The sequence below is a fragment of the Prosopis cineraria genome, unplaced genomic scaffold (genome assembly GCF_029017545.1).
Source record: "Prosopis cineraria cultivar Desert tree isolate PC_DT_omini unplaced genomic scaffold, ASM2901754v1 PC127, whole genome shotgun sequence".
Classification (NCBI taxonomy): Eukaryota; Viridiplantae; Streptophyta; class Magnoliopsida; order Fabales; family Fabaceae; genus Prosopis; species Prosopis cineraria.
Window position 1 is genome coordinate 1 of NW_026555454.1, and position 71385 is coordinate 71385.

Sequence of the window (71385 nt, forward strand, 5' to 3'; positions counted from 1 at the left end):
TAATCTCATGGTTCTGCAACTTCATTCAATTGATTTGATCCACTGTGCCGCCATTTCGGCCACGTGGGTTTCGCTTTATTTATTATTGTATGAAGTGTTTGGACTATCATTTTGGGATCTCTCTCTCCCAATCCATGTCCTCGCCTCAGACGGTACTATAGACACCTATGATCTATCTATCATCTATACGAGCTGAATTCTGAATACTCTGTCGTCGATGCTTTTGTGTTGAGACTAAACTTTTGCTTTCGCTTTTACTTTCGCTCGGCAGGGGAAGCTGGGTTTGACCATAGCACCTGTTTTGAAAAATTGTACTTACATTGCCACTGTTAACTGAAAGCTCGTTGACAGAGGCGAATCTTATAATGTCCTCTTCATTCTGAGACATACTCACGGACTCACGGGTCCCTTTGATCTTGTGTTGCAGGCTCATCTAACATAAAAAAGGAGTTCATGTAGTCTCACTTTTTCAAAATAAATAAATAAATAAATAAATAAAGGAGAGAGAGAGGGAAAAAAGCGTTTTTGTCGGATATCTTTTTTCCAGTCTATTAAGGAAAGGCAATTCGGTATTTCTTTGACCATGTTTGGTTCGTTAGGAGTATTAGCAATTAATTTATGGGGTCAAGCTCTAAGCTCTATGGTTTTAATTTGTTACCATATTGGACATTGATTGGTCCCTTGTACCAAGAGAAGGGGGGGCCAAACGTATCTAGTACAGACGTATGCTATGAAGCTAGGAAGGAGGGGTAAGATAGAAAGAAACAAAGAGGATGAAAATAAAGGCGCTTTTGCGCAGGCACCATATATGGCATCGATGGAACTGAACTCTACCGGATTAGATAAGTAATTTTTGGTGTTCATTTTGACCAATCTCATAAGCTGATCTATCTCCTTTTCCTTTGCATGGAACGTGGTTTACTGCTCATATGGCCATTTCTACAGTGTATCTGGGTAAGAATTTATTTTTATCATTAATGCTATTCCATATTCGTTCTCGACCTATTATCCTAAGAAAATACTTTACCTGATGCAATTGTAAACTAATGAATCTTGATGGCCTTCAGGAGGATATGACAAGGAAGATAAGGCCGCAAGAGCTTATGATTTGGCTGCTCTGAAGTACTGGGGTCCAACTGCTACCACCAACTTTCCTGTAATATTCTTTTTCAATGTCTTTTATGTTTTGAACTCATTCATCAGAACTTGAATGCTTAATTAGCAACACTTAGCCGACTAATTTTCTCAGGTTTCGACTTACACAAAGGAATTGGAGGAGATGAAACATGTAACGAAGCAAGAATTCATTGCTTCACTGCGCAGGAAAAGTAGCGGTTTTTCTAGAGGAGCTTCTATATACAGAGGCGTAACAAGGTATCGAAAATACACAAATAAATCATAATATCATCGAAGCTTGGCAATCCTTTATATCCAACCATTTTTGCTTGTGCAGGCATCATCAGCAGGGTCGATGGCAAGCAAGAATCGGTCGTGTCGCGGGGAACAAAGATCTATACCTTGGAACATTTGGTAAGCAATAGGTGCAATTGAGAATATATAGGCTGCGATTTTCCTAAAGGAAAAAGAAGAATTGTAATCTGGTGTTTATAAATATCACGTTGTGACAGCTACTGAGGAAGAAGCAGCTGAGGCATACGATATTGCAGCCATTAAATTCAGAGGTGCAGGTGCTGTGACGAACTTTGAGATGAACAGATACGATGTGGAAGCTATTATGAAGAGTACTCTTCCTGTTGGTGGATCAGCCAAACGTGCAAAACACTCCCCAGAATCAGAAGACAATGTTCTTCCTAGCAATAACCTCCATAACCTGCAACCTCAATATCCAAACGCGATCAATACCAACGGTGGAACTATCAGTTTCACTCCCATTCAACCTGCACTTGCTTCTATCCCCTGTGGCATTCCCTATGATTCCGCTGCAGCACATTACCACCACAACAATCTCTTGCACCATTTTTATCCTCCTAGCAGTTCTGGAACCGTCGATTCTGCTGTATCCGCAGCTGCGGCTGTTGTGGCTCCGATGACTTCGATGCCGGCTGCTGCTGAGTTTTTCCTGTGGCCTCATCAGCCTTGTTGATCGCCTGATATAGTCAAGTAGTTATCTCTTCTTCTAACATATCATTAGTTATAATAGGGTTTATCTCTCACAGTTCAGCTGACTCCCCATCGAATATACCTTAACTGGGAAGAAAGAAAACTAAGGTAGGTTTTGGTTGGTGCTGGTAAATGCTAGAGTTTCAGTTTACAGGTTAGAAGCTGGATCATGTAAGTGACTTTTGAAAGATAAATTGAGTAGGGCAGGAATTTATAAATGCTTTTTTCACCTTATGAAGTTATGTTACCAATTTGAATTTTCCCAATCTTTCTCCATATTTAAATTATTATTGGGAGAGTTTTGCTGACTTTATGGATCTGCTTGACACGATTAATCGACGTCTGATGTGACTTAGAGTGAGATTATGAGCTCGTTTAAATTACATGTTTTCAAAATAATTTTTTGCTTTGAAAATAAAAAATAAAAATATTTAAAAATGTTTTCTATTATCTATTTTGAAAAATGACTAAGTTATTTTTAAAAAACTGAAAAACCAAGAACAATTTTCATGTTTTTTACGTCTTGTTTTACAAAATAAGAAAAAAAAATTGTTGAAAACATCATGTTTTCATTAATAACAATTATGTTAATAAAATAAATTATTATTTTCCCTTGTATTTCATCATTTTAATATATTTTTCAAAATAATAGTACGAATAGTTATTTTTTTTTTTATTTTTAAAGCTTGCTTTAAAAAATTACTTTACTAGATTATTGGAAGAAAATAAAAAGGAAAACAATCAAACATGTCCTATATTTCAGTTGTCATTAGCTTCTAAAACGTGAAGCATGGTATCTTTTATTGGAAATTTGGAACTCGTTTCGGTAAAACCGAGTGACATGAAGCAAAATGTTATAAACTAAAATTCTACATCCGTTACCGGCGTTCTTGTCACGTTGAAACTTGAGTTTTCTTTAATTTGGTACATTCGTTTACACATTATCATAATTGAGAAGAAAAACCTCACAAGCCAATTTTCAAAGCCTTTTTTTTTTTATACAATTTCAAAGCTATTATTCAACAATTGTTACAAGCACAAATCTTTTTCTACCCCGCCTTGGTAAAACAAGAACAAGTCTATTGGCAAAGGCACTGGGTCAAACACAGAAAAAAGGCGTTAGGGAATTTTGGGCCAATTTCAAAAAGAAAATCCATTTTTACGGGCCCAATCGATCCAATCCATTATGAGCCTTAACGGACTCAGGCTCAAGATCCAAGGCTCTCTGAAACGCTTCCTTGGCCTTCTCTTTCATCTCCTTCCACTCGTAACATTCCCCCAATGAACACAACGCTGCCGTGTTCCTCCCCTCACTCAGCCTCACCGCCTCAACCAGATCTTCAACCGCCGAGTCAACTCGTCGCCGTCGATTCACCGCCAGCTTCAGCTCCGCCCTCTTCACACTAGTGCGTCCACGTGTTCGGCCGCCGATAGTGACTTGACGTGCGGCGTGGACAGAGCGGAGTCCATAGACCTGAGTGCAGCAGTGCGGTGACCCATGAGATCGAGAGCGAGAGCTTTAAGGATGTGAGCTGCGGGGTCCCTGGGTGAGAGAGAAAGAGCTTGGTCTGCTTCAATTATAGCGTTTCTGGCATGGGCCATCGTTTGAGGTCTCTGGGAGATGGATCTGGCTCGAGCCAGGAGGCGGGATCCCTGGACGAGATGGCGGTTCGATTGGTGGTTATCTCGGGTTCTGTTGCGAAACCTGAGTTGAGGAGGCCGTTTGCGAAGATTGTGCACAACGTAAAGAATAGACAAAGTTAGGATTAGAAAGGCCAGTTGAAGCATAAACTCTCTGGCCATCGGAGGTTTGCAGTGTGGTACGGAGGTTGCCTTGTCAATGCAAGATATAGCTTAAAGCCTTGAACTGTCACCGTGGGGGCTTTGCGTTGCATTGGGCTATTGAATTAGCACAAAAGGTATCCCTGTATCTATTCCTCATATCTCCCTTTTTTTTTTTTTTTTTGTCCCCAGTGATATTGGATGTCCGAAAGGATTTTATTGTGTAAAATTATAAATCTACTGGCCCCATTGCATGTTTACTGTTGGGCTGGGCCGAGAGCACCCTTGGATCATTTCTATCCACAGGCCATTTATGAACAAAAATGGGTGCCCTTGTGATTTTTTTTTCCATTGCAGAATTTTTTTAGTTAGTATGAAAAAGAGATTTTCTTTGTTTTTTTTTTTTAGTTGAAGGTTGAATGTAATGGCTCCAAATTTCCCATATTAATTGTACCAAAAAAAAAAATTTCCCATATTAAGAATGACAATTGACAAGGACATGGTATGGTATGGTAGTATCATCTCTATATTATTAATTAGATCAAAGTTCTACCGTCACTTTTGAATTCTGAGTACTTGTTTGCTCGAACAAATTTTGAATGAAGAATCTTTTTTTATGCTGAGAATCATTATTAATTTGTTCTTGTAAAATGCTGAAAATGAATTTCAAGTTGTTTAATAATAGCGTCAGCATATCATCGTTTTATCCATTGTAATAAAATTAAAATACCACTTGTTTATTTATTTATTTATGTTAGGGGAAGATGCGATGCGATTGAGAAATCTCTCTAGAAGATGAAATTTATTTTTCAAAAACAAGATTGTTTGCGTCTTTGCATAATTGCAAAAGATAGATATATTTAGATGAAGGTCTTTGATGGATAGAAATTAAGATGGGATGGACTATGTTGAAATTAGCACTGTGGGCTGCAGAGTACCGGAGTTACAAACACTCTCTGGGTCATAATGAAAATTGTAAATGTACAGTGAGCTCCCCCCCTTTCTCAGGCCACTCGGTGCTTCGTGTGGATTGAACCATGCTTCTTTGTTACTGCTCGTTACAAGTTCATGCCAAATTTCAAGCTCCTTCAGAAAACTTGAAAGCTTCAACTGAGACTGAGGCTAGTGACATTGGCTGACCTACACAAGGCGTTATCATTTACCAAGATCACCCCATAGGTTTGATTTACATAAAAGCAAACAGGAAACCCCTCATTAAAGAGCACAAGGATTACGCAGCATTATTACTCCATCGCTAGTTGCCTGTAACGATTAAGATCGTTCAAGTAAGTTGAGCAAGTATATTCTTCTAGGTCACTGGCATCTAGCAAGAGAGATCTTGTTGATACTGATTTCTGCTTCATATCAGCAAGTCCCTCTTCGCCCTTCAGCAGCTGCACAACCTATATTTCCCAAAGGTGCGGTTATTCAGTATGCACATGCAAAATGAACTGTGTTGCAAGGGAAAGGGTTTTTTTTTTTTCTTTACCTGTTTCATGTACGGACGGTGTGGGGATGAGTGGTGGAGACACATGGAAGCAGTAACCATGGTCCGCTTCAATTCAATGGAATCATAAGCTTCTCCTAATCGAGGGTCTACTAATTCCTTCACATTGTGTGCTTCTAGTCGTGGTTTTGCCTGGCCATGTTGAGTATCTCATTTTAGCTTGGAAACTGAGTAAAACAGATTGAATTCTTGGATACAGGGACAATCAGGCCTTACCCAGAGGACAAGACTTTGCTTGCTGCATGAATCAACTGCACGACGACCTGTAATGAGCTCCAGCAGCAAAACTCCAAAGGCGAATACATCAGTCTTCTCATCCACAATTCCATGCATAAAATACTCTGGAGCCAAATACCTGAAGATGGATCCAGTGCGTCAGAAAATGAGTTGGCATTGGTAATAAGATGTAGAAAATCCTGAGGCTAGCTGCCAACAATACTGACCCAAATGTGCCTTCTATGGGGAAGACGACATGGTGAGTCCACTTCTCTGGGAGCCATTTCGCGAGTCCAAAGTCTGAAATCTGCAGTTTATAACACAAGGAATCATTTGCCCCGTCCGGAATTGTTGAACAGAATCTAGTACTATATTCATGCAGAATCTACCCTCGTACCTCAGCTTCGTAATTTTCGTTTAGTAATATGTTGGAGGCCTTGATGTCTCTGTGTATGATTCGTCTTTGACAATCATGATGCAGGTATCGCAAGCCCTGTGCCACACCAATAGCAACCTTAAACCTTATCTTCCACTCCAAGCATTCAGAACCTGAAATGTGGAAAATCTGAGACCTGGTGAAAGAAAATGTGGAGTCTACCCTAAGTCCTAACCAGGAAAAGCAGTTGTAGGTAGGAGAAGGAAGAGATTGAGGGAGAACCAAAGAGCAGAGAAGAAAGGCTTCCATTTGAGGCTAATTGCAAGACAAAGTAGAAACCATTGTTGACCCCGAACCCAATCAAGCGCACAGCATTTGGGTGGTTTATGTGGGCAATAATTCCCAACTCTGATAAGTAATCACCCGCTCTGTCCTCATTTTGCTTCTCTTTCTTCATGAGCCTCTTCACTGCCACAAGTTGACCGTCAGGTAAGCGTCCTTTGTAGACTTCAGCATGCCCACCTTGCCCAATCAGGTTCTCTATACAAAGCACAAAAGTGATGTCAGAGTGGCGTCTACATAAAAAATGGTGGGGTTTCTCTAGTTTTAGAGGACACAAAAGCATGAGTGGGTAATTATTTTGAATTGAATATGTCAGTGGGTTGAGAATACACTCATTACGTAGTGTTTGGTTCAATGCCTTCCCCTCCATTTTTCCAGCTAAAAAGTAAAAACTCCCCGAGTCCAACGAAACAGACCTTCAGGGTTAAGACAATAAGTTCACTGTGATGTTCGACTTTGTGGGTTGTATTGTGTAGAATGAAGATAGAATTAATTCGATGGTTGAAAACTTCCTTTAGGTCCCCCCATATTTGTCGTCAACGGCTTTGGAACCTGAAGTCTTCGCTAATTGAAATCACTTGTTGACTAATGGCCTCCCAAACTTGAAAACTCACAAAATGCATTGAAAAGTAGGGGAAGTTTGACGGCCGGCTTGCTCTTAGTTTATGATTTGGGATTTTACAGGTCAAATTGTATTAGGTCTATAGTTCAACAAATTGATTGGCCTTGGGATCAGAGATCTCTCGTCCTGTACTTTGAAAAGTACAGGTACTAACTAAATTGCCTAACCCTAGTTCCAGTTACAAGCATACTGCAAGAATACATACATATACAGGTATTAAAGCACACAATCCTTTTGACGCCGTTAATTGGGGCACAAGAGAAGGCAGCTACATCATGATACACGCATCCCCAAAAGTTGTGTTCCGACTTCGTCATAGGTTAATATGTATAGAACATCTACGTAAGAAACTTAAAATCTATATTTAAAACGAAAATATCTTCCCTCTCTCTATGAATAGACATGTATATGTCATTTAGTCTTTATTATAAGGCATGTTTAATCACCTCATCAGAATAAAAAAGAGATAATTAAAGCATTAATTTTGTTTAAAAAAGAATAAAATTTTAATATTACCTATATTTAAATGAGAAAATTTTAAATTTCCAACATTACATTCTTTTTTTTTTCTAATTAATGAGTTTAAATAGATGTAATATGTAATTAATATCCTATTAAGTGCGTGCTAAGAATTGTCGATCTCTTTTAGAGAGTGTCTTGTAATAAAAACTAAAAGAAGTAAAGAAATGCAAAGAAACAAAAAAAAAAAATTGCCTAAGAAAGCCAGTATTCAGGAGAAAAGAAATGTAGGATTATTTATGGTCCCTAAAAGCTGCTAAATTAACCAGGAAAGCAAAAATGAAGAACGATACATGGATCAGTTGGAAGTTGGCTGATGTCCGTCACATCTCACATGAGAGATTAGTCTGATTGGCATGGGAAAGCAAACAGAGCACGCCTATGTTTATTTTGATGGGGTCAGACTCAGCACCCCCCACTCAACGGCACTACTCATGTGAGCCTAATGCAACATTATTTGTCACTTCATCATCTCAACGTTGTCTCTTTAATGAATCTCATACTTTTTACACATCTCTCTCTCTCTTTACATTATCAGCAAGCATTTTCTATTCAAAACATTATCGATCGCTGAATATTACATTTTTTTAATGGAAACTTGAACTTTAATTTATCATGTGAAAAACTAATTTCTTTTAGTATACTCAATTCCCATTGATAATGAATTGTTAACTGTTTCCATAAAAGAATCCACATCCCGTCCCCCTCCTCAAGCCGCATATTCAATTTTTAATTTTTTTTGGGAGTGAAACACATTCAATATTTTAATACAAATGACAAATCTAGATACTTATTCTTAGTAATGAAAAACAAAGAAACATTCTTTATCACCAAAAAGAACAGAGAAAGGAACATTCTTGCGTTGAAGTTTTATTGGTTTATGTGTTTATTCTATCATACAAGATAAAGAAAACTTCATCATATTAGTGATCATTTGAACGAGTAACAAACAAGGTCACTTGACAAATAAAATGGCATCAGTTTGAATCTTTTATCTATCCGCATCTTATAATAAAACAAGTCAACAAAAAATAAGTTGATCAGACAATAGTATAACAACTAAACAAATATACACTAATAATTTCAGTTATTAAATATATTATATTTATATCTTTACTTTACATGATGATGGTTAGATTGACTGAAATAAGATATCAGTGTCAGACCTGACTTTTTGAACAGGGAGCAGACTGCAGAGGACACAGCCTTTTTGACCGAACTACGTTCGTGACTGCGGACAATGACCCAAAAGAAACCTAAATCATTCAATTAATTATTTAATTTTAAGAAAATATATTTTGGGTTTTTCTTGGCCAGAAAAAATTGAGAACGTTCAACGTTTGTTGCAGAAGCCAAACGACATTGGAAGAGAAAAAGGTTATGGTAAGTTGTTACCAGGATTGAAATCGTCTGTTGCAGCTTGGAGCCCTGCATAATCGAAGTTCCTCCATGAAGTTTTCGTAGGGATCTCTCCCACGTTAATTCTTTCTTCTGCGCTTCGAATACGTTCCATCCTTCTCTTCCTCAAGCTCTTCCTTGACATCTCGTAGCTCGCCGCCAGTAATGAAATCGCCGATATTCTCTGCACCGACTTCTTCTTCAATGACTCTATTATCGCCTTCCATGGCTGTCCATGTCCCACCCCTTCCCTCACCCTCCCTCTCTCCGCCTCCGATGACTTCTCCGGCGAGCTTAAGCTGCAGTTGCTGCTTCCGCTGTGATCTGACTCTGTCCCCGAAACAGGGATTTCCAGAATTCCTCTTGGCGACGCCTCGTCGCCGCCGGAAAACTCTCTTCTGTGCTTGTCTAATGATTCCATTTCTGGGTTTTAATTGCTTTTCCCTCTATACCTTCTCTGTATATATAACCAATCAAATTCACATTTCAATACACACACATGCTCTTCCTCGTTCCATAGTTGCAGGGGAAACGCAGGATACAGAGAGAGACCTAGAAAAGTTAAAAACTTTGAATTTTATTAACTTGTGCGATACAGACCCGAGAAGAGCTAACGAAATGGAAGAAGAGCAAAAAGAAATTTAATGTTGAAGTTTGTGAATGAAAGAAAATGGATTTGTTTTTCTTATCGGGTTTGTGCTCTGTTAGCAAAACAGAAAACGATAACTTATACGTAAAAGAAGCTTACCTTAAACAGGGTGCTACCCTCATGGAGGGTTTATCCTAAGATTCAAAACTCAACCAGCTCGTGCTGAAAGAAATAAAACAATATTCTAAAATTAAGGATCATAAGTATCGAAGTTGAAGTTTAGTAGATGACATCTGGGAAGGATCAGAGAGAAAGAGAACTATGAAATTGGGAAACGGAAAACAGAGGGGATAAGAGAGGAGAAAGCTTGAGGATTAGTTATCCTGAGAAGAAGAGTAAGCGAAAACCAGGTCGGGGATGATTGGAATAAATGCTATATTTATAGTATCAGTTTTTTCTCTTAATCTGTTTTCTTTTTATTATTTTGTTTCTCTGATTTTCTATCTTTGAAGAAAAGTTGCATGGGACCCCAACTGAAGCTTTGAACATGGAAATTAAAAAAAAAAAAAAACGGAATAGAGAGTGGAAAATGAAAGTGTGGGTGCTGAATGGTGACGCAATGTCCTACTTTGGATTTTTGGTCGTGAATTTTGGCGCAACTAACGCACGAAGGAGCATGAGAGGCCGTGTACATGGCACGCCACTCGTCTCGCTACCTGCCGTTTGTCTGTTTGTTTTTAATATAATAATTGGGTTAAATCCGATTGGAACATTATCGATTATCAAATTCCACAAAAGGTAGATTACAAAAAAAAAAAATACTTTCTGAATTTACATGTATTTAAATTAAATTTTAGATCATATACTTAAACAGTTATGATATATTTAAGAGCAGATGAAACGCAAAGGGAGGATTATTAAATGGAATGAAATGAAATGGGACAGAATAGGATGGAGCGGGATGAAATGAAACATTTTATTATTTGGAGGGTTTTATTAAATGAATAAATAATTTTATTTAATTATTATTTAAAAATAATTATAAAATTAATATATTTAAATTAGAAATAATTATATTTTTTAGTTTTACAGTAGGTGAGAGTGAAATAGTGAGAGGGGATAAAAAAGATAAGGATAATTTTATAATAATATTATTTATATAATATCATTTTATCATCAACCCTCTAAATTAAGGGTTAATAAAAATAGGTTTAGAATGATGAGTGATCGCTTGAAAAGCCACCCAAAGTCATTTTATTATTTTTTATTCTATCTTTGAAAAAAAAACTATCAAATATTACCTTACTGTCTCTTTGATGTTTTTAGTTTTTTTCGTTTTCATTTGTTGTTTTTATTATTTAAATTTTATCTCATATGGTTGTTTAAAGAGGGATCTTTTTTTTTTTTTTTTGGTTTTTCTAAGCTTGCGTTCGTTGTCGCTTCAATTGATCTTGTCATAGATGAACTAATGATTCAGTTATATATTGATGATGGATGTAACATTCATTCACATTTCACAAAGTAGTCTTTAAAAAAATAAAATTTTGTAAATTTAGTTGATTATATTTATTCATTCTTTCTATTTTAAATTCATATAATTATCAATTTAATTATTCTTAAATTAAATATAATTAACATTTTCTTAAATTACTGATATATAATTACACATATTTTAATGTAATGATACAAATATTTGATAAAAAATAATATAAAAGACACAAGTTTTTAATTTAATAAATAATAATATATAATTTGTATAAAATGCATATACTTATATACTAATGCTATAATGTATCAATAATATAACTTTGACATAAAAATAACAGTATTATATTATGTATATATATTCCGCTAACAAAATTTTCCAAATCCATTTTTATTGAAATGCAATACATTTGATAATTTAAAATTTTAATAATATAAATTTAGATTTTTACATGCGTCACATATTATTGCATTTTAGAAAATGAATATTAATGAAGGATAGCATTTTATCGTTAATGTTAAAAATTTTCATAAAATAGTGACAAATATTGTGTTCGTAACAAATCTGTAACAAATTATAATATTTTCTTGATGAAAATTAGTGATGAAACCCAATCTTTCACAAAATTTGGATATTTTAATAAAATAGTGATAGATTTTTACTTCGTCATTATTTAATTACTAATTATTATAATTAGTGACAGATTGAAAATCCATCACTAATTCTAATTTTTTCAGCAGTGTAATTAAACCACTTTTTACATGTTTGTTTGAAATATTATCTTTGTCAATTTATGCATTTATTTTTTTAAAATAATAAATACATAATGTATATAACTAAAAATAAAATATGAATTAATTTTTTTAGTATTTTAAATGATATTTTTGGCAACATTTAGGTTTTAATATGAGTATTTTGGTCCAACAAAAATAAGTTAATGATTAAGTAATTGTTTGGGTGAATGAAAATGAAAATTTTAAAGTAAAAGAGATGTTTGTGTTTTGTAATTATTGATGCTATAAGAAGTTTGTATAAATTTTTAAAGGTTAAAATGTATTTTTACCTTTGAACTTTTTTTCAAGGAATAATTTTATTCTTGTACTCATAAGTGAGACAATTTTGCCTTTAAACTTTTTTTTTTGAAGAACAAAAAAAATTCTTCTACAAGATGCTTAGCACTCCTTAAAAAAATAGTTTAAGAGTAAAATTAATCTACTTATCAATACAAGGGTAAAGTTGCTCTTTGAAAAAAAATTCAAAGGTAAAAATACATCTTAACTTACTTTTTAAAATAAAAGATATGTAAATGTAATTAAAATAAAATAGAGGGATATCAATGTATTTTACTTTAAAATAAAGGTATGATGGGCTTGATTAGTATTAATATCAATATCAATAAATTAACATCAATATCACCAAGACGTGAACGGTATTTAATGGAATATGGGATCATAATGAATTAGGATAATTAAAATTTATCTAAGATATTAGAATTATTTATTAGGGATATCTAAATAAGGATATTTTTTCATTAAAATCAAAAATTATTATTTATTTTATCATTATCTTATATATTAGTATCTTTAATGTTATATTTAGATTTATGATTTAACATTTAAATTTAAATTATTATTTTATTATTTTTAGAGCTCAATAAATAAAGTTAAATTTTTTATTTATTTTCAGTTTTGAGTATTATTAAATAAAAAATTTTAAAAGTTTCAACTTTCTCTTTCTTCTTTCTCTCTTCTCTATCTTACTCTTTCCTCTTTCCAACTTCCATTGAACTCCATGAAGAAATACTCTATTTAAAACACTTACCATGAAAAACACTTAACGGATGGGAAATTTTTCCCTTTGCCCAAGAATGGAATGGATTAGGAGTGTGGCATAATTTGTAAATCATGTCGTTAATTAATTTTTCCTTACAAATTACATCTCCTTTGAATTTAAATTTTTTTAATTATACACATGTGTCCTTACTCTAGAGTTTATCCTTTTTTGAGATAGGGTCAAACATGAAATATAAGCACATTTTCTAGCGCTGGTGGAGATTTGAGTCTAAATATGCTACATTGTGAGATATCATTATTTATCATTAGACCCATCATGTTGATCGAATTTAAATTTAATTATACAAAAAAACATGTTTTTTAATATTTTGTTTCTATTAATTGAGAATATAAATAATACATTTTTATATTTTGAGTTTGTAGGATTAATAAGCATCCTAAACATTAAACAACTGCGCGAATAGAATTCTGAATTTTAAATTTTTGAAATATGCAAAAACTCTCTTCAAATTTTAAATTACGAGCTTCTGAAATCTCGCTGTTAAGTTAAAGAAAACAGTCATTATTTTTAATGGTCAAGACAAGTGCCATATCAGTGCACGACTGGCCCCCACAACTGCAAAAGTAATAATTATTTTTTTTAAAACTTAATAGCAATGTTTCATGTGCTCAACATTTAGAAATTTCTAGAGTTTAAGGTTCTGAATGATATTCGCATAATAATTTAAGGTTTATAATACTCATGAACCCAACTTGAATTTGAACTAACTTTAGGTAGTGTTCAGTTTGGTTAAATTGGATTTGAAATTTTGATTTAAAATCTTATATTTCAAATTTTACTTTCTAAGTGTATTTAGAATTTTTTATTTGGGTAGTTTGAATAACAAATGTTGTTACTATTAGGTAATGTTTTGAGAGTATATCTATGAAGATTTAAAATAATAAGAATTTAGAAAAGAAATGAAGGAATTAAGATAAAACAAATTTTTGAATACCCAAATGGAAGATTTGATTTAAATTTAAATTTAAATTTATATATATCCAAACATGGTACTGGAGAAATTAATTAAAGAAAAGGACCTGACGATCAAAACATGGAAGAAAATGTGTCGAACCATGGAAGATGAAATGCAGACTGTGAAATTTTTTTACAGATTTTTGATCTAATCCTTTTTTCCAATTAATTCGCTTATCCGAATTTTTCCTTAACTTTATCTTGCCAAACATAGTATGAAAAACAATTAAGGTCCTTGGTGCTCTTGACTCTATAACTTGGATTTGAGGCAGATTTGCGTTCAAATAGGAAACCAAACAAGTTGGGGGAAATGAAATTCTTTAAAATGTCCATCTTGTAAACGGTAAACCAAAACTTAATCATCAAATTGTTTTAGTTCGAATAAAAGAAAAGAGAAAGAACAAATTACAAAATGAGAGAAATGATTGACCTTCATTCATTTCTCTCAAATCCTCCCTACGTTGGAGAGTACCACATATTTTTCCAATCCTAATAACTTTAGCAATGACTTAATGAGCACATTCAACCCTGAAAACTGAATCATATCAACAAAATGCATGCTTGTTTTTAGTCTCAAGAAAAGCATATAAAGAAGTGATACTAATATTTATTGAGTTTATGTTTTGGGAAAAAGAGAGAAAGTGACTAGTCCTGTTTGATTTGCACACACAAACACACACAGTTTGCAGTGGAGCAGACCACCAAGAGTTAGGTTTAATGGCCTCTGTGCATACCGGGGGACCTCCATGTGTTTCATTTATTTTGCTTTATTTCATCCAATTTTTTATATTCTTTTTTAATAGTAATGAGATTAAAGAATAAGATTCTTGAACCTTGAAGCTATGAAATATCCAAGTCTGGAACCAAAAACCAGCATAAAATATTTGATAACTCTCTCTGTGACCACTATATGTAGATATTTATATTAAACAAGTTATAAAATTAAATTGAAGTGGTTTAATTAATTTCATTGTGTTTAATTAGTATGAGGGAGCGCACATGGTTAAGTAGGTGAACTAAACCTGTTGATGTTGGGTCTTGATTCTTTAGCTATTCATAAAATCTAAATATTTCTGTGTTTAATCTAAAATCTCACCAACCTCACCGAGTCACACTAAGATCAGTTAGAAAAGTGGGCTTAACTGAATTCTAATAACTCCATTAAAGTACTCATTAAGCTACCCCAGTGAGGAGCATAACGACGAGAATACAAAAAACCTACTCTTATCTCACAAGGAATCAGAAAGATAAACAGTTTCGAAACTGACCCAACTAAGATTAATATATATATTATCTCCAATTAATGTTTCTACAATAAATTTATTAATTTTAGATCACACACTTGGTAGTGAATATTCAAGGTGGGGCACCAACATAGATTGAGAAGGTGAGAATTGTAGAGAACATAACTGTATCTTAAAATTAATTCATTATCGGATAATACAAATGTGGGTTAGTTCATCAATCTCTCAAAAGTCATATAATGGATTTGTTTCACCTCCACGATATACTTGTACGTATATATTATCCCAGTGAGCTTAGCATCCACTAACCATAATACAAAGCAATGCTTATATATCCCAGCATATATAGTTAATTAATGCGAGTTTTTTTAATTAATGCCTCAAGTTACAAACGCTATTATATTGTTGTTCATGTCGTTTTATCTTGTTTGGTACTATTTCAAATTTACAATTCAAATTAAGGACATTCGATCTGAAGGTTTTTTTTTTTTCTCTCCTCGTTCATTGTTATTCCATCAATTCCGTATTCACTAATTCAGTATCTGACATGATGTGCTCTTGTATATTACACATTGGTCTTGTTTGAAAACTTTGATAATCAGTATAATGACAATAAAACCTCTGCTTTTTTTTATAAAAAAAAAAAAACTGGCGAACCTCCCTGCATTTATTACAATCGGGTAAAAAATAGAGGAAATCACTCACATGTCCCAGACAAAAAAGCTAAATACAAAAATATCTCGTAAAATTATAAAATTATTCTTTTATGAAATTATCAATTACTATTGGATAATTATTAATTAGTATTACTTAGTTGTTAACTGAACAAATCTAGCTACTAATAACTATCTAAGAATAATTGACAACATCAATATAGTAAATCGATAACTTTAGGAAAAAAAACATGGAACGTCAATGTAATTTTTTGATTTCATAGAATTTTTTTGTATTTAATTTTTTTTTGTGGAGCTTAAGAGTAATTTTTTCAATAAAAAAAAGTATGACATAGAAAATGAGCAGTAGAGAATCTATAGAGTGGAATTATACATTGTTCATTGAACTTTTCCTCCAAATCTAATTAAATTTTTTGTTGGGCCACGCACGGAACAAAGGAAAGGACGGAATTACACAAGCTGGGTGAAGAAGAAGTCCACGCTCATCAATGGGCCGCAAGCAAAGCTCTAATTTTTCCATGAAATCAACAAAAATCATTTTCAATAGATCTGTGTCCCAAATCTTTGAGAGCAGAGTTAGCGGAAGTTATTAATTTATTATCTCAACAAAGACTCGGGCTCTCTCCTATGATGCCTCGCTCCTCTGAGGCTCCACTACGCAGCAACAGAATTTGGACTGTTAAAATTTCATATTTTATTCTTATTAAACTAAAATAATAAAAAAAATAATAAAAGTTTTAAATAAATTTAGACAGTTTGTATTTAATATTAATGATATAAATTTTTATAATGAAAATATTTTCAAAAATGTTTGTAGATAATTGTATTATTCAGAATATATTTAACAGTCAATTTAAAAAAATTATAATATTAAATTTACACTATTCATGTTAAATTTGCACTGTTTAAAGTATGTATACTTGGATAATTAATTTATAAAGAATTAAATTTAAATTTAAATTTAAATTATTAATATTAAATTCAGATAGTTCATGTAACCAAATTTATTAAAAACTTTTATTATTTTTATTTTTAAAATAAAAATAAAAAAAATAAAACATTAAACAGATTAGATTCTGTTGCTGTGCAGCGAATCGGAGCGAGCCATCAGAGGAGCAAAGTCGAGTCCTCTCAACAATGGTCTTGACTTCAAAAACTGAACAAAACTGAACTCGATGACTTCAAAGACCTGCTACCTCTCCCATTGTATTTGGAAAAAAAAAAAAAAATCATTTTCTAGAGCTCAATGACTTCAAAAACTGAACAAAACGACCATGCTCAGAGTAAGAGGACCCGCCTTCACTCACACTTGCCTTGGCCAACGCCGCCATAGTTTCCGACGATTTCTCAAATTCCTCTCTCCTTTCCACCATGAGATCATTCACCATTTTCTCCACCACCTTCCTATCGCACATGTCCTTCATATCAAATCCTATCTTCCACACTTCACTCGCATGCCTGCTATTTATCTGTTGGTCTGCAAAGTAAGGCCAGCATATCATCGGAACTCCGGCCACCACACTCTCCAACGTCGAGTTCCATCCCCTGTGCGTCATGAACCCGCCAACTGCCACGTGTACAAGTACCTCCTGTTGCGGGCCCACCCCACCATGCCCCCTCTTTCCTTTGTCCCTTCTACTAGGTCCTTCGGCAGATCATCTCCTTACTTTTCGGCCACCATGTCGGGTCGGATCACCCACAGGAACCGCTTCTTGCTGTTCACTAAACCATACCATATCTCCACGAGCTTGTCCCTTGAGATTGTGGTTATGCTTCCGAAGCTCAAGTATATCACTGATTTCGGTGGCTGAGCGTCGAGCCATCTCATACAACTTCTATCCACTTCCCAGAGACTGTTCGCGAATCGCGACAGAGTTATGAACTGGTTCCTTTGACGAAGATGTTTTGGAGATGGAGGCCCTTTTGGAGTTCACTCGAGGGGGAAAAGGTTGGGGAAGCGAAGCCGCATCTGAGACCTTCTGAGTCTTCAAATATCTGTGTTGTTCGAGACACATCAATGTGTTAGAGATATTTGGCCGTTATGGGTTCCTCGAAAGAAACTTGGGAGATCCCGACACCGAACCGAGTTTTCTATTCCAGCGATCTTGGTTATTATGCGATCCAAGTCTTCTTCACCTTCAATATTACAGTGTTATAATCATTTACAGATGATTGTACTTCAACTAATTATAATACAGCCTCCTATATTGTTAAGATCAATCAGTGTTCTTTTCAGATAAAATGCATACCTCGAATGGGAAGTTCGTTGCAATCAAAGAGCTGAGGAGCAGAAAAATAGGCCCAGAAGCAGCACGCACTGAAAGTGCGAAAATAAACGACGGGGATCCCAAGCTCTCCTCCTAGTTCGTTGGTGAGGCGTCCAAAGATCCCATCTCCTATGATACAACTGAACCTGGGTTTTCCAGAAGCTTCCATGCATAGCTCCCTCAACTGAGGCTTGGCATATAAGTTCACCTGTTTGATGTATTCCCCTAGGTTGTCTCCGCGTCGGGGATCGTCGGCGGGAAGGCCGTCGGAGAAAGTGTTGAAGTGAAGAGTGGGATAGGCGGCTAAACGAGAAGCGATGCCAGCGAAACGGAGGAGACGGTGGTGGACATGTTCTGTGTTGAGAAAGGTGACGTGAATGTCGGAAAGAGCCAGAAGCTCAGCGAGTTGAAGCATACAGTTGACGTGGCCTTGAGCTGGACATGGAAATATCAAAACATGAGTTTCACTTTCACGCAAATCTTCTCTCATCATCGACTATCTTCTTTCTTCTCCGTTCTTTATTATCTTCTCTTTTTTGTCTGTGATCTAACCTCTGAAGATACCATTGCTCCTAGAATAATGGACGTGACCCGGAGTTTTTCAGAATGTTCCGATCAGCATGGTGCTTCTCGGCCTGATTTTGCTGAGAAACTTAACGTGTGGTCAAATAGTCGCCCCTACTACCTCGGAATCTGTGATGTATTGTTCTGTGGCCAGATGAGGAACATGAGTCTCGAGATGTGAACGTGAAGGAATTGGTTTCCGTGCTTCATTAGGTCATTAGAACGAAATCCAGATCAGCTTTTTACTTTGAATGATGCATATTTAAAATATTATTATATATCATATTTATTAAAATAAAAATTATAAACTAATTTTGATAATTTTTTTATTTTAAATTTGATTTAGATTTAATTTAGAGAATTTAATTTAACATTAAAATGTGCATAATTAATATATGTTAATTATTTATTTTTATTCTGCACAATTTAGGACTGTGGAGAGCATATTGAGTTAATCAATATATATTAATTAAAAAAATTTTAATAATAAATTGGATTAGTTAAATTAAATCTAAACTAAACTAAACATAAAAAACTTATTAAAATTATTTTATAATTTTTATAAATATTTTATTTAATAAATATAATATATAATAATATATTAAATCTGAATGGTTTAAATCTTATTTTAAAAATGAGCACATGATATTTATCCTTAAAATGAGCATGAAAAATGATCCCGCACATGAAAGACCTATTCGCCCACATTACTATAGTATGCATTTATTTAGATTTATATTTCCTCCTATTTTATTTATAAATTATATTTTAAAAAATTTATTTAATTTTATTTATAAATTATAGTATAATTTTTTAATAATATTTAAAATATTTTTAAAATTATCTTTAATAATAGAAAAAAGTAATATAAAATTATTTTTAAATTTATTATATAAAAATACATTTAAAATTTTACATTTTTTTATTTTTTTATGTATATTAATATTGATGAGATTTATAAAAATAATTTATATAAAAATTAAAGGAGTATTTAATAATACACGTGGCCTAGGGTCGGAGAGTGTACGTTCTTTTTTTGACCAACAGAGTGTACGATCATAACTCTAATAATTCATGTACCTGGTGGGTTCAGTCTCCAGAATGCGCCGATCATCCGTGGAATGACATTTATCTGATACTTCGGATTTTAAATATAATTTTATATTATATTTATTAAAATAAAAATTTATAAAAATTATGAAACAAACAACAACAACAACAAGCCTTTATCTCATTAGGTGGGGTCGGCTACATGAATTGCAAGACGCCATTATACTCTATCATTTATCAAGCTTTTAGAAATATTATTAATTAAGAGATCACGTTCAACAACTTTCAATAGTGTTCTCTTAGGCCTTCCTCTACCTCTCTTAATCGGACTCAAAGTTATATGTTCCACTCTTCTCACTGGTGCCTCCCTTGGTCTTCTTTGTATATGTCCAAACCATCTCAACCGATTTTTACCATTTTTTCCTCAATAGGTGCCACCCTCACTTTTTCGCGTATGTGCTCATTTCGAATTTTATCTTTACGTGTATGTCCGCACATCCATCGTAACATTCTCATCTCTGCTACTCCAACTTTATGCTCTTGCTGTCCCGTTAGAGCCCAGCATTCACTACTATATAACATTGCCGGTCTGATAGTAGTACGATAAAACTTTCTTTAAGTTTATTAGGCACCTTACGGTCACAAATAACTCCTTTAGCTTTTCTCCAATTAAACCACCCAGCTTGAATTCTATATGAAATATCTCCACTGATTTCGCCATCATTTTGAATAATGGCTCCCAAATATCTAAACTTTTCCACTTGAGGTATAATTTGATCTCCCAATTTCACTTCCAAATTATTTTCGAATAGTCCTTTACCAAATTTACAATATAAATATTCCGTCTTACTTCTACTCAGACGAAAACCTTTCGACTCCAATGTCCTCCTCCATAACTCAAGTTTGCAATTAACCTCTTCTCTTGTCTCTACTATAAGAACTATATCATCCGCGAAGAGCTTACATTTCGGGATTTCCTCTTGAATATGTTCCGTCAAAACATTTAAAATCAAGTTGAACAAATAAGGACTCAGAGATGATCCCTGATGTAGTCCAATCTTTATAGGAAAATCCTTTGTTTGACCACTAGGCGTTCTTATACATATCTTGTATGGCTTTAATATAAGCAATCCGTACTCCCTTTTTTTCCAACGCTTTCCAAAGCACTTCTCTTGGTATACGGTCATAAGTTTTTTCCAAATCAATAAAAACCATATGTAGATCTTTATCTTTACAACGATACTTTTCCATTAATCCCCTTAGTAGATAAATCGCCTCTGTAGTTGATCTACCTGGCATAAAACCAAATTGATTCTCCGAAATACTTGTCTCCAATCTCAACTTGTGCTCAATTACTTTCTCCCACAATTTCATTGTGTGGCTCATGAGTTTAATCCCTCTATAGTTAGTACAATTCTGAATATCTCCTTTATTTTTATAAATAGGAATTAATGTACTTCTCCTCCACTCATCAGGCATTTTCTTGGACCGTAAAATCACATTAAATAACTTAGTTAACCATCTCACCCCTTCTTCACCTAAACATTTCCACGCTTCGATAGATATACAATCAGATCCGTTGGCTCTACCATTTGCCATTTTCTTAAGAGCTTCCTTTACCTCCTTATCACGTATTTTTCGATAGAATGACAAATTTTGTTCTCCTTCACCAGTTACTAAATCCTCCAAGTTACTAGATGAATCCTCTCCATCATTGAAAAGTTTAGAAAAATAAGTCTCCCATCTATTTTTAATTTCATCATCTATAACTAAAATTCTTCCCTCTTCATCCTTAATACACCTTACCTGTTCTAGATCTCTTGATTTTCTTTCCCTACTCTTGGCAATCTTATAAATATTTTGCTCTCCTTCCTTCGTCTCAAGGTTCTTATAAAATTCTTCAAAAGCTTTAGAACGAGGTTCACCCACAGCTCTCTTAGTTTCCTTCTTAGCCATACGGTACCTCTCCCAATTTTCCTCATTGTTACACAAATGTATGGCTTTAAAATAGTTCTTCTTATACTTGATTTTGTCCTGTACACTATTATTCCACTACCAAGACTCCTTATCTCTCGGATCAGAACCTTTCGATTCTCCCAAAACTACTTTTGCAACCTCTCGTATCTTTTTAGCCATATCCTCCCATATGATGTTAGCACTTCCCTGAGAATCCCAAATTCCTTTATCCAAAAGATTTCGTTTGAAAATATCTTGCTTCTCACCTTTTAATTGCCACCACCTAATCCTTGGTGTTACTACTTGTCAACGTTTTTGGATTTTACTCATAATACACACATCAAGGACTAGGACCCTATGTTGTGTCGTTACAGCATCTCCGTAGATCACCTTACAATTTTTACAAAGTTTTCTATCTGTGTTCTTAACCAAAAGAAAATCAATCTGCGACCTTGAGGCTCCACTTTTGTAAGTGATAAGATGCTCATCTCTCTTCTTGAAACAAGTGTTGGCAATCTTAAAATCATACGCCAATGAGAAATCAAGAAGAGTTTGTCCTTCATTGTTTAGCTCTCCAAAACCAAAACCACCATGCACCCTCGCATACTGACCAACTTCCCTCCCGACATGCCCATTAAAGTCTCCTCCAATAAAAATCTTTTCACTCTGTGGTATGTGTCGAATCAACCCCTCCAGATCCTCCTAAAATAATTCCTTAAGACTGGCTTCTGTCCCGACTTGCGGCGCATAAGCGCTAACAATATTAACAGTCTCACGTCCAATTATCATTTTTAAAGAAATAATTCTGTCTCCAATTCTGCTAACTTCTATAACGTTCTTCTTCCACTCCTTATCTATAATGATGCCTACTCCATTGCGTGCACTTACTTTTCCTGTATACCAAAGTTTGAAACCTTGAATATCCTTAGCTTCTTCTCCACGCCATTTTGTTTCTTGCAAGCAAAGGATATTGATTTTCCTTTGAATCATAACCCCTACAACCTCTACAGATTTACAATTTAATGTCCCAACATTCCAAGTACCAAATCTAATTTTGCTCTTATGGACTAACTTCTTTAGCCGCGTGCGTCCAGAATGACGCGGTAGCCCTTGCTCATTTAACACTACATCCGGGCGCCGATACAGCGGCTCTAACTCACTTGTCAATGTACTCGAGCCATGCAGTGCGTTACTTACGGGCAACGACCTAGCATTAACATTATAACGTCTATTGTCCATGTTCATGATAAATTCAACAAATTTTTACATTGGCTGTTAATGGCCTAACACAACCTTCCTCCTTTACCCAGGCTTGGGACCGGCTATAAACATAGGCGGAGTTAAATAAAATTTTTATTTTTAATCTAATTTAGATTTAATTTAATATAAAATTTTTTATAATTAATATATATTAATTATTCAGATATACTTTATACAATTCAAATAATATAATTGATGTATATATGAACTATACAGAATATATCTGAATAATTAATATATATCAATTATAAAAAATTTAATATTAAATTAAAATTTTTAAATTAAATTTAAACTAAATTAAAAATAAAAAATTTATTAAAATTAGTTTATAAGTTTTGTAAATTTTATTTTAATAAATATAATATAAAATTATGTTTGAAATTTTCATCATTCAGATTAAAATAAAATACGTATGACCTAGATCTCATCATGTGCTCTTTAAAATGAGTAGGGAAACTAGCTCCTGTACATTGTGGGGGTTGCTTTCCTTGAGGTGATGTGAATGCACACCAACCGTCTGCCACCACATTAATTAAGCAGCTGGAAAATTGAGGAAAAGAATTTCTCTAATTAAATTAAAATAATAAATAAACAAAAAGACTCCAGTTTTTTCTTTCTTTCTTTATGTTTTTTTAAAGGAAAAAGGACTCCAATTCATGAGACAGCATTTGAAGAAACCCTTTCAAGTTTAAACCATTCCATCTGATTATTTGTGCTCTTCTTTACCCACAAGTCCCTCTAAATCCTGTACAATATCTTTTAGGCGAATTTTTTGGCCTTTAATGTAATGTCATATGAATGATTATTTATTATTATTTTTTAATTTTTCTCCTACTATAAATTTAATTATATATCTTATCATATATTGTATTTTTTTCTTATTTTTAATAGAAGTGAAGTTAAATTTTTTTCATTATAAAATATATTGAACTGTCATTTCTTAATTTCACTAGTTTTGATGAAGTAATCAAAAGCATGTGATAATATGGATTGAATGGACTAACAAAGGTTGGCATAATTAGTCAAGATTTTGCCCATAATTTATACATGTAGTTATGAGATTAAATTTTATTATTGATGTGAGAATTTTATTATTGAAAAATTTATAAATACCACTGTTAATGCTCATCATCAACTTTAACTAGATTATTCAAAGCTTGTATATAGCACGCATCTAATTGGTCTTTGTTGGCTAAAATGTTGTTGGTCCATTTTTTTTATTTTCTTGATTGTTACTATGATGAGATTCCATTAATTCCATGTTTAAACATAAGATAACCCCTTATGTGTTCACACTGTGTAGGAGCATTCACTCCTATCCGTATTTTTTCTTTCCTATGAACCAAACTATCATTGCCTTTTTTTTTTTTATGGTTCATTAATTAATCTCTGTTGTATCAATATTCTGTGTGTCTTCCCCATGCAAGGAAATACGGCTACTCTCTCTTTCTGTTTTGCATTTCAAATTTCAAATTTATGTTATATGATTCATTTCCTTTTCTTCATCATAAACCGGAACGTCTCTATCGGGTTTTTTTTTTTTTCTTATCCCGTTCTAACTGGGTTTTTCTCTCCCATTTATCTTTGAAGCCGCTTAACTGACCCTCTTTGATCGTTCTTCCACTGTAATGTTTCTTGAAATCATTCTCTGTAAATTCCATTTATTCTATTCTACAGTATTAGCCCCTGTTTTTTTTTTTTTTCCCTTTTGTTCTTTATGTTCTTCTTCTCTCTTTCTTACTCTACTTTCTTCATCATTATTACTATATGGTTATATTTTTTGCCCCTGTATATTCTCTTTAAATTCTTATATTATTCTTACTGCGTCTTTCATCTTTCATTCTCACCAATTTTTTTTTTTTTTGCTTGCACATGTACTCGGACCGAATAACTCCTTTGAAGGAGCTTACTAATGGAGATTCCCATTGTGACATTCGCGTTTGCCTTGTGCGCCTGTTATGGAAAGACGACAAGGGTTGTCCATATAAATCATCAAAACTCTAAATGCAATAGTGTGTGGTAAGGAGGTAAGATGTTTCCCTTATGTTTGTCTTCATTTTTTTGTTCATTACTTATGATATTTCATTTATCTTATGTTTTCATCTTTTTGAAAATATTTTAGGGTAGTTACATGTGATTAATCGTCTTTGGCCCCTCCTCCATGACGGTTGTATATGCATCATTCATCATTTTGAAGTTATGTCAACAACCAATCTTGATTGTACGTAGTGGTGGAGCCAAGATTCTAAGTCAGTGCAAGTCAATACAATTTAAAAATAAATAATTAAAAAAATAATATTTTAATTTTTTAAAATTAATTATATTAGGCAAAAAATATAATAACATAAGTAAAATTATATATATTTTTATTTGGACAAAATATTTGAGATTTTCTTACCAAAAATATGTTGAAAAGGTTGATATGGAGCTTAAATTTAGACCTCCAAATATTTTTATTGAGTCTGGAGAGTACAAAAAACAAAAAATATAGGGTGTAAGGTTATAAATTTCTCATAATACATGTGTAATTTTTTTCATGTGAGAGGGTGCATTTGCCCCCCTCACATGTAGTGGCTCCGCCCCTCATTCTATGTGCTATTTAATCAAAGTTTGTTCATATACAACTATAACTTTTGTATTTTTTTTATCTCTTGTCGATTAAAAAAAATAAAAACAAGCTCATGATTTTTAATTTTTAGTTTTTAATTTTTTTTGAACCTCAATTTATTTCTCTTATTCATTTAAAAATTTTTAAACTACTAAAATAATGAATTTTAAATATATGAATTTTAAATGTAAAATTTTAAATTTAAAATCTAAATCTAAATTCATCCATCCAAACACTATAGTTTCACTATTAAAAAAAAAAGAGAATATAAAACATATATTTTTGCTAATATTCAATGGTTATAAACTGTTGAATAATTAAGTACTGAATATTCTAGGATTTTTTATTCAATGATTATTAGCCATTGAATATTCTTGATTTTTTTTAAACAATTTTTATCCTAAAACCGTTTAATATCTGTTTGAGGTTTTGAGGGGATAATTGGGAATCAAAATATTAAACAATTCTGGAGTTAGAAGCATTTGACAATACTAAATGGTTATGACGCTATAACAATTTAATATTATTAAATATAAAGCGGTTGTGTTGAGACAACCATTGCATATTGATGCACTGTTGTTTTAGTTATAATATTAAACAGTTTTTTTTTTCATAACTATTTTATATTGCTAGTATTGTACATTACAAAATCAATATCCATTACACAAAAATAGAATTTTAGAAGCCAACAACAATTATATACCTAAAATATAAATATGAATTCCTACATAAAAGCTATTTACAACTTGAAGTTGTTTAAGTTAAATCTATTAATGAAAAAAATAAAGCTCTAAATCCTAAAAATTGATTAAGTATACATATATATCATTTATGTCAACTTTATATATATATATATATATATATCTATGTCGTCTATTTATTCACTATTGTTGTTTTTTATTGATAAAGCTAAACCATACTTGAAAAATACTATGTACTAACTCTTCAGTGACTTCTTCTATTTGATCTTTAGTGGATGTGTCAGAGTATGTGTCTTTATAGTATTGCATGCAAAAACAACAACAAAAAGTTAGAGTCATATGAATTAATAACCATAATATAATGATGAAAATGTTGACAATATATGCCTGCCTGCACACATACACCCCCACCTTATGGTATGGATGACGTAGCATTAATGGCAATGAAGTTTGAGGATGGCAAGTATAAGCATAGTGACATGAAAGAAGCCCAACACAAGGAGTAAGGAGCCCAACATTTTCAATCCAACATACCTAAAGACCCTATACAATATATTAGAGATCCAATGACAAGAGCTCGAACTAAAGTCATAAAGCAAGCCCTGTTCAATCCTGTATAAGAAGTCCAAGAGCTTAGAGAGCATTGTGACACTCCTCTCAAGCCTAAAGGAGAGCATCTTAGCATGAATAATATGCTTAAGATCCAAATTCATGAAGAGTTAAGTTTAAGAGGTGCAAACCATAGCTCGATGTAAGAAAGACTATAAGTGAAACCTCTTGTAAGTAAGAAGGCATGAAAACCTAATGAAAAGGTCAAGGGTGGCATGATTTTGAGTCCTTTATGATTCCTTGATTGTCTCTTAATTTAGTGGTCCTTTGACTTGACTTCCTTTCTTAAGGACCAAAACTAGTCATAATTTTCTATTTTGAGTCTAATCAAAGATTATAATTCATTATATTATTTTTTAAGTTTTGTAATCTCATAATTTTAGGATCACATCTCCTAAATTATGTGACTAAATATTTTTCCCTTATTTTATATTATTTTTGTTCTCTTTTTAGTGTTAGAAAATTAGAGTTTTAATTTTAAGAAATAATCTTCTTTATGAACACACACACACACACACACACACACAAGGTGTGCTCCTTTTTGTAAAGGGAAGAGAAGTTGAATGAAATTATTTATTTTTGAGTTTATGACTCTTGTGAGCCTCAATGCTTCATGGTAGCACCCATGTGAGAAACGAATATCATCAAGAGCTTGATCAATTCTTATGGTGTCTTCAAAGGTTGAAGTTCCTAGAAGCATCTTCTCCTTAATCATTATCTCTTTGTTTATTTCATTTCTTTCTTTGTTTTTATCATAAATTTTATCCCTTTCTTTTTGTTCTTGTATTTTTGTTTTGTTTCAGGGTTCTGTCCTTAAACTAACATGATTCCACTTTCACGTCCCCTATCACATATTGTCTAGGAGAGTCCTAGTAAGAGCATGTATCCTTCATGAATTTAATGATAGCTTAACCATAATCCATTGTAGGGTCACATAATGGATAAAAAAATTAATCAGTTAATGAGATGACATGACATATGATTTAGTTGCTAACATAATTAATGATAAATGCATATACCTTTATAATAGTCTATTATGTTATTGTGTCAAAGTGACCATTATCCCTTATTAGTTGTTGAAACTATTAATTGACCTGAGTGTAATATATGACAATAGCCTTGATGTACAATAGAAAATTTGATATGAAAAATATTCAAACAAAAATTAAAGAACAAATTATATACATAAATACACGAAACTTAATCAATTTATTGATTAATAATCTCCATTATATGCGGCTTATTACTGGGATGAGCAATTTTATATCATTTTTAGAGCAATTTTATAACAAAATGATAACTAGAACTAAGAGGATAAGCAAGCATGTAACACAATGGTCGTGATCTATGAAGAAAAAAGTATAGTTCCGACCTCCATAACAAATAAACGGAACCAAACTCTTAGAATAATGCAATATTTAATAACAAAAAACCAGGCTACCCACAGCCAAATGAGGGGAGATTAGGGGAGAAAGGAAGTGGTAGAGCAACGGTGGTTAAAAGGCGAGTAATATAGTGGAGAAAAGTCCCACAGCAAAACACTCAAAATTGAGAGATGAGCCATGGAGAGAAAACAACCCCATGAGTATGTGACACTACTGTCGAATAGTATCAAAATTAATAAAAACTAAATTTTACAGTAAAACGCAACCTAAATCATCTCCCCACAAGTCAATAGAATAACTATTTAAATTATAATTATGAAAAGCTAAAAAGTGAGGGTTTTTTATAATAAAATTAATTAAAAAATATAAATTAAATTAAATAAATAAAGAAAATTCAACTAAAAAAATTATCAAAAACAAGCAGCGCAATCAATTATAATCCAATCACCTAAACTTAATTTTCCTCATCCACAAAATAAATTAATTTACTTAACTTTATTATTCTGGTTTTATTATATATTTTTTAAATTATCATTTAAGAATTAAATAAAAAATTAAGTTATAGATTAATTGAGATTTTCTTTAACTCACAACCTAACAACTATTCTAAGTTAGCCACACTGAAAACAAAACATGAGTAATCACCCAAGCTAGATCAAATTACTCTTACAATGCTATATCAATTAATTATAGCAAATAAAACCTCAGATGAAATTTATAGCCTAAAAATTATGCAATAAGGCTAATCTAATCAGCAGTAACAGTTAAAGTATAAAACTTAAGGTAGAGAGAAGAAGAGCAAATTGAAATAAAGCTAAAATAAAATCTTCTCTAAATATAAAAAGCTCTTATTAAAGTTTAAAATTGTAGTTTATGATTGATCATACTAAAAAAATTAACTCTTTATAAAATAAAAAATCAATATATATAAAATGAGAAATTGACAAGTCACCGTTGGAGAAATTAAACAAAAAGATGAATCGCGACCGTTGCTACCTTATTTTCCCCCCTTCTCTTCGTAATAGTCGTGCTTTATATATATATATATATATATATATATTTGCGTCTCTTATGCCTACGGCTAAAGCAAAACTATCAATAATTTAATAAAATGATAAAATTATCGTGAATAACCCTAATTAAAAATTACACTAAATAAATCAAAATAAATTTAAATAAAATTTTAAAGATTTAATTCTTGAATTGATCTCCAAGTATGCTCATATTTTTTTATTTAAAATATTTTTTATTAATATCTTTTAAATTAAATGTAAAAAATCTTTACAAATAAGATAAAATTAAATAGCAACTGTGTAAAAATATTAAAAATATTATTTATATTTTAAAATTATAAATTTAGATAGTTAAAATTTCAAAATTGAATATTGACTAATAAAATTAAATAATATTTAATTAAACTTAATTAGTCTCAAATAAATATTTAAAAATTTAAATTAAAAAAAATAAAAATATATAAAATTATTATTTATCAGCATGCATGGCGACCAAAGAACAGAGACAAGAGATGAACGTAACTCAAGGCTTTTTTGGTGTGGAGGACGGTAGGGAATAGTAAAACATGGTGGCTTTTGAAGTTTCATTGGTGGGGGATTGAAAGCGAGATGATAAGTGTAATTTTCAATTTTTTCAAAACGGAATATAATGGGATTTGGGGAGAGTAGGAAAAGCTTTTTGAACGAAAATACTAAACGGTTTCTAATAAGAAGTACTCCATCCATTTTTATATATATAAAAAAATTATATTATATGATTTAAAAAAATTAATTATTCATAATAATTATGTTTGAAAATAAAAAAATTAGACTAAAATATCCCATATTAATTAATATAAGCATATATTAATTATTTTTTATTAATATAAATTATGAAGGGTGATTTAAGAAATGTATAATAAATATTTATTGAAATAGATGATTTTACTTATATAAAAAAATAATAATTTTTTATAAATAAAAATACAAAGAGTATGTAATAAAGTAACAAAATACTTAATGATTTTGACTGGAGAACCATTTAGTATTTTGGAGACGTCATCCGCGTGGAAAGAGATAGATAACCGTTTAGTATTTGTTTAAATACAGAATGATTATTCCTGGAACCATTAAATATATTTTTTAAAATCCTGCCTTCATTTATTAAACGGTTTTTCTTATAATCGTTTAATAAATGGCATTATATATTGTCATATTTATAGTAGTGTTTAAATCTTATGATCTAATCCTTGCATTGTAAATTTCAATGTTTAATTAGACAATCTATTAATATTAAAAGTTATAACTAGGAGAAAGCAAACTAATTAAGTGAGAGAGGTCTTTTACTCCACGTAAGTTTCTTCATAATCCTAAATGCATGATGTCTAAGATATATATATACCACGATAACAGGAAGAAATTAAACAAAATTATGCACAAAATCAATATCAATAATCAAGATTTTGCTAAGTAAATAATATGCACCTACTCATACCCATTAAATTACTTGGTATGTTGTTGATAACTAGGGAATATTGGTTGCAACATGATAAGTAACTTTTGAAATTAGGTACTTCCTCATATGGTAATAGTAATACTTTTTTTTTTTAAATTATTTACAGATATCGTTTTATTAGAGGCAATTATATTTGAAGGATGTTAAGATATTAAATATAGACATCTTTTTTAGTAAAAATTTAAACCTTAATTTATTATTTTATGAAGAACTAGCTTTTTTTATTAAATCTAACGGCGCCCCTTTTCTATCATTGTTTACAAAAATAGAATTATACATTGGCAGGACAACCAAAAACACGCATAATTTAAATAAGGGCTTTTATTTTTTTAAAAAACATGATACAAATATCTATGGGCTCTTCACTATATCAATTGCAATACAATTTTCGGGCCCAGGCCTACAATAGAGTAAAGGAAATAATTAAACAAGCTGGGTGAAAAAACTTCCAAGCCGAAGCAAACTATAAGACAGAATCCCTATATTCTGCCGCCTTCTTATTATTTCATGAAAAGAGAGCCATCAATTTCGCGTGCCGACTTCAAGAACTGAACGAAACGATCAAAATCAGAGTACGAGGACCCACCTTCTCGTACACTCGTTTTGGCTAATGTTGCCATGGCTTGCGTCGACTTCTCAAACTCTTGCCTCCTCTCAACCATGAGATCATTCACCATCTCCTCCACAAGCTTCCTATCACACACGTCCTTCATTTCCAACCCAATCTTCCACACCTCACTCACATACCTACTGTTTATCTGTTGGTCCGCAAAGTAAGGCCAGCACATCATTGGAACTCCGGCCGCCACACCCTCCAACGTCGAGTTCCACCCACAGTGTGTCATGAACCCGCCAATTGCCACATGTGCAAGTACCTCTTTCTGGGGGGCCCACCCCACCATGCGCCCTCTCTCCTTCGTCCCTTCCACTAGGTCCATCGGCGGATCCTGTCCTTCCTTTTCGGACAGCATGCCGGGTCGGATCACCCACAAGAATCGTTTCTTGCTGTTCACCAAACCGTGCCATATCTCCATGAGTTCATCTCTCGAGATTTTTGTTATGCTTCCGAAGCTCACGTATACCACTGATTTAGGCTGCTGAGCGTCTAGCCACGTCATGCAACTTCTATCAACTTCCCAGAGACTGCTCTCGAAGGAAGGAGGCGATGTCTCCGAAGACATTGTTTTGGTTGCTTTTCTGGAGTTGAGGTGCGCGTGGAGAGGGCCGAGGGCGTAGAATCTGGGAAAGTGGTGGCGAATCTGGGAGAGGACAGGTCCTTCCAAGTCTTCAAATGTGTTCAAAATTAGAGCTTGTGCTCGGAGGGATTGATGTGTCTCGAACACCACTGGCTCCAGAGGAATGTGACTCTTATGATTTGCTCGAAAGAAACTCGGGAGGTCCCGACACCGAACCAAGTTTTCCATACCAGGGATACTTGTTATCATGCGATCCATGTCTTGTTCCCCTTTAAGTCTTAACCCATGTTAATATCAAATCTTTCAAAAGTTCACTTTTGAATCTGAATGAATTCTGATAAGAGTTCTAGGGAGAAAAATACATACCTCGAATGGGCAGTTCGTTGGATTCAAATAATCTTGGAGCACAAAAATAAGCCCAAAAGCTGCAAGCACTGATGGTACGGAAGTAAACTACAGGAATCCCAAGTTCTTGTCCTACTTCGTTGGTGAGGCGTCCGAAGATCCCATCTGCTATGATGCAACTGAACCTGGGCTTTCCAGAAGCTTCCACGCAAATCTCCCTCAGCCGAGGCATGGCCATTAAATTCACTTGTTTGATTTGTTCACCAACGTAGTCTTCTTGTCGCCGGGGGTCATCGGAGGGAAGGCCGTCGGAGAAAGTCTTGAAGTGTAGAGTGGGATAGGCGGCTAAACGAGAAGGGATCTCGGCGAAACGGAGAAGACGCTGGTGGATGTGCTCGGTGTTGAGAACGGTGACATGGATGTCGGAAAGAACCAGAAGCTCGGCAAGTTGAAGCATGCAGTTAATGTGGCCTTGAGCCGGACAAGGAAACATCAAAACATGGGTTTCGCTTTCATGGTGATCTTCACTCATGTTGAACTATTTTCTTTCTTCCCTCCCGGCGATGGTATTTTGAGAAACAGAAGTTGGCGACGAGGTGCACAAAAAGGGGGAATTGAATGGTAGATGGAAGAGAGAACACGTCATTACCGAAGTGGATGAAGTAAGGAAAATTCAAAGCTCTCCACTTCCTTAGATATTCACACTACTGGCTTGATGGGTCCCCAGTGTGAAATAGTAGCCGTACAGACATTAATGTTCTGTTTGGAAGAAACAATACAACAGGAAAAAAATTATGAAAAAAAAAAGAAAGAAAATGGCTCTTTTTTTATCAATTCAGATGGGGGAAAAAAGTGCTGAAAAAAAAGATAAAAAATAGAGAATGGGGTCCATCTAATTTTTCTTTCCCAAAATTTTTTCTTTTGCATGCTCTGAGATTTTGAGAGGAAAAACTGTCCGTACCGCTTGGGTGGCTCCGCCGCCCTACTCTCCTCCCACTCCTCCAGCCGACTCGTCCACACCCTCCGCACCCGGCCACATTGGCATCAATGGCAGCCGTTACAACTGCGTCGTGCTGTCGTCAATTTGATTCAAAGCAGGTGTTGAAGATCAAGATTGAACGGTATATGCTGATTTCAAACTTGCTTTTGAGCATTTGTGCGGCTGTTTTGGAATGAATATATGGAAGAGTTTGAACCTGGAAGAGTTTGGACAGAATATAGAAGAGTCTGGACAGATTTCAAATTTGATTCAAGCGATTTAGAATATAATATGGTGGGGCTTAGCTCTAAATAAAAAATAATAATATAATTTAGTTTATTTTAAAATATAAATATATGGAAATATAATTTTTATCAAGTGATTTGATTTTAAATTATTTTTATGATGTTGATTTTGATATAACATTTACCTTCAATTTATTTTTATAAAGATAATTTTATAAAACTTGATGTATTCTAACATAAATACTCCCTCCATTCAAAAATATAATGTATTTTTAACTAAATTTTACTCTAATAAAATAGTTATTTGTCTTTAAAATAACTTTATTTTTTTATATTTATCTCTATTTAATAAGGTATTTTACTCTAAAAAATAAAAAATAATTTATTCTATAGGTACTTCTAAAAAGAAAAAAATATAATTATACTTTGAAATACTAAAAATATCTTACATTTTTTAACATTCAATCTCTTAAAAAATATCTTACATTTTTAAATAGGAGAGTATATTATATTTCTTGTGATATTTGTTCATTTTCTTTTTTCCTATTATTTTTTACTTATCCAAATATAAGGAGTGATAATATTTATTTTTAGATTTCTTTTCTTGGCATTTTTTCTTTCTATTTTTTTCTCTTAACTTTTCTTTCCATCCAAATAGAAGGTACTGGCTTAATTTTTATTTTAAAAATTATTTTTTCATTTCTAAAAATAAAAAAAAACTTGTTTGATTATTAGATTTAAATGTTTTCACTTGTTTTTAAAAGGCCAAAATACATAAAACTTTTTTAAATTTTGAGACAGTTACATATAACTTCTTTCACCTTTAAATATTTAAAATTAACTCCCTAATCTTTATTTTATTTTTTAAAACCCCTAAATTGATGAACTTTAGAGTAAAATATAGTGACCTCTTTTCTATTTTGCCAAAATTACAATGATTCCCCTATATTTTTAAAACATACACGTTAGTCCAGTTGTTTATACTATTAGAAATATTTCATTTAAGATTCTAAAATAGTTTTTTATTTGCAATTATATTAAAAATTTTAAATTTACTAATTTTCCCTTAAATATAATTGTCTACTCTCTCTCCTAATTTTAAAAAATTTATTAAGTAAATAATATTTAAATAAATAACTTTAAAAAATTTGTTTTAAAATTAATAAAATTTTAAAAAATAAATATAATTTATATTACAAAATTTATTATATCAAATAATTATTTTATTTTCAGCCAAAATTTTTTTATTCAATTATATTTTTAATTCTATTTTTAATAAATATGTTAAAAAGTTTAAAAATAAAAATATGCATTAATTTTTTGGGGTAATATGATTAATTTTTGGACAACATTTATATTTAAGTAGGAGTATTTAATCCGACATTTATAACTTGATAGTTATCTATCAATTGAATGAATGAATGAATGAAAATGAAAACTTAAAAATAGAGGGGATAGGGGATATTAGTATTTTATAACTATTCATATTAAGGGAGGTTTGCATAGGTTTTAAAAAATATATTAAAATTAGAAAGAAGATATATGTAACTGAGGTAAAATAAAGGGACGGTTAGAGTATTAAAAAATTTATTTAACTCAAATCTTTTACACACATATATATTATATATAGATGCTATAATCTTAAATTAATAGGGGGAATAACATCTTAAAAAATAAATTTATTTAATTTTAAATCCTTTTAAAAATAATTAATATTTTTCTTGAGTAAAAGTTTTGCTCTAGGTCTATCACTGTGTATGAGGAGAAATATTTAGGTAGATCAGGTGTACCACATTATTTATGATCTGTCTAATAAAAATATAACATCTAAATAATATTTAATAAAAATTGATTGTGATATTAATAATAGTAGAGAAAGAAAATGTAAGAAATTAAATATGTATTTTGTTATAAAAATAAAATTAATTATAAAAATGTCACAAAATTTTATTTAGATTACTTGGAGTATTTTAATTGGACAAGTTACAAATAACATAATGTACCTAATCTATCCAAATATTTCTCCTTCCTCCCTTCTTTCTCCCTTGGCAGATCCTGTCCTTCCCTTTTGATTAATTTGGAAAAATGACAATAACACACGTTATTAATTTGGGAAAGTGGCAAGAAAATCCCATCAAAATACATAAATAACAAGTAGGTCTTTTAAAATATCATAATTTTTCTAAAATCTCTGTGTATCTTTTTAGCATTAATGATTTTAGGTTAGGTAACTAAACTTTCTTGAGTTTAAAATAAAAATAACGGGTTTTGCTCTATTTTCTCAATCACAACTTTTATTTAAATTTTAAATAATCACAATTTTTATTTCGTGAATCGTACAAATTGAGTAAAAAATTATATCTTCTCAAATGAAACTATTTTAATAATTGACAAACAAGTTCTGAAAATAACTAGTTTCAATCATAACTTTTGTTTAAGTAATGATAATTTTGATTTTGTGAATTGAAAAAATTGAATAAGTTATCACAACTTTTAATGTGAATTTTCTTTTATAATTGAAATCCAAGTTCCAAAAATTACCAATAAGAACTCTTGTTTAAGGAATCATAACTTTTATTATGTCAATCATAATAATTGAATAAGAAATCATAACTTCATTTCCACATAAAATTTCTTTTATTATTTAAGTTCAAGTTTTAAAATAATTAATTTTATTCTATGAATGGTAAGAATTAAATAAGAAATTATAACTTCTCACATAAATCTCTTATGTTTTATTTTAAATAAAGTATAATTTAATCATTTAACTTAAAATCATTAATGTCGAAAAAGTACATAAAGACTTAGTGAAAATTTTGATATCTTAAAGAACTTGATTGTTATTTATATATTTCAATAGAATTTTATTGTAATTTTCTCTATTAATTTCATCTTCATCATATATAATAAATGTATAACAAATCATGTTATTTTTAGATATTAATTTATAATTTTAAGTAATGTATAAAAGTAAAATTACAGTATGGGTTTAAGAGCTTGCTTGAGCCCGTTTTTAAAAGGCTAATAAACACAGAGTTTTAAACACCAAAATCTTCTATTTTTTAAAGCATGATTCGCTCTATTTGTACCTTGCATGATTTATTTGATCCAAAATCTCTCACGCGCGCGCACACATATATTCAATAAATTGCCAAGTCTTTCTTAAATTAAATTATAATTAATTTCTTTCTTTTATTTTCTTCTTTAAAATCCATACCTCCAATTTATTAACAAAAATCATTTTTAAAAACTATTATTATTATTTTTTTAACCAGCAAAGTGCACCGAGCTGATCGTCAGTAACGTTGCATTCAACACTTGCATCCCGAAAAATGATATACAGTTGCTAGAGGAGGTGGAGGTTGAGTGACCAGACCGTCAGGTCCCAACTCTCTTGAAGCTAAAGCAGCCAGCCAGTAGGCAGCACCATTAGTACCCAATCTGGGCATGAGAGAAAATTCAGAAAACATGTCAAAAACAGCCGAAATGATACCATGATATTGCCAGGGGCATCCAGTCAAGCTCTTTGACAGTACAGCTTTGGATAAATCCTTACGGTCCATTTCAAATACCACATTAGAAAAATACCATTCCTCAGCAAGACTGGTAGTATTTTAGGATGCGAGAAGTTCATCATTAAGGAAAGCAGAATCTGCATGCACTTTCTCTGCCCACCCCATGAGGAACATACCATCAGAATTTCTCACTATGATTCCAATTCCAGCTTTTCTACTGCTGTTGCAAAAAGCACCATCGCAATTTATCTTGGTAATACCCCTCTGTGGATTCGTCCACTGGGCTGCAAGAGAGGAATGCGAATTCTCTGCAGGTGGTTCTGGAGGAATATGTGTCTTCCAGCATTCCTTAACAGAACAACTTGCCATCTCAATAGCTTTGTCTAGGACGGGTTCTTCATGCTCACTCGAAGATTTTCTTGCATCTACTTCTCCAAATAAACCAGCATAAGGTAGTTATGTAAGCTCTACAGTGCTCCATATCAATCCTGTCATCCACCAAGAATTTCTGCAGCCACTGGCCAACGCTAAGAGTATCCGTAGTATAGATGTACGACCCAATGGGACTACCAAACCATGCCATTTGTGCCCATTTACAGGTCAAAGGCATGTGTTCAAATTTCAATGGCTTCGATTACAAATAGGGCATATGGGGTCAGAGGCACATCTGCGACTGCGATGGAATAAAGCTTCTTTAGTAGCTAAAGCATTATTTATAACTCTCCAAATAAAACTTCTGATTTCCATACTCGAGGATCAACTGGTCTGGAAGGGCTCGCCCGTAGAGGAATGGACTTAGTCATTTTTTGCTCCATGGCTAATCTATGCCCCAAGTTTACTCTGTAATCTTGCAGCAGCCCAAATAATCTGGTCCGCTTTCCTATTGGCAGCAAGTGGGATGTTTCGAAGTAGCTGCAAATAATGATCGGATTAACAGCATGTTAGACAGCCCTAAAACTATTGTGAAAAACAGTTATTTTTTTACCTTTAACTTGGTGTTTGGGTTTTCTCCAGCAAAATCTTATTAGTTTTACCTACCTGCAATCTGATAATCCAATAATGCCAAAGTTAAATTGTCAAATACTCCTCTAATTTTATTTATAAGATAAAGAGAGAGAAAAATTTTCATCCTACAGATACTTGTAAATTTCCAATGCTTCTTTTTACATTTTTACCTTTCTTAAATGTTTTGAATAAAATATTAATGATGAGATTTAAGAATATTTATTGAAGGTAAAAGTGGAAACTTATTAAATTTTAAATAAAGTTAATGAAGTTTAAATTTTTCCTTAATTATTGTAAAACATACTGAAATTAATTGAAAAAATTAATTATTTGGTTCTTATAATTTTGACTTAGTTATAATTTAATTCTTCAATTTTAAGTCATTATAACTCAATCCCTGAAGTTTTGATTTAGTTGTAATTTGTAAAACAATCCCTAAACTTTGTCTCTTATAATTTAGTCTATGAGATTTCAACCAAGTAAATATTAATCCTTGTATTTTAAAAAATAAAATTATAAAGATTAAAAATATTTTAAAATTTATTGCTGATATTTTAAATTATTAAAAATATTAAAAGTTTAAAATATTTTTAATCTTTATAATTTTATTTTTTAAAATATAGGTATTAATATGTAAGATGTTGAAATTTTAGGGATTAAATTATAAGAGACAAAATTTAGAGATTAATTTATAACTGAGTCAGAACTTTAAGAATTGAGTTAGAATGAGTCAATATTAAGAGACTAAGTTACAACTGAATCAAAACTATAAAGATTAAATAATTAATTTTTTAAATTAATTTATAAATAGGAATAGACAGTAATTGAAATAACATAACTATCATTAATGGTGGCCATTTGACTTTGGCCCTTTGATTACTTATTTTTAAAAAGTTAATTACTCTATTTTTTTTTAAATTCCATCCCTACCCCACTTCTTAGATAGAGGCATGCATGCATGAGCATGAAGATCCCAATGTCAAGTTCAAACTTGACTAAAAGTAAAAAGCTTTAGATGTGGCGCTGTTATTGGAATAACTTGCCGTTGACTAAAAAGTTAATTACTCTCCTCAGTAAAAAGTCTATACATTTATAGTCTTACCGTTAGAGTTAATTACCAAGTGCACCCCTTCCCATAGTGCGATTTCGTCCCCAAGTTACTACATCCTTAAAATTCTTACAAAAATACAACTTTTAATTTGTCCATTTTTAATAATTAATAACTATAATAAATTATTGTTTAGAAATTTAAACTATAATAAATAAACTAATAAGAGTTAAAATTATAAAAAGTATTAATTACTTTAAATTCATCATATATTAAGAATTAAAAAAGCTATTAAAATTTACCTTAGATTAAGGAATAGAGCATTAATATATATGTTTAGTTGGATTGGAGGGGGAGAAAAATTTCCTCCCTTATTTAAATAAAATTTTAATGAATTAAACCTCCCCCAATCCCTCCCCACTTCCCTTGGCCCCCTACATTCTCTTTCATTAAAGTCTCTTGTTCGATTCTTCTTTCCCCTTCCACCCAACCAGACACAGTATGAGAACTAAAAATAATGTATTGAGTATGTAGGACACATATCCTAATTTATAAATTAGAAAAATCAATCTAAAGTCCCACAAGAAAATTTGAATATAAAAAAGTCTCATAAAATTATAAATTAGTTTGAAGTCCTATATTTCTACTAAAATTGTTCATTATTATTAATCTTAAGAAAGTCAACCAATAAAGATAGTGCCTCGTAGTTCATTAGTTAAACTGTGGTTGAATATATATTTATAATTAAATTACTAAGTTTTTAATCATATATTTGTTATTTTATATAAAAATAAGGACATGAATATATAAAAGTATAAAATATAATATTCAAATCAGATACTCCCCTCATTAAAAAATGTAACCTATTTTTTGAATAACTAAATATTAAAAAATATAAAACATTTTTAGTATTTCATAACTTAATTAATGTGTTTTTTTTAAATCCCCTTAATAAACATATTATTTTATAAATAAAGGTAAATATGAAAAGATGTTATTAGTTTGAAAACAGTTAATTAATTTATTAAAAAAAAATTAATTAAAAATATTTTATATTTTTAAGGGCAAAAAAATCAAATAATAACAATAAAATATTAAATTTAAAATATATAAATATTTTAATGCTCTTTGCTGATCAGTGGCCCAATGGAATGGATTCCGAAGATCACGTGAAGCTTGTTTATAAATCTGGGTAGGAGTTGAGTCGGCTTTTTTTTTCAGAATGCTACAAATAAAAAAGCAAAAGAAATTTCTCATATAAATTGTGAAAAATCACAATAAAATAACTGCAGACAATTAATTGCATTGGAAGGACAAATAATACTAACGCCGTAGGATTAAAGGACTTAGGGCTTAAATTTTTTTTTAAAAAAATTGTTGCTATTGTTGGGGCATGTGGCACACTGCAGCAGTAACAAGACGTGATGCTGCATAAGCGTGAGAATATACGTAGCGTCAATTCTTGATGGCAGGTTTCTGAATAGATTCTTAAACGTAATGTGGTGTTTTGTTGGTTAGCAAGCGGTACTTGTTCTTTTTCCCTTGTTTTTTGTCTGACATTCCAACCATTTAAAAATAAAAAATATTTTTTTAAAAAAATTAAATATTTAAAAATATAAAATATTTTTAATCTTTTAAGTTATAATCATTTTTATTTAAAATACTTTTATTGATAAAGAATTTTACATTTATTATAAAGTATTTAATAAAAATAAATATAAAATATAAAGTTAGTTTAAAAATAGATGACTACTTTATTAGAGATAAATTTAATTAAAAATATTTTATATTTTTTAATAAAAAAGTACATCTACAGCATTAAATTTTGAAAATAAAAATAGGTTGAATGATCAGAATTTTCAATTTCTTTTGGTAAATGCATTTTCTCTCCCATTTGCTTTATCTTCCAATGTTTGCATTCTCCTTCTCCTTTGCTCCATTTCTTACAGGTGTTGCGTCAGTCTTCCCTTGACCCAAAGATCTTTCTCATTTTGACATCAAATTTAAGAAGTTAAGTTCATCTGTCATATGATTTGGTATTCTGAAGATGATTAAAGTTTTTAAGTTGTTATGTATTTTTCAAATTTTTTATACATGTAAATATTTATATTATTGTAGCCCTATAATATTGTTTTTTATATTGTTTATTATGTTATGTGATTATCATGAAATTTGATATTTTGATTTTGATTGAAATTGGTAATTTTTTATGCATGATTAGTAGTTGTTTTATTTACATGATGGATATTTATATATAACTCTAGCTGAGTAATTTTTTTTTTTTTGGTAGGATCTAAGTGATATTTTATTAGTTAAGATTGTGTAACAATAATTGTATATGCTTTTATGTAAAGACAAAAAAAGAAACATAGTATGTTATTAAAATATTAATTGGTATGAAACATATGACTTAAGAAGATAAGAATTTAGAGGGAAATGAATTAAACTACCGTTATCATTTTCTAAATAAATAAATTAGTATATGTTAAAATGTGGGTGCTTGAAAGTATATTGAAAAATTGATTTGAAGCTTGTTTTATTGTGTAGGGATTAGATTTTTTCTTGGTGCCTTGATATTAATTTACTTATAAAAAAATTTGCTTAATATATAGGGAAAATGAACAATAGAAAAAAATTTAGTGTGCATGTATACAAATGGTTAAATTTTAATGGTCCATATGGTGTGACATTTGAATGTGACGATATAAGAATAATGGAGATTGATATAAATATTATTTTGGTGCAAGTAAAGCAAGATGTTGGACATATAATAGAGCTTCCTTCCAATCTAATATGTAGACATCCAATAACAATAAATCCGACAAGATATTGAGCATGTAAATTGTGAAATGATTATGACATAGAACAAAGGTGACATATAAATTTGTAATATTCAAATCAATTGATAGGACCAGAGCTATATGCTTTTACATAGTAAAATGGCACCATCTTGATTGTGTCATGAGACAAGTTGGTCTTCAACAACAGGTTTCTTTTTTTTCCTAGTTAGATTGGAAAATTGAATGTCCACACATTAAAACTTAAGAGAAGAACATTATCAAATTGAATTGAGGAGCATGCAAACTTCATTAATACATGAAAAGGAAGGGAACATGCTATTGTAGAGTCTCCTATATCAAATGAGCCATTAGATCATACATCAGAGTACAAGCAATGGTATTAGAGATATACTTGAATATGGATCAATTCAAGAACTACTATGACTGGTTTTATAGTACGTATTCACTATGCATATCGTTTTACAATTGATATTCTTACCTCTTAAATTTTTTTTTTGATAATTTAAGGAAGATATAGTAAAATTATTATATAAGTCTAGTCTTCAAACCCCTCTGCAAATACTAATAACAGATTATCAAGAAAAAAATTTGTCAAAACCAACACAATATATTACTTGTGTTAAGAGAGTAATGCTTCAAAATGGTCTCTCAACTTGCTCCACCTATAGTAGATGTGCCACACCCATATATTCTTCAAGGCAAGCAAAGTAGGAGACCTCGAAGCTATTTGTCTACGCAATCACCCAATTTTGTTAAAGATGAAGTAGAGCAAGATCAAGAAGGCCCTTCTTCTAACTTATTTACTCAATCCTATTGCATGCTCCCATCATCCTTGCCCTACTAGTTTAGCTCTCCAGATATTAAACATTTTCACTCATTCACTTCTTTATTTGATGATATGCAATGTTTTTGCAAGTGAATACAATGATTACAAATTTGAACTTGGAGTGCTCTTGAATGAAAAGTTCATGACTCAACAACATTGATCTCCCCTATTGAGTCTTCTATTTTTTTATTCGAATACCTCACCAATTATACCAACCACAAAAATAGTCAGAATCTCAACAAGACAAGGGCAATCATAGTGTGTTATAAGGAAACCAAAATGTGGCCCAAGAAGCCTTTATATATAGATTATGTTTTTTAATGTAAAATTATCTAATATTTAATTATCTAAAAAATAATAGTCTTTTGTTATTATTGACCCATTGACATTGTATTAGATATATTTTTTCAAATCATTATTTATTCTACTTCAATATAAATTAATTAAAAAAATTATCATTATATAATAAAAAAATAGGAAGAATTTCAATTGGGGCCCCTAAAAGAAAAATATTTGCATTAAAGGCCCAAAGGAATTTTTACATGCCCAAAAACCCTTCATGTAATTTTTTTTGGCTGAAATAATGCAAATGCCCTTGCCTCTTTTTTTTTTTTTAAAAAAAAGCTATCACTAACATAGGTTACCGGAGCCATTATGCCAGCCGCCAGAGCTCCATCATTGATAAGGAGACTATTATAGTTGGTGGCCAACCTACTACCACAAGTTTGTCGGAGTTTCGACTCTAGTATGATAGTCAAATCTAGTCAAGAGTCAGCAGGGCTAAGGAGAGATTTGAACCCTTAACTCTTTGGTGTTGCAAAAAATTATTTATCACTAGAATGTGAAAGCCTTTTGATTATATATTACAAATATAATATACTAATACTTCTGTTTTCAAGCACTATTATTATGACCATATTGTTTGTTTATATACAAATATTCATTTATGAATATTCAAATTAATTTGTTCATACATAAAAAAATGTTTATTAGTTTTTAAAAATATTGTTAAATTTTTTTAACAACTTGTTATTTCAATATTGACAGGTTAACAATATTATACTAATTACTAAATTAAAAAAAATATATGTCATAATTTAGTTTTCAAATAGTTTCACGAGCTTTAGTTAATTATGGAAACATTGTTATTCATATCCATCCAAACAATCATTTGTAAATATTTGAACATGATTTGTTTGTACATAAAAAAAGTTGTCAACTTTTTAAACTCAACTTGTTCATTTTTTAACAACTTATTATTTCAATATTGACATGTTATAAATATTATGCTAAATAAAAAAAATATAAGTTATAAATTTATTTTTCAAGCATTTTCATGAACTTTAGTTTATCATGGTCATATGTTATTCATATATGAACAATCACTTGTAAAACTATTTCAGATGGTTTCACAAGATTTGTTGGAGTTGTTGCTAGGCTTCCCATCTAGTCTTTTGGAGAGGGGCAGAGAGAGAGAGAGAGAGTGAAGGAGAGAGAGAGAGAAAATATTAAAAAATATTGGTGGGTTGTCCAAATTCAAAATTGCAACACTTCAATTGACAAATAAACAACATAATAATCTCATATAACACTCAATCAAGTATTACAAAGTTTAACTCCAACAATCATTGTCACTACAATATCATAATTCTCAAAATTGCAAGGAATTAAACAAGAGGTGGAGATTAGAGAAACTCCCAAAATTTTAAAACTCAAAGAGAGTTCATCCATGCATCTTGAAAAAGAGAAGATAAGCCTAACCACTCCTCATTTGCACCCCAGTAATTTCTCCTTGAAGACCATCAAAGGAACCTCCATGAATGAGCACCTGAAATTGGGCCAAGATGAAATTTGAAGGAATGGTGAATCTAGAGTCTAGACCTAGGGGTTTTGTGTGGACATTAGAGGGAAGAGAATGTTGTATTTTGGTTGGAGAATTGAGGGGTCTAAGATGGAGGAATGGTGAAATCAAGGCTAGGATTCATAGGTATTCTTAAGAGAAAAAAGATAAAGATGAATAGAGGTGGGAGATGAGTGAAGTTTTGGCCAAATTGTGTAATGATCTATGCATAATGAAATTCCCCTTGTTTTAGGATGTTTAAGGCTCATTAAGATCAATTTAATAGTTAGGAATCATGCCACCAAGTGCTCTAAAATGATGTGAGCCTTGTGTGCATCTAATAATCCTTTCACATAATGTTTCATGTAAAGCCATGAATTTTAAAAATTAATTGTTTAAATGCTAATAAATGAAAATAGAAGACAACTAATAATCTGAAAATGGAAGGAGATAGTTGAAAATAACTTGATGGCCATGATAGAAAAATGCATAATAAAAAAAGGGAAATTTAAATTATAAGATAGAATTGTCATGACTATTTTGAAGTTTTTTTTTGAAATTTTATCAACTATTTATGACCTTTTAATCATCCAATTAGCTCATCCAAGGCTTAATTTCATGCAAGGGGGTTGCCATCATCATCCAAGAACTTTCCATGACCTAAAACATATAATGAACCCATTAAATAGTAAGTTGTGTACAAATAATTTCATGTGTCTTGTGAATTTATCCAACTTAAGTGTCAATTATGAAAATGTGGTGAAGTGAATTAAAGTAATAAATGAAATATTAGGAAAAGAAATTAGTTATGATAAGTTTCCTAAGATTTTTTTATTACGAAAACTTACAATCTAATTTGAATTAACTCACTTTAAATTTTTGGTATTAATGAAAATTTAAAAATTAGAAAATGATTTTTTTTATTTTTCAGAAATTATTCTTAAACATTATAGTTTGGCCCCTAAACTTTCAAAATTTTCACTTTTGCCCTAAAGATTATGGAAATTGCCCAATTGGCTCAGATGATCTAAAATACTCCTAATTTTCACAAAATATCCCTAAAAAATGTCAAAAGCTAGAGAAAGTGATATAAATATGATATGAACATATGATGATTGTGCAATATTTTAAAATAAACAAATATTAAAAAATTTAAATGTAAACTTAACTAATAAAAAAGTGAAAGCAAAAATGATAGGGTGATAAAATACAGAATTTTTAAAGTTTAGGGATATAAATGATATGGTTAAATTTAGGGTCCTTGTGATATTTTGCATATAGTTGAGAGGCAATAATGACCTTTAATCCTTATTTAATTTTTTTATTTTGTTTTAATATTTATTATTTAAATTATAAATAAAAACAAATTTAACTTTAACTATATGGTGCAATGAAAAATAACATATTCTTAGTTTCCATGAAACAAAAAGGAGAAGAGAAGATTCTACATTTATGTTTAATGTTTTAAAACCTAGACCAGATTGAACAATTCAACCGGACCAACTGTCACTTATTGAATAGAATGGTTTGGTTCATTCAGTTAAACTAATCTAACATTTGAATTTGATTGACACGCCCACGTCTAAGAGAATTGAATTTAATCTAGAATCTGAAACAAGCCAATTCGGGTCAAGCTCTTTTTTTCTGGGGGGGGGGGTGGAGGGCTTCCAATTTGCACTACTCCACGCTCACGGTCAATGAATAGCATTAAAGAGGGTTTTTCACTTTTCACACGCAAGATTGAAAATATTATCATAATAAATGTATGATAAATAATTAATTGGAAATATTTTGGGTAAATATATTTACTTATTTTTTATAAAAAAACGTTATATAAATGACTAAATTGATTAAATGTATTATTCTTATTTCTAAAAAATTTAAAATTTTAATTATAATAATTTAATTATGATTAATTAAATCAGTATGAAATTGAACTATTTGTTTTTTAAGAAATTATTGAACAATTTAGTATTCTATTTCTTACAGATATCATATATGTATATAACATTATTTTATATTTAATAATTATATTGTCGATTCGACTGTCAATTCGATCATGAAAATCGTGAATCGCTAACATTTTTTATTAACATTCAATTTAATTTTTAAAGCATTATTGGATTAAAAAAATAAAAATATTCACAAAGTGATCAATCAAGGGTGCACAGTATCTTAAAGTGAGAAAAAGAAAATACTCATAACATTACATGAGTAGGTGTAAAAGTGACCAAATCGTTAACTTTGATCGTTAAATGCTGACTGTGCATGTCACGTGTTAGTTTTTACTGACATGAACTAATAAAAGGGTAAAAATACTCAAGAAGTCATCAGTCAGAAGCAAAAATACCTACAAAATAGTCAGCTACGAGAAAAAATACTCATAACGTTACTAAAAGTGGTGCAAAAATGATCAATCCATCAAATCTATTAAACATTGACCGTTTAACACTGACTCCTAAGTAGATGTTGAATATTTTTTGTTGATCTAGATAAAAAATATTTGCAAACGAATTTTTATGAATGTTGATCGATTATCATATGAGTATTTATAATGTTATTTTAGTAGGTGTAGTAGTGACTAATTCATAAAATCCATGGTACATGACTTCTTTTCATCGTCACATATCTTGCCCCCTTCCTTCTTCCATTTTACTCATTTTTCTTATATGCAAAACCTGAGATTCAACATAGTGAGATATATTGTTCATAATTGAAGATCGATACTGAGCACACCTCTTACGCCGCCTTATCTTAAAAATATTGTCACAACATTAAATAATTTTATTTATGATAAGTTCAAAATTTTCAAATAGTTTTCGCCATTGTTACAAAGAAATAAGCAATTTAATTTCATATTTGATCAAAATGATATTTTCTCACATGATACTCATACAACGACTGATTAACTTTTAGAGAATTTCGTCTAAGAATATTTTTTATCCATATCAATGAAAAAATGATTAACTTTGCTCAGGTGTCAGCTAAACGATTAACATTTCAGGGATTTGATGGATTGATCATTTTTGCACCAATTTTGATAATACATTATGGATATTTTTGCTTTAGGCTGATAGCTTTGTGTGTATTTTTATGTCTTTATTAGTCCACATTAATAAAAATTAATACGTGACATGCACAATCAGTATTTAACAGTCAAATTAACGATATTAGGCTAAAGTTAATAATTTGATCATTTTTACACCCATTTATATATATTATGAATATTTTTATTTTTTTTTTCTCACTTTAAAATACTGAATGTTTCTTATTTATTATTTTGTAAGTATTTTTATCTTTTTAATCAGCATTACTTTTGCCAATACGAGATTGCATCGCTCTTGCGCTTGAAAGAGCGACGTAAATTTAACAATAATAAAGAGAATACCAACGATTAAACCCGCGATACAAGAAATGAAGATTGTCAATGCAAGAATGAGCTAACAGCCTTACACGCGACTTCTACAAATGTAGGATAAAAAAAGAGATTAATTTTCCTCAACAAATTGACCTCAGATACTCAATAAAACGATCGAAATTGGAGTACGAGGATCCTCCTCGCCGAACACTGTTCTTGGCCAAAGTTGCCAAAGCATGTGCTGTTTCTGAAACTCTTGCCTCCTCCCAACCATGAGATCATTCACCATGTTCTCCACTACCTTCCGATCACACACCTCCTTCTTCATATCTAACCCTATCTTCCACACCTCACTCACATACCTACTGTTTATCAGCTGGTAACCGAAGAAAGGCTAGCATATCATCGGAACTCCAGCCACCACACTCTCCAACGTCGAGTTCCATCCACCATGTGTCATGAAGCTGCCAACCGCCACGTGTTCCAGCACCTCCTTTTGTGGGGCCCATCTCACTATACCCCCCTCCTTCGTTCCTTCCCCTAACTCCATTGGCAGATCCTCTCGATCTTTTTCAGCCACCATGTCGGTCGGATCACCCACAAGAACTGCTTCTTGCTATTCACCAGACCGTGCCATATCTCCATGAGCTGATCCCTCTCCAAAACAATTATGCTACCAAAACTCACATACATCACCGACTTCGGGGGCTGAGCATCGAGCCACCTTATGCAGTTTCGCTCTATTTCATAGAGACTATTTGAGGAGGGAGGAGGCGGTTCCTCCGACGTCACCGTTTTGGATCTCGAGCTGAGGTGTTCGTGGAGAGGACCGAGGGTGTAGAGTTTGGGAAAGCACTGGCGTAATTCGGAGAGAACAGGACCTTCCAAGTCTTCGAATGTGTTAAAAATCAGAGCTTGCCCGCGAAGCGATTGGTGGGCCAGGAACATCATATTGTCTAGAAGAAAATAACCACCAACGTTTCCTCGAAAAGAAGTCGGAAGATCTCGACAACGAACCAAGTTTTGCATACCTGGGATTGCTGTTATCATGCGATCCATGTCTTCTTCCCCTTCAGACGGAAATTACAATAAGATACATGCATGTTCAACCAAATTTATTCTATTCTAGATACACTAGCTTGTCCATTTCATTCTAAGAACAGATGGAAACATAATTCTTCTTATTTTTCAGTTTACTTCCCAGTTTATGTCATGCATGAAGTGTGTATATACCTCTAATTGGAAGTTCGTTGCACTGAAGGAGCGTAGGAACACAAAAATATGGCCACAAATTGCAGGCACTGGCGGTACGAAAATGAATTATAGGTATTCCAAGCTCCTCTCCAAGGTCGGAGGCGGTGTCGCCGACCAAGGTGTCCGCTATAATGCAGGTGACCCTGGGTTTTCCAGCATACTCCGAGCAGAGCTCCCTCAACTTGAGCTTGCTATGAAACTTGACGCCATTGAAGAATTCCTCCAAGTTGCCTCCCAATAGCGGGGGATCGATAACGCCGTCACCGAAGATCTCGAAGCCAAGAGTGGGATGACGAGCTCTGATGTGGTCGGCGAAACGAGTGAAGCGGCTGGTGGTGAGAAAGGTGACGTGGAGGTCGGAAAGTGCGAGAAGCTCCGCCAGAGGGAGCATGTGTTAACATGTCCTTGCCACGGTAATGGAAATATCAGCACATGAGGGGTTTCAGATTCAAGCTTTTCGTATGCTCTCATCTTCTTCTTGTTTGTCTTTTCAATTCCTTTTCGCTGGCAGTACTGATGAGGGAAATCTGAAATGGCCTTTTGAATACAAATGTGATTGATTGAAAAATAACTCGACAAGACTTGTCATGTTCTTAAAATCCACATTGGGCCGCATTTCAAATGCACTTCTATCTTAAAATGTTAAATGCAGACACTTTTTAAAAGCATGTTTTAAGTTAAATTAAAATGATTAAATTTAAATAAAAATACAGGTAAATAATAGAAAATGTAAAGATTAAAAAGATGTGTCACATTAAAAATTTCAAGATATAAGAAAAAAATAACCACATTCAAAAGGAAAAAATAAAAAATAAAAAAGAATGCATTAAGTTTTGTACTTTGGGTGTTTAATATTTGTTGGAGTCCAATGTCACCGGTTTTTTTGGTTTAGACTAAAATCCCATATCATTTGTATGGGATGAGGGTGTCTTCATTTTTCTACGTTTCTCTCCCATCATTTTTAGATTAAAATTTTAATGATTTAAATTGAAGCTTTAACAAAATTATTATTTTATTTTATATAAAGATATATAAATAAATTTAAATTATTAAAGTTTAATCTAAATCATTTTTAAACTATATATTTTCTTGGTATATTTTATAAAATTAAATAATAATTTTAATGAAAATTAAATCTAAATCATTAAAAAATTTTAATTGTAATGAGAGAAAAATAATGGAAATAGAGACACTCGCTTCGCCATTTGTTGTATCGGAAGGAACGTTCTAAAAGAGGGGTGGAGCACACAAGCATGTAATTGTAAAAGGCTGAGCTTCTCTTTCAGTCTTTTGTAAAATTACAGTCAATGGCCCACACAATTTTTAGTATTTTAATCTAATTTTTTGGCTTTTTTAATTAAAATTTTTTAATTTGGTCTGGTTTTTTAAGAAAAGGAGGGTCCGTTTTAAACCAGTTTATTGATTGTTGACCAGTTTGATCTGGATAGTCAATAGAATCAAACTTAAAAGCAGTTTCCTCGTGATAAATTGATAGGTTCCGCCCTGATTTTTAACAGGGAGAATGACAAATAAAAACCGTACAGGACTAAAATTTTTAATTCAATATTAATATTTTTATAAAATCCTTATTTATTATGTGATTATTTAAAACCTTCATGACTTGTGAGTAACAGAGGCAGGCGAGGTTGTATGAAAAGGGCGAATTGAAGGGGTGATGGCAGAGTTTCACGTGGTTGCCGAAGTAGCTGACATAACCATCATTCAAATCTCCCCTGACTATGGGTCGACCCGTGATCATGATTTTTACTTTCTCTGAAACAATAATAAAATCAGCAGTGTCGGGGACCACTAATAATGATCTGAATATTTGTCTTTCATTTGCTCATCAAAATATTAAAAACCGGAACCGAATGTAAAACAGCTAAATATAATAATTTATGTTTAATGATTCAACAGGAGTCAAAATCCAAGCCAGATCGTAATTAAAGTAGTATAATTTTTTTAATTATACAGCAAATTTTTTGGATAAATATAAAAACAAAAATCATAATACATAAATAAATTTCAATATCATAATTATTAAAATTGACATATTTTTTTAAGTTTTTGGTTAATAATAAACATTTGTATATAAAAAAATAATGCATACCTTAGTTAAATCTTTTTCAAAAAATTTACAATATATATAAATTGGTTCAATCTTACTTTTGTGTTGGTTACTTAGGCCTATATTTATCTTTTCATGTGCACCGCATGTCATGCACGTCTTAATGTAGGCTTTTTATTTCATTGTGAATTGATTTTTACCATTCATTTAAATTAATTTTTAAATACTTTTAATATTATATTTATTAATAAAATATTATAATATTAAATATGAATTGTTTTCCACGCTCATGAGAGAATGATTATCATGATATTTGTCATTTCTGATGAGACTTCCTAAATCATCCAATATAAAAAAAATTTATTTTTATTTTACATTTATTAAAATAAAAATTTATAAAAAATGTAACAAATATATTTTTTTATCAATCTAGTTGGTATAAATTTAATCTGGACAATCAAATATAGTGTTAAAATTTTTTATAATTTTTTAATAATTAATTATTAGATGTACTCTAGATAGTTTAAATATAATACGAATGATTCAATTTAATATTAAATTTTTTTTATAGATTTTACAAACTGATCTATTAGATATGCTTTGAATAGTCAACATTTTATATTAATTTTTTTAATTTTTTATATTAATAAATACAATATTAAAAATACTTAAAATTAATTTAAATGAATAGCAAAGATCATTTTAGAGTGAAGTGAAAGGCTTGGATATGAGCATGCAAGCATCAAATGTTGACACATTTTTTTTTCAACTTGTCAAATATCTTCTAGAAAATTACTACTGAGTCCCTTATAACTATTCTTATAATTCTAAAGTCCTATTAAATGTTAAAATGAGTTTTTATCCCTAGAGCCTTAAGTGTAGAGTTGGGAAATAGGCTTAGCCTATAAGCTCAATTTTTATTTTTATTTTTGCTCATTTATTTAGGCTCAACTTTTATTTGAAGGGCTTAAGGTTGGACTCATAAGTCTTATTTTAAAAATTTTAAAAAATTTAAAGTAAAATGAATATTAAAAATTAATTAAAATATTTTAAAATTCAAATAAAAAAATTAAAATTCCCAAAATATTATAGAAAATCAACACTACACATTTAAAACTTAGAAGTCTAAATTAATTAGAATGTTTATCAATAGAAATCTAAATCTTCCTCATTCCTATCATGATCTTTGAATAAGATATTAGAATCCTCAGAAGTAGCTTCACTTGTTGAAGGTAGAGGAGGTTTAATGTCAATATACTCTTCAACTACTTCTTCCTCACTTACAATAAATATTAACTAAATTATGTTATTACCATATATATATATATATATATATATATCACAAGACAAAATATAAAAATTATTATTAACAATGGCACAAAACCATGCAACCAATCGAGGCTACAAATCAAGGCTTGTACGTTATCTGGAAGGAGAGACTTGAATTGTGAGCTGATAGAGTTAGAGGGTGAGCACCTGAATCATGCTTATGAAAGTATGAGCATTGAGATTGAGCTGGTCAAGAAGTAAGCACTGTGAGGGAGGAGAGGCTGGAAATCTAAAATCATGAGTGGTAAGATTGAGATAGCCAAGACATGAGCATTTGTGAGGGAGGAGAGACTGCTAATATGAAATCGTGAGCCTTGAGATTGTAACATCTTAATTTTTTATTTAAAAACCAATTACTGATCAAGGATAAATTAGTAAATTAGCAAATTAATTAAGTTAATCATATTTTCAAGTTGTAAATTGACATTTTGGGTTATTAAATAATTGTATGGTTAGGCTAGAATAGGAATAGGAGTAGATTGGATCAAAGTTGATAAGTTAAATTGAGAAGTGGCTTGCTGTACCATGAGCCGTGACAAGGATTAAATTTTAACTTTAAATATGTGGATCAAGCATGAAAATCAATAGGAAAAAGTGGTAAAGAATGACAGAAGAGAGGGTGAAGGAGTAATGTGGGTAAAGGAGTGGCGTTATAGAATGTTTGGGTGCTAAATGGGATTAATGGAGTGTGTAAGAGTTGATGTTGATAAAATAAAATATTTGGATATAATAGATACCTAAAATTTAATGATTTAATAGTTTAATTAGAATGATAATTAATTATTATCATTAAATCGTGTAAATTATATATATTGTTCAAGTGTGGTTACACGTGTGGGCTATGTGGAGCACATATTTAGACTACAATAACTCTTTTGTGACAAAGGGTTGAGATAACAGAATAATTTACTCTATTTAATTAAATACTTAACTGTCTGTGAGTATATATAATTGCATACATGTGTTTAAAAAGCATTGTATATTGCAAATGGACGACTTTGTGCATTTGAAATAATTTTAAAATAATTACTTTATCAATGTTTCTTATATGAGCAATTTATAGTTTTGATACAAGCGACGACATGTTGTGGCACATTGCATAGCGAGAACCTTGGGTTCTCTATGCCATTCGCCGTGGCGGATGGAGCACTTTTAGGGCAATCAGAAATGCATCTTCTAGTGCTTGTTTAAGATGTTAATTGACTTTCTTACTTCCGTTATTTTATGTAACTTGTTTTAATTATAATTTGAGTTATTTTATGTAACTTGTTTTAATTATAATTTGAGCTCAAACGTCTTTTCAAAAGGGTTTTTTGATATCCCATTATTTAAACTATTTATTTCTAAACCTTTGGGTGGTAATGACTTTACTTAAAGATTTTAATTAATCATAGTTATCACAACAATGTGTTAGAATGTTATTTTGGTAATGTCAAGGTGGATGTTACAGTGCATGTCACGTGTCAGTCCTTACTTATCTGGACTAAAAAGAGGGAAAAAAAACCTATGAAGTTGTCAATTAGAAGCAGCCAATAGCTTAAAATGAGAAAAAAGGTAAAAATGCTTATAAACGTTATTAGAGTTGGTGTAAAAGTGATCAATCTATCAAATCCCTTAAATGTTAACCGTTTAGTTGATACCTAAGTAGAAGTTGACTATTTTTTCATAGATTAGAAAAAATATATTTTTCGAGTGAATTTTTACAGAGGTTTGATCGATGATCATATGAGTACCTATAATGTTATTTTAGTTGGTGCAATAGTGATCAATCTATCAAAATTCATATCACATGGTTTCCTTCAATTGCCAATCCTACCCCCTTCCTCCCTCAATACAGTGACATAGGTTGTATATAATTGAAGATTGAGATTAACCATACCTCTTATGATACCCTATATCTTAAGAACATTGTCACAAATTTAAGTAATTTTATTTATGATATGTTCAAAATTTTAAATAATTTTCACTATTACTACAAAGAACCAAGCGATTTAATTTAATATTCAGTCAAAAACAAAATGATATTCATACGATGACTAATTAACCTTCATAAAATTTTACTTGGGAATATTTTTTGTCTACGTTAGTAAAAAAATGATAAACTTTACTTTGATATTAGCTAAACGATCAACATTTATGAGATTTAATGGATTAGTCATTTTTGCACTAACTCTGGTAACATTATGGGTATTTTTACTCTTTTTTCTTATTTTATGCTATTGGATACTTTTGGCCGATGACTTCATGGATATTTTTTCTTCTTTTTTAGTTCATGTGATATGCACAGTTAGCATTTAACACTGAAAACTAACGACGTTAAGGCAAAGCTAATAATTTGGTTAATTTTGCACCCATTCATATAACGTTATGATTATTTATGTTATTTTTTTCACTTTAAGCTATTCTCCTTGGCTGACCACTTTGTAGATTTTTTCCCCCCGTTACCCTTTAATTAATCTATTTTAAATTTTGAAATGTTAAAGATATGAACAACAATGTATCCATGATTAATTAAAGCCTATGAAAATGCTTGAAAAATAACTTTATAACATGTACATTTTTTATTTAGCATAATATTGATAACTTATCAATGTTGAAGAAACAATTATAACATAAGATGAATATGCTTTTCCTAAATTATAATTTTTTTCTCCAATTTATTATTATAATTCAATATCTTTGCTATCATATTGATTATTTTGGATGCATTTGGATTTTAGTTGGGTAAAATTACAATATAACACTAGTATGTTTGGATATTATTTTTTGAAATTTATCTTGGTAAAATTGGAAGTATATGTTTGGATACATAAAATAATCAAATTTAGATATTAAAATCATGGTTTTATGAAAATTTATCCAAACACTTCTGTTCATATTTGGATAGATAACATTATCAATTTTAGAAGTTAAAATTATAATTTTATAAAAATATATCTAAACATATCTCTTACATATCAAAATCAATTACAAACCCAAAATTAATAATGGTTTTTTAAAAATATGTAAACATCCCTAAACATGCAAAAATCAATTATAAACCCAAAATCATGATTTATAAAATAGATCATATAGTTTTTGGATAAATTTTTAAGGATAATTAAAAAATTAAATTGAAAAACAGATAATAATAACTTATGAGATAAATGTGATTTTAGAATTAGACATACATGCACAGAGTTTTTTTTTTTTTTTACAAGGCACACATAATTTGTGGATTAGTTCTCCAAATAAAGCATCGCAACTCCATTAACACAAACAAAAAAAAAAAAAAAGCGTAGCAACTCCTATTTTTGGGCCAGCAAAACTGTGCTTTGGTATTCGGCATAGGCCCATGATCAAGATAAAGAAAGAAGAAGGGAGAATTATGATAGTAAAATCCTGAAAGATCAGGTTAATGACAGTTAGGTTCCCATGTGATTAAAAAAAAACATTTAGGTCTTTTTAAAAAAATTAAAAAATAAATTATAAATATCAATTCAAATAATTATAAATAAAAATATCAATTCAAATGACATTCGGAATTTAAATGTTTTTATTTAAAATTAAAATTCTTAAATGTACAATTATTTATTGAATTGATATTTAGAACTTATTCTTTTTAAAATTTTTTATTAGGGACCTAATTATTATTAATTTATTCTTTTGACACTCAATTTTCCTCCGTAAAAGAATTACTCTAAAGTGGATGAGGAATGGTCCGTACATGCAAGCCACATGCGATTCACCTCTGAATTTTGGCCTTTATTGACCAGTTCGGAGTTAAGTAGTTCAATTTTTGGCTAGTTTCAAACGACCAAACACTGATTCGTTGGTTTACGGGGTGTTTTTATTACATTGGTAATTAACAGTTACAATATATCTCTCCATAGCCATCTTTGGTGGCTTCATGCAGTTATTTTGCAAGGACACTCTGGTTCAGTTCTTACTTCTCTGGGCATAATTACACAATATTAATATTTGTAACTTTTCACAATATTTTGCTTTGCAACACTTTTGAAAATTTTAATTAATGTGTGAATAAGCTAACAGTTTTTTAAATGTTTCTATTCATCACTATTATAAGCAATAAATATTTTGCATAGTAGAGAAATAACTAAATGAGTTTTTTGTATGACTAATTTAATTTTCATTCAGAAAAGGAATTCAGTTCTTAATATCATTCACAAGCCTCAGTTTTCATGTCTTTTCTCCTCCTATGATTTTTTCTTATATAACTAATTACTTGATTCGGAAATATCCAGAGAAACCCATATTATTCACAAGTACGCTTCTTGTTGCTTGGGAGTGCAGATCGAGGAAGGAGAGACATATAAATATATATATATATATATATAATAAACATAGTCAGAGAAAGAGTCTAAGAAGTTGTCCTCAACAAATTGATGACGTTATCCAGTATTTATTTATTTTATTTTGTTTAAATATTTATTACATAAATTATGAATAAGAACAAAGATAACTTTAACTATATGATGCGGTGAAAAAGAATAATAATTCTCAGTTGCCACGAAATAAAAATGAGAGAAGAAAAGATTCTACATTTAAGCACGCATGAGATTGCAAACTCCATATATTTCGTTAAGCACAGAGAGCGGCTTGGAAGAGAACAAACTTAGCTTGCATCACAATTGTGTTTATTTGTAATTGGAAGCAGTCAAACGTAAATTTAACAATAATAAAGAGAATAACAATTTCAAAACACAATACAAATTTATAAATCTGACAGAAAAAATGAACATTGTCACTGCAAGAATGAAAAAAATATATTAATGTTCCTCAACAAATTGACTTCAAATACTCAATAAAACGATCGAAATTAGAGTACGAGGATCCTCCTCCCCGCACACTGTTCTTGGCCAAGGCTGCCAAAGCTTGTGCTGATTTCTGAAACTCTTGCCTCCTCTGCACCATGAGATCATTCACCATTTTCTTCACCACCTTTCTGTCACAACCTTTCCCCATATCTAACCCTATCTTCCACACCTCACTCACGTACCTGCTATTTATCATTTGGTCGCCGAAGAAAGGCCAGCAAATCATCGGAACTCCGGCCACCATACTCTCCAACGTCGAGTTCGATCCACTGTGTGTCATGAAGCCGCCGACCGCCGCGTGTTCGAGGACCTTCTTTTGCGGGGCCCACTTCACGATACACCCCCCTCTTTCATTCCTTCCGCCAGCTCCATCGGCAGATCCTCTCGATCCTTTCCAGCCACCATATCGGGTTGGATCACCCACAAGAACTTCATCTTGCTATTCACCAGACCGTGCCATATCTCCATGAGTTGATCCCTCGTCAAAACAATTATGCTACCAAAGCACACGTACATCACTGACTTCGGGGGCTGAGCATCGAGCCATCTCATGCAGTTTCTCTCTACTTCATAGAGACTATTTGAGGAGGGTGGAGGCTGTTCCCCGACGACGCCGTTTCGGATCTGAAGTTTAGGTGTTCGTGGAGAGGACCTAAGGTGTAGAGTTCGGGAAAACGCTGGCGCAATTCGGAGAGCACAGGACCTTCTAAGTCTTCAAAAGTGTTCAAAATCAGAGCTTCCCCTCGAAGTGATTGGTTGGCCAGGAATACCATATTGTCTAGAGAAAAAAAACCAGTACCGAGGCTTCCTAGAGAAGAAGATGGAAGATCCCGACATCGAACTAAGTTTTTCCTTGAATTGCTGTTATCACGCGATCAATGTCTTCTTCCCCTTTAGATGGAAATTACAATAAGATAAATGCATGTTCAAGCAAGTTTATTTGATCGGATATCTTCTTCTTATTTTCTTTAGTTTATTTCCCAATTTATGTCACAGATGAAGAGTATATATACCTCTAGTTGGAAGTTCGTTGCTCTGAAGTAGCATTGGAACACAAAAAAATGGCCAGAAATTGCAGGCACTGCCGGTACGGAAATAAATTATGGGTATTCCGAGCTGGTCTCAAAGGTCGGAGGTGGCGCTCCGACCAAGGTATCTGCTCTAATGCAGGTGACCCTGGGTTTTCCAGAATGCTCCAAGCATAGCTCTCTCAACTTGAGCTTCCCCTGAAACTTTACGCCGTTGAAGAATTCATCTATGTTGCCTCCGAATACCGGGGGGTCGGTAACGCGGTCAACGTAGATCTCGAAGGCAAGAATGGGATGACGAGCTCTGATGTGGCCGGCGAAACGGAGGAAGCGGTGGGTGCAGCGAAAGGTGACGTGGACGTCGGAAAGTGCGAGAAGCTCTGCCAGGGGGAGCATGGTGTTAACATGACCTTGCCACGGTAGTGGAAATATCAGCACATGGGGGTTTTCAGATTCACGCTTTTTTTTGCTCTCCATCTTTTTCTTCGTCTTGGTCTTTCAGCCATGGAACGCCAGACGGAGGATGGCGAGGCGTATAAAATGAGTAAATAGAATGGGGGATGGAAGATAGAGCACGTGATTACGATTGACAACGGGGTTGTGTCGGTGATAATATCTTCTTTAGACCCCGAATGGAATGGATATATTAAAAAATTAAAATTAAAATCCATTAAATCACCCTTCTTCCCTTAATGAAATAATAAAAGTTATTAATATATATTAATATATTATAAATATAAAAATCATGTCCTTAAAAAATTAATGAATCATTATTTCCAATCCAATGAACTAATTATTTATTTTCTTTATAAATGTAATTTACTTATTTCTTTTGATCATTTTATTTTTATCTTTATTTTATAATAAATTTTATTATAATCTTTTTTAGTAACTAAACGGGACCTAAAGAATATCATGAAAAAATTGATACTCATTTGAGTTAATTTCTTTTTAATTAAGGAGGTTGAATCACATGAAAAAATTAAAGGATTATTCTCTCAAAACATAACAAACCAAGCTTTGAATCCCTACTATAGGAGATATTTACATTTAGTTTTCAACCAAAGATAATTACTTGTCATAAGAGGATATTTGTGCTCAATCAATCCAAAAGATTTTTTTTTTTTTGTGTTTTCAAAATTTATGCTATTTTCACACATTTTCCTTATATTTCCTAATCTTTTGGGACTTGGTTACAAATTGAGTGACATTATAAGACCAACGGATTCATTTTTCTTTTTATTTTTTTGGTGTAACAAATGAATTTTTTTTATGAAGGTAAATAAGTAAATAACTCAACATTGTATCTCTTGGTCCATAGGTAATAATGCATGGCCCTTGTTCATCTCATTGGCCACAACTATGACTGTGCAAACTGGAAAACAATAAGGTCAAATCATATCAAAACATAAAAAACAAAATTCCCACAGCTCAGAGCGCGGATCTCCAAAATCCATGGGATGCGGTTGATCTGATTCAGAAAAACAGCCATAAACTCGTGCATATTAAAGAATTCGGCGTCAATTCAAAATTCGATAATCCGATTCTTTGTCCGATCTGAGTTTACCCTTAACTCGATGAGGAAGTAAACCAATATAGCCCGGTCAACCCTATATAACCCGGACAACTCGGTGGGTTGACCGGGTTATTATTTTTTCAAACTTTTACTTCCAAAATGATGTCGTTTTTAATTTTTTTTTTATTTTAAATTTTTCAGAGCTCTGAATTCGGAAATAAGATAACAAAAAAAAGTAAAAATTGAAATCAAAAAATAAAAAATTAGAGGCAGAGCATGCTAAGTTCAAAAATATAATATTTTATTATTGTTAGACTTTTGAGTGGTTAGATTTGATTGAATGTTTTTATAATTAATGTCTTATTATTTAAATTATATTATTTTAATCATGACCGGTTTGCCACTTGTTTAACCCCCGGTTCAATCTCGATTAAACCACTAATCCGTGACTCAATATCATAACCAGTTTAATGACCGATCCAGTTTTACGTACCTTGCGCTCAATAATACAGTTGATCTCATGTCCATGTATATCTTACGTGGCATGATTTCCTTGGACCGGTTCCTTTCCCTTCCGAAGTAATTGACAATCCATTTTAACATGTTTGGTTTGCACGTGAGAAACTGGATTCATGGCTATGTGTAAAGCGTCTTGAATATCAGAGGGTAGAATGTGTAGTGGCGTTGGGTTTATCTGCGGTGCTTGTATTTCAGCAATTAAGTAATCATCTTGGCAATATTAAATTGCTTCGCCAACCATGATTATTGATTACCGTGGCTCTATTCAGCTTCAGTATATGACCTCGCTACCACACTTTGCTACTTTTGTGCTCCATGATACCGGTGAATCCCCTAATAAGGAAATAAAGTAACCAGTACATCCGCAGCTACCATGTGCGTCTGCCTTGGTAGCTGTATCTGATATGTAACTACAAGCAAGTTATTACTTTCTGTCATCCACCAAAAAAAAAAAAAAATCAGCTTGTTATGGCGATATTTTGAGATGTATGTACTTGAACAATTTATCAAATATACCATTGATAGTACTTATGAATCACATGATTCTTCTAGATAGTTAATGTTTATCAATTTAAATTAAAAATAATCTGGAGAACTTAAGACTTTAGGCATGCACGCTGACCATTAAAAATACTCAAAAATAATATAAATGCAAATTGATGCCAATCACCTTCGATTTTTTTTTTTTTCACTTGAAAAATTGTGTCAACCTCTTCTACCACTTTAATATATACAGAGAAAACTTCTCCCATCTGAATGTACATATTACGTTAAAAAATGTAAAACCTTTTATAATATAAAACTACAATTTTACTCATTACATCACTACTACCAAAAAAAAATTAAAAGAAAAAACTTCTTACTTGATGGTTATTACACATAGGATATTTGGTGGAGATATTACACATAGGATATAAGTGGGGTGGTTTAATTGGAGAAAGGCTAAAGGAAATTTTATATGGCAGTGAATATTGGACTTTAACGGGATTACAAAAGTATTAATGTGGAGTAGCAAAGATGAAAATGTTGAAATGGATGTGTGGATATACACGTAAAAACAAAATTCAAAATGAGCAAATATGAAAAAAAATGGGTGTGGCACTTATTGAAGAAAAAACGATAAAAAATCGATTAAGATGGTTTGAACATGTACAAAGAAGATCACAGGAGGTACCTGTGAGGATAGTGGAATAGATGACTTTAAACCCTGTTAAAAAGGTAAAAAAGGACTGAAAAAAACATTTTTGAAGGTTGTTGAGCGAAACTTTTTAATTAACAATATTCTTAAAAACTTAATAAATGATTAAGTATAATGGTGTCATATAATTTATGTAGCCGACTCCACTAAATGGGATAAGGTTTATTGTTGTTGTAATCTAATACAAATTTCCCCAAGATCATCTTTAAACGGTGATAAACCTAACTAGATTTGACCAATACTTGTAATATTAGCGTCTTGAGTTTTCCACTAACCATTCAATGTCTCTAGTACTGCACCAACAACACATGCATAGAGAGGTCATGTATGCAAGCATTTGTGCTAAATTATGTCAGTGAAAAATGATCTTCATTCATGAAGCCAATATAGAATGAAACTTTAATTTCCAGAAACTGAAAGTTAAAAATATATAATATATATTGAAAGACATAGAATCAGACACATCACACCTTGACATCTATTGATAATTTTAATGATCTGCACCAGACATTGTTACATAGACAGAGACTGCCATTTAGTTGGATCAATACCTGTACAAGACTTGGAATGCATGCATGAGTTAATCTTAAAACTAGTTTCCCTCCTTTGGGATAGATAAGCTACAACTAAATGAAAAGTTATATAAGGTGGGCGATAAAAACCAAAACTAACTCACCATGTCCAATGCCTCATTGTGGTCGCAGCAGATTGTTCTTAAGAACAAGAATTGAGGAAGTGGTCCTATACATTAATGCTTATTTCCTTTTATTATCACATTTTGAAATCAATACACAGCAGGATGGTCCCACACTCCCACCTCATCAACTTGTAATTTGCACCTCACTGCACTATGTCGCACTCCCCCTATTTCAAAATATGTCTTTTATTAAGCTTTCTGCATGTGAATTCAGTTTCTTGAATTATTCCACATGTGAAGATTTAAGTAATTTAAAATATTTAAGTACCCTCCAAGCCACTTTGTCGATTATGATGTGGTTTTATAAATAGTAATATAATATTATTCCACATGTGAAGTCATTCTCTCCAATTATTTTCTCTCGTGTTTTCGCTTTTTATCCTTTCAAGCTCTGTTCTTCAACTAATGGTAAAAACGATAGCATACTATTGATTAACTATTAGACCCACCAATAATTCATCTGATACGGGGTTTGAAGGTTTGTTAGATCAATCATTTAAGAGTTAATGCCTCAAATAATTTGCTTGTGAATCTCACAATGTCGGTTTGAATGGTGTTTGAAACTAAAAAATAAAATGAAATGTTGGAACTCTCCAATTCTAAAATAAAAACCACTTTCTCATTTTCTTCACCATAGTTTCAAATGCAACCTTCTACATCTTTGATAATCCAATGCCAACAAGACCCGTGAAGGCATTTTGACTGTTTGATAAACCAAATTTAGGAAGTGGAAAAACAAAATAATACTTTTCACCTCAGGACCCTCAAAACTGAAAGTAGAATATCAAAGGTAATAAGAGAGAATGATTACCTGCGCAGCCTTGCAAAATGAAACAATATCCTCAGCTCACTAGCAGAAGTGGAGGGAATCAGATTGGAGTCCAACAGCTTCAAGATATTATCACCCACCTTGGACAGCTCGGAATCGACCTTAGATCTATAACTCTCAACAAGAGGAACAAGGTCCTCGTTCTTGTGAGCCTCCTCCTCCTAGTCGATGGTGTAAACGACCCTCCAGGTGGCTCAAAGGGAGCGAATGAGATAAAACAAAACAATGAAGCACCGGAGAGAAGCATAGAATGAATGATGAGGGAAGCGTTATAAGGGATATTAAAATTATCAAACAACAATAAAGCATATAAAAAACAGAGGAATTCAAAGGAAGCACCAAAGAAGCAAGTTCATATAAACGCATCAAAATCAATCAAAAAAACAAGTGATATCTATGAGATTGAGGATGTGGGAAGGAGTTTACCTCAAAAAAGAAGGCAAGGGTTTTGATGTATAGATTCAAAGAATGGAAGCAACTAGGATTTAGGCTTTACATCGAAAAGGGAGTGAGGAGGAGAAAAATACCTCACACCTTATGGCGTGTTTGGTTGGGGGGGGGGAGGGCTCCCCTCCTTTGGTTAGGAGGAGGGGAGGGAAAATTTTTTCCCTCCAAAACCTCCCCTCCAAATTGGGGGAGCTCCCTCTCCTCCCCTTTCCCTCCTCCCCCTCTCCCTCCTTTTCCTTCCCTTCCCTCTCTTTCCCTCTCTTGAACAAAACACACCCTTAGAGAGGAGGCGGTGGTGCGATGGTGGTAGGGTGATGAAGCGGGAGTAAGGAGGACAAGGTGGATATGAAGGGAGGGTAGTGTCGTCCGGGTGAGGAATTGAGGATGAGGTCTTTGATGAAAATAAGTAAAGAGGGATAAATTTGACGGTTAAATAAAAAAGCATCACGTATTGTTTTTTGACCCTTGTTTATAAATAAATGATAAATAAATATTTTAAATATTTGACTATTATTTAATAACATACATAAATATATATATATATATATATTTAATAATAAATAACCATCAAACAGTATTTATATAAATAACCGTTAATTATGTATTTAATACTTGGCACCTATTTAAAATAATCATTAAATATATTTTTTGTCTATATTTATTTGTCACTTATGTTAAATAAGCAACAAGTATGAGATGTGTCATATTTAATTAGTTCTATAGTAGTGCATGTTTTATAATATATATAAGGATAATTAAGTTAATGTTCACCTTGTGTTTAACCAAATTGACACAATCCAAAACTAAGGAGGTCACTTGTTGGGTGAGGAGAGAGTGACAGCCCAGGCAGACCCATGATCCTACAGATGGTCACAAATAACAAAATAAATAGCTTAATGAGTATTTTATTTATAGTCATTAAATTTTATTAATACTTAAAAATTATTAAAATATATTTTCATAACAAAATTTAAAACAATCAATACAATTAAAACATTCCTTATTCATGATGTCATTCTTTCCAAAGATTTAAAATTTAATATTTTTTAAATATTATATGACAAAATTATTGACAACCATTCAATTAAATTAAGCTGTTACTATTTTGTCACATGAAACATTCATAAGTGGGTATACTTAAACTACCCACTAAATTCAAATGCTACAATTAGCCAATACTTACAAATAGGCATAGAGAAAAGGAGGCATCCACCTTTCGTAGACACTTTTGTTCCTTTTTTTTAATCACCTTCGGCCGTGTCATAAGGAAATCAAATTAATGGTTTTTGGGCTAGTCTAAAAGTCAAATGTTGGGCCTAGTATTCCAATATCGCAGAATAGAGTCACTCCCAAGCTCCGACAACATATCGGGCTTCAATTTGGGCCGTCACTTTTATCAAATGGACTTATTTATGTGAAATGACTTTTGTTTTTTTTTCGGCACCGACATTATTGATACATCTGAACTTGCACCGCTTGCCCGGCACGTTGCAGGGTTAACTTAATTACTGAAGGCATTACTCAGATTGAGCTAAAGGGATGGGTCAACTAGCCCTTGATCAGTTCTACTTTTCTTTATTGATAATTTCTATTCCTTTTATGAGTATTTTAAGTCACATTCATTTACTAGAATGGAATGAATTAAAAAAAATAAAGATAAAAATAAAATGATTAAAGGAGATAGATGAGCACATTCATAAGAGAAATAAGTGATTTAGTTCATGGGATTGAAAATCATGATTCATGTTATTTTTGAAGGGTGTAATAATTCCCACCTTTTCAGTATATATTAATTAATTTTATTATGCTTAACATAGGAGAAAGATGATTCAGCTCATTTTTATTTTATTTTTTTTAATTCATTCCATTTCATTTATTTGATTATAAGCAAACGTGACTTTTTGTATTGCAATAGTCAACTGTAACATTCAAAAACTTTAAATCTAGCAAAATTAACTAATTAAGGGATAAATTAGTTAAAATATAAAATTAATTTATTTAAATATATTTTTAGGTTGCTAATTAAATTTGTGGGTCATATTTGGCTCTAAATTGAATTAGGATGAAAGTCGGATCAAGTTAGGTGGCATCGAGAGGAGCAAAATCAATATTTTACTCACTGCATTGTGAGCCGCGACTTGTATGGCATGCGCTGCGGCGTACGGCACAACAAACAGATTAAATGTTTGAAAATCATCAAAAAAAGTCAGTTTTTGTGATGGAAAACCTAGAGCACGAAAGGGAAAACTTTGGGTACTACTAGGGCATCATTTTGGGAGAATTTCAAAGATAAATTGAGCCTTCAAACTCTTGAATAAGTTTTCCTACCTTTCTCCTCTACCTTTTCATCTCATTTTTCATAGGATTTGGAAGAGTAAGAATTTGCTCTGATTGGATTAAGCCATAAGTCTATATTTTGAATGTTTATATTGACTCTAAAGGTTTGATTTAGGTTTATTAATATTAGATATGTGGTAATATGAAGCTACTTTATTGTTTGATAAAAGTTGGATCAAGCCCTAACTTGATCATGGGTTTTGAAGTGTGATAAGTTGAGATCTTAAGTATTATATTATGAGAGTGTTATAGGGAGGCTTGAATGGATTGTGTGAACAAATTCTAATTTTAGCAAGCCTCTTTATTGAGAATATGAGTGAGAAGTGGGAGAATTGGAAAGTTATTGGTAGCTAATAGTGTTTGTGTTAATTGAAAATTAACATATAGTACTTGTTGATATAGATTATGGTGTAGGAAGACTTATCTTGACACAAGAATAGATTTAGTACCATAGGTAACCCTTTTAGTAACAAAAGAGTTGAGGTAACTAGATAATTTGTATTATTTATTACCTTGTATAAGTTATTCTAAGTTGCTTTTATATCATTTGTTGAGTATATATGTATAAATTCTTTAAAGGTTAACTATTTTAGAAAACGTGGAGTATTGGTTTGTGAAATTCTATATTTTTTGAAGTAAATGTAAGATTTGTTATATTTGTTTGGAAAGTTATTTATGCATAGTCAAGTGGAGATATGTAATGAAATGTGACATATTAGAAGGTGGGAGGTCACCTTAGTGGAGTAATGAAGACTAAGTCTATATGACATTACTGGCACCTCGGGAGGTTAGGTGCAGCATTTACTCTCCTTAATGCCTGAAAATGGGTGCGGTGTTGGAAACTTACTCTTTTTAGTACCTAAAAGGTGCAGAGTTAGAGAATATGTTCCTTAGCCATCCATAGGATGAGGTGTTAGAGTAACGACACCCTAATTACTTATAATGGGGGAACCAGTAGTCTAGAAGTGATTTAGGACACTTTGACTAGGTAGTCTTACCATGAATAGTGAGCTTGGAAATCATACATGTGGTTTGGTTTTGTGAAATAGTCTACCAGTTCGGTCGAGAGTATTAGAAGATCGGATGGTTAGGGATCATGCATGTAATTTGTGGTGATTTTATGTGTTGTACTTATTTTACTTGATTTAAACGTTTGTCTATAACTTGGCATGTTAATAATAATGTAGATTATCTTACTTATTGAAATTTTTATCTCACCCCGTGATTATCATTTTACAGGTTCCACCAATGAGACTGAGCCAGGGAAGGAATCGGGCAAGGGCTAGCATACTAGCTACAATCTCATTGTAAAGCCCGATTTTATTTTAAGTCATGTACATAAACTTATATAGATGAGATTATATGTTGTCAACTAGGAATGCATTTCATTTTAATTGGTTGCACTTGTTTCACACTATGTTATTTTGTATTTTAGCCTAATATTGTACGTGATGTGAATATGTGGTAATTTTTATAGTGACGGGCTAAAATACTAATACAAATGCAAGGAATGTTTTTATCTATATGGTGATAATGTATTATATAGCAATAAAGGCCAATAGTATATATGGTGTTGTTTTGGTATTCTGGCCATATTGGGTGAAATGGCCATTGAGTGGCCAAATTTTGTGTTTGGTATGTTTTTGTGTGTTTGAATGTTCACTCAAATGTATTTTAGTTCATTAAACTTGGTTCAAGCCTCACAATGGATTAATGGTATAAGTTATGAGTTTTCGGTACTTGGATGGTTGAAAATCGCTTTAAAAATTGACTTTTACATCCAAGTGTCTAAAATTCTCATGCAGTGTCAGATCATAATGAAATTGTACTTTTAATTAGCTTATCGAATAAGCTTCGCGTGGGCGCTTGAATCACTCCAATTGGATATCGAGTGTGAAAATGGCGCGCGTTTGTAGTTCGTCCAGAAAAGCTATCATGGATACATGCACTGTGGCGCATGGTATAGCGAGAAAACTTACCTTTTTGTGCCACATGCCGTAGCGCATGGATCAAAACACTCAAAAAGACATATTTAGCCTTGTTTTGAAGTGTTTTGTTTCCCAAAACTTTTTCATACTTCCAATACCTTTATAAATTATTAAGTTTGAGTTCAAACTGTAAATTTGAAGGGTTTTTATGGGATCCCAAATATTCCACAATTATTTTTAAAAAATTATTAATTTTAACCCTTATATATATAATGTGAGTTTAAGAGCAATCCTTACTTTAATTATAATTGTTTGTTGTAATTGTGTGATGAATTTTGATATTGTTAAGGTGGACATTACATCAACAGCCTAAAAAGTTTAGATAGTGGAGCCAAAATCTACCTGGGCCTAATACATTTAGCTTAAGCATGGCTTTCTCACTCTTTTATGTTTGGATAAATATTATGTTCAAAATTTTGTGGTGTACTCAACTCATAGCAAAATTTTTGGCCAAAAAAAAACTCATAGCATAATTAACAAACGATTTGATATATGCTTTATACTTTAAACTATATGTGGAGCTTTTAGCCGGCGCTTCGGCTTCGCTTCAATTATTATAATCTTCAATACTATTCAATGTAAAAAATAAACACGAAAATGCGAAGCCTCTATTTGCAAAGAACCTATATAAATACCTGCACAGATGACAAATTAAATTGCTATAAATGTCTAATTAATCTTTCAGCAACCTAAATAAGTATGTTTAGATTGGTAAAAGGTTAATAGTTAACATACAAACAAAGACATAACAATCTCTCCCTATAAGTGTGAGTCCACAAGCTCTTCATATTAAAGACGCCTTAAACATCAAGCCCTTATTTTTTAGGTTTCAAAAGGTGTGGCACACAAATCTTGGGTGAAACTAAACTCTGATATCAGTTGTTGGGAATGAAGAGCGACCATTTGGAAAAAGAGGAAAAATGGGTAAGAGTAGCAAAAGATATTATATCTTAATTCAAAACTTCAAGACTTAAATTTATGAGTCACTCTTCATTATTATATATTAATTATTAAATAAACTTTATTCAAGTGACTTTTCATATCATCTCATATTCACTTATATTTAAACATCCTAACAGTTATATATATAATGATGAGGAAAATTTAAAATTTCTTTTTTTTTTTCAAATACAAAATAAGACATGATACGGCTGTAGCTTTGTGGTGTTTGGGTCTCTCCTGGGCGGTGTCTCCGAAGATTATCCAATTAAAAGCAGGCCAGCTTAGAGTCTACCATGGCATTTCGAAAATTTCTATTAAAGACAGATATCTTTCTTTTTTTCAAAGAAAAATTGAAATGACCGAATTATTTTCTATTTTTTGAGGTTGCCGTTTTGTACCCTCTAGTATATTATGATAATGTGATTAATAGAGGTTGGCGTTTGGATTTTCTGCAGCAAGAGAAGCCTCTCTGGCTCTCACAATATTCCTTTCTCCAGCAACATCTTATCCCTACTTGCAATCTAACGGTCCAAAAACGCCAAGTTGTCAAATAATTGGTGGCCCTTTTGATCAATCCAACGGTTGGCCATTTGCTTTTAAAAAGTTAATTACTCCCTCGGTCAGTTGGAATTCATTATTAAGGCGTTTATATCCTTACCCATAAAGTCATAAAGTTAATTAGTTTCATGGGGTCCCATGAACATTTTAGAGTGTGGTTAATTTTGAATTCTTTGATAGACATGGGAAGCGAGATTAATTAGCCTTTTTCTTCCCCGTCCAAATGTTCGTTTACTTGTATTTGGTTCCATATTCATGCATTAAGACGGATATAAAATCAATTTGAGAGTCAATAATTCAGCACTAAATTGAGTATTGATTACAAGGAATTGAGGTTTAGAGAATTGAATCAAACCAAGTGTTTAAGTCTTAATTATTACTCCAGGTCTTAGGTCGCTACATGCATCCATTTTGCCAGGACTTTTATGCATGGCCCTAGCATCTCGTTGGCCACGAATATCACTGTGCAATAAAATAATAACGTTAATTCATATCAAAACATAAAAAATTAAATTCCTGCAGCTAAGAGGTAGGTCTTCAAAAATCAAAATCCCATGGCAGTTTTGGTTTGGGGGAAAAATAGGAGATAAATTCATGTATGTTGAAGAGGAAATGGTGGGACCAACTCCCACTTGTTTTTTTTTTTTTCCTTTGAAAAAATGTAGATGTGTATAAGTTGAATATTCTAAAGATTTGCTGAATTCAAGAAAATTCATTTAAATTATGTGGCAACTTCCTTGGCACATAGTCTGATAGTATTTACACTTTATTAAATAGACGTACTTCCGATTTTTTCCCTTTTTATTTTATTTTTTTCAAGTTTTGTGTTAATAATCCCATTTAATGAGATAGAAACTAATTAAGAATAAGAGCAATTAAAGGACCACGATCACGCCAAACACATGTAACTATGCATTGCGTGATATTGAGCTAAATTCATAGAAGTATTAGGGCCTGTTTGATTTATGTTCTTATTTTTTTATTTTAAAAACTATTTTGTATATAGTTCCTAAAATTTTTTAAAAACAAAATAAAATAAAAATCTGTTTAGTTACGTTAATTAGCAAACAGTTTTAGGATTAAAAATAGACTGATAGTGATAATTATAGGCAGTTAATGATGATGATTAACAATAGAAATTGGTCAAAGTAACTATAATTTTTAATAATCAAATATATTATATTTTAAAAATAAAAAAATAAAATAAAAATAAATTCTATTTTTATTTTAAAAAATAAAAAATGAAAACATTTTTGAAAACAACTAAATACAAAACATTTATCCAAAAAATTTTTTAATTTTTTTTTAAAAAAATTAAAAACAGAAAACAAACAGGCCCTTAGTTTCCTACTCTCCTTTCTTATTTTGATTTTGTTATTGAAGTCACAGTGTGGTCACTGTGATGTTTAAGTGGACATGGAGAAAGGTCTATAATAATTATAATAATAATAATTTCCTTTCACTTATTCTGTTTTAATTTTTTAGCAATTTGCATGCTGTGATCGACCTTTCCTAGAAATTTCAAAAAAATTTGAATTTTTTTTATCATTTGCATTGTTTTATTTAGCTCTACAACCACTGAGAGCATCTATGTATTTAAGAAAGAATTTAAAGCTACGAGGGCTCATGGGAGTTAATTAAAAAATAAATAAAGGATAAGGCACTATCGATATGTTATCATTATTTATGTTTATGGCTGGAAAGCCAACACTTAACGAAGCATTTAAAAAGGGAACTATCATGTATCAAGAAGAAAAAGAAAAATAACATGCTAACTATGTTGAGTATCAACTCTGTTAACTCCAACTAGGCTTAATAACCAAGGACCTTCACCATCAGCTTCAACCTTCATGGCAAACAACTTGGCAGATGTCTAGAATGTGCTAGTAGCATCTTAGGAAAGCCAAGTTCCCCAAATTTGAGTAATCAGGTCCCTGTATCACCAATATGGAAGTTCGTATCGAAAGGACCTACCACTACCTAAGGAAGAAAGGCAACTCATTTAAGGAGATACATGGCTAACTAAAGGGGACCTTATTGCACTGAATCAGAAAAGAAATAGGTAAGGCCTTAAAGTATAGAGGGATTCATTCTACATGTAAGTGCTA

At 31.7% G+C, this 71385-nt stretch overlaps 4 protein-coding genes, 1 long non-coding RNA gene and 3 pseudogenes across 7 annotated transcripts; 1 reads left to right on the plus strand and 7 right to left on the minus strand.

Annotated features, from left to right (window-relative positions):
* The first annotated feature begins 753 nt into the window (after nucleotides 1-753).
* Nucleotides 754-2355, plus strand: LOC129295505 (AP2-like ethylene-responsive transcription factor AIL7). Its single transcript, XM_054934035.1, has 5 exons — nucleotides 754-954; nucleotides 1068-1156; nucleotides 1250-1374; nucleotides 1454-1530; nucleotides 1629-2355. The coding sequence occupies exons 1-5, from the start codon at nucleotides 930-932 to the stop codon at nucleotides 2102-2104; spliced, it is 792 nt and encodes a 263-aa protein (XP_054790010.1). The 5' UTR covers nucleotides 754-929; the 3' UTR covers nucleotides 2105-2355.
* Nucleotides 2356-3280: 925 nt separating this feature from the next.
* LOC129295501 (uncharacterized) lies at nucleotides 3281-3924 on the minus strand. Its single transcript, XM_054934030.1, has 2 exons — nucleotides 3596-3924; nucleotides 3281-3524 (listed from the first exon to the last, which is right to left on the minus strand). The coding sequence occupies exons 1-2, from the start codon at nucleotides 3922-3924 to the stop codon at nucleotides 3281-3283; spliced, it is 573 nt and encodes a 190-aa protein (XP_054790005.1).
* An 852-nt stretch (nucleotides 3925-4776) lies between these two features.
* LOC129295504 (receptor-like cytosolic serine/threonine-protein kinase RBK1) lies at nucleotides 4777-9876 on the minus strand. 3 transcript variants are annotated; one of them, XM_054934033.1, is made up of 9 exons: nucleotides 9632-9876; nucleotides 8881-9340; nucleotides 6285-6542; nucleotides 6024-6175; nucleotides 5854-5933; nucleotides 5627-5765; nucleotides 5393-5542; nucleotides 5152-5306; nucleotides 4777-5043 (listed from the first exon to the last, which is right to left on the minus strand). In XM_054934033.1, exons 2-9 carry the CDS (start codon nucleotides 9302-9304, stop codon nucleotides 5010-5012), a joined length of 1392 nt encoding a protein of 463 aa, XP_054790008.1. In that variant the 5' UTR covers nucleotides 9305-9340; nucleotides 9632-9876; the 3' UTR covers nucleotides 4777-5009. The 3 variants fall into 3 exon arrangements, with proteins under 3 accessions (XP_054790008.1, XP_054790007.1, XP_054790009.1); XM_054934032.1 differs by having other exon boundaries at nucleotides 8881-9435; XM_054934034.1 differs by having other exon boundaries at nucleotides 6024-6119; nucleotides 6238-6542; nucleotides 8881-9435.
* A 7010-nt stretch (nucleotides 9877-16886) lies between these two features.
* Nucleotides 16887-18381, minus strand: LOC129295502 (7-deoxyloganetic acid glucosyltransferase-like; annotated as a pseudogene).
* A 12514-nt stretch (nucleotides 18382-30895) lies between these two features.
* Nucleotides 30896-32862, minus strand: LOC129295500 (7-deoxyloganetic acid glucosyltransferase-like). Its single transcript, XM_054934029.1, has 2 exons — nucleotides 32155-32862; nucleotides 30896-32057 (listed from the first exon to the last, which is right to left on the minus strand). Exons 1-2 carry the CDS (start codon nucleotides 32663-32665, stop codon nucleotides 31093-31095), a joined length of 1476 nt encoding a protein of 491 aa, XP_054790004.1. The 5' UTR covers nucleotides 32666-32862; the 3' UTR covers nucleotides 30896-31092.
* Nucleotides 32863-47890: 15028 nt separating this feature from the next.
* On the minus strand, nucleotides 47891-49395 carry LOC129295503 (7-deoxyloganetic acid glucosyltransferase-like; annotated as a pseudogene).
* Nucleotides 49396-56962: 7567 nt separating this feature from the next.
* Nucleotides 56963-58714, minus strand: LOC129295497 (7-deoxyloganetic acid glucosyltransferase-like; annotated as a pseudogene).
* A 1568-nt stretch (nucleotides 58715-60282) lies between these two features.
* On the minus strand, nucleotides 60283-63571 carry LOC129295499 (uncharacterized). The gene is made up of 3 exons (XR_008589581.1): nucleotides 63432-63571; nucleotides 62988-63198; nucleotides 60283-60712 (listed from the first exon to the last, which is right to left on the minus strand). It is a non-coding gene; the product is annotated as an uncharacterized LOC129295499 (long non-coding RNA).
* Nucleotides 63572-71385: the final 7814 nt, after the last annotated feature.

What these genes read in the sequence shown, in the direction of transcription:
- LOC129295501 (XM_054934030.1), bottom strand. Translation starts at nt 3,924, where the DNA reads ATGGCCAGAGAGTTTATGCTTCAACTGGCCTTTCTAATCCTAACTTTG. An exon ending in CACCGCACTGCTGCACTCAG is followed by an intron (nt 3,525 to 3,595) that starts GTCTATGGACTC and finishes TGGACGCACTAG; the next exon opens with TGTGAAGAGGGCGGAGCTGA.
- LOC129295505 (XM_054934035.1), top strand. Translation starts at nt 930, where the DNA reads ATGGCCATTTCTACAGTGTATCTGG. An exon ending in CATTTCTACAGTGTATCTGG is followed by an intron (nt 955 to 1,067) that starts GTAAGAATTTAT and finishes GATGGCCTTCAG; the next exon opens with GAGGATATGACAAGGAAGAT. An exon ending in CTGCTACCACCAACTTTCCT is followed by an intron (nt 1,157 to 1,249) that starts GTAATATTCTTT and finishes TAATTTTCTCAG; the next exon opens with GTTTCGACTTACACAAAGGA.
- LOC129295504 (XM_054934033.1), bottom strand. Translation starts at nt 9,304, where the DNA reads ATGGAATCATTAGACAAGCACAGAAGAGAGTTTTCCGGCGGCGACGAG. An exon ending in AGCAAAGTCTTGTCCTCTGG is followed by an intron (nt 5,543 to 5,626) that starts GTAAGGCCTGAT and finishes CAACATGGCCAG; the next exon opens with GCAAAACCACGACTAGAAGC. An exon ending in TACAGGCAACTAGCGATGGA is followed by an intron (nt 5,044 to 5,151) that starts GTAATAATGCTG and finishes CGCCTTGTGTAG; the next exon opens with GTCAGCCAATGTCACTAGCC.
- LOC129295500 (XM_054934029.1), bottom strand. Translation starts at nt 32,665, where the DNA reads ATGAGTGAAGATCACCATGAAAGCGAAACCCATGTTTTGATGTTTCCT. An exon ending in CAACGAACTGCCCATTCGAG is followed by an intron (nt 32,058 to 32,154) that starts GTATGTATTTTT and finishes TAAGACTTAAAG; the next exon opens with GGGAACAAGACATGGATCGC.